Source organism: Protopterus annectens, chromosome 2.part0, assembly GCF_019279795.1.
Source record: "Protopterus annectens isolate FY-2018-M chromosome 2.part0, PAN1.0, whole genome shotgun sequence".
NCBI classification, from domain to species: Eukaryota; Metazoa; Chordata; order Ceratodontiformes; family Protopteridae; genus Protopterus; species Protopterus annectens.
The window spans coordinates 476,616,479-476,688,567 of NC_056728.1; positions in this window are offsets into that span (position 1 = coordinate 476,616,479).

A 72,089-nucleotide genomic window follows, 5' to 3' on the forward strand; every position below is an offset into this window, starting at 1 on the left:
TAGTATGCAAGAGGTGCACATACACAATGACACTGGAGGCTAAATTCTTGCATACAAACGCATATCAGGTTGTCGAAACCACATACAACACCCACCTCACATAGCACACAACACACACATAGTCTAACATATGCTGAGGCACTTAAAAACAATCTTCCTAAACAACAAACATTGCCTAGACCTCCCATTGTCAAAGCTGTGCCTCAGCAAGCCCAAAGGCACTCAGAAAAACAAAAAACAACTAACACCCCACGTACTGTCACTGTCAGTGGAGCCCCAAACACTAAGCCCCATATGGCAAGCAAACACACTTCTCTGCACTGTCATTATAGGGGACTCCATTGTAACATATACTGATGGCCCTCTAACCAAGCTGAACAAGAAGAAAACTGTTGCTTATCTGGAGCCAGAATGCACCAAATCACGCATGCACTCAAGTCATTATGCTACAGGTACCAGTAGGATTCTATCATAGTCCATGTAGGTGTAAATGTCCTGAGATGTACCTCTGCAGACTACATGAAGAAAGGCATTATGGAGCTTTCAGTCTATGTGTTTCAAGCTGGTATGAGCATAACATTGAGCAGCACATTACTATCAACAAGGATGATGGCATGATATGAGGAAAAAAGTTAATGATTTCAACAACTGGCTGCTTTTCTGGTGTCATTCTAAGGGGATCCAATATCTGTCAGCTTGGGGGCACATGGTTAACAGACCACATTGCTTTGCCAAGGATGGTCAGTAAATTCCACTTAGGCTTTCAAACAATGATTAAAATTTTATCCACTCACATAATACCTTTTTTAGGCAACGCCAAACTGACAAACTCAACTCAAATGAACTTCAGGACATTACTGCTCAGTGCCAGCTGCCTAAATAAAAAAAACTGACTCCCTCCAAACCTTCCTCACACTAGAGAATATGGGCATCTGTGCAGGTACCAAAACATAGTTTAAAGTGGCAGAGAGTACCCCAGCAGTGCAAGGTTTCAGCACCTTCCACACTTTTAAACCAGTAGCTAATCAGACAAGGGCTAAAGGTAGAGGTGTCTCAATATACATCAGTAACAAGCATACCTGTAGGGTGGTCAAACAGGATGACATGCTGGAGTACTTCCATGTGGAGATCACCACAGACAAAATCACATACCATATGCTAGCCAGCTATAAGTCACCCTCCATGTCCCAAGAAGCTCACAATGCATATTTGAACCTACTAGGGACACTTATTATCCAACCTAACACCCTACAGGAGACTTTAATTACTCGTCTATAGACTGGGAATCTTACACAGCCTCAAATCTACAGGTACAGAGATTCTTGGACTTTGTAAATACAAACACCTTTGATCAAATACTGAATACACCCACTGGAGGCTCCAACATACTGGATCACATGCTCACATTTATGGGAGAATACTGCACCCGCCTCCCCAAATCCCTTGGGTAAGGTCCGACCATAATGCTCTCTCTTTCAAAATCAAAATCATCTCTGTAATTCCATTAAAATCAGTAACAGTTAGGAACTATTCCAAGGCAAATTACCTTTTATTAAGTGATGTAAAAATTCACTGCTCCTCCAAACCTAGAGAACACAGCAGCCTATGCTGAATTACTCTCAGAAACTGTACACCCGTGTTAACGAATGGCTGCATGGAGGCCCAAGGCTAGCCCAAGAAACAAAGGCCCTGGTGGCATCACAAATTAAATGGGATATTCAACAAAAGGAAAAAAATGATGGCAAAAATCAGGAAAGGTAATTCCCATAAACATGAAAACTCTAATCAAACTAAATAGACAACTAAGAGGGCAAAGCCAACTCTGAGGTTAAGATAGCCTCCCAGCTGAAAGATAACCATAAGGTCTTCTTCAGAAACCTCAAGGGCAGTACACAGCAATGTGTTGAAGTGGTGGATAATGCTGCCACATTCACTGATCCTTGAGATATAGTGAACCTGTTAGTGGACAAATTCAGTTCCAACTTTACCCCCTCACTCCCCAAATACCCTCCAACTATAACTAGACAGCATGTACTGGCTGTGCTCGCCAAAGCCAAGAACATGGGCTCAATGGGCCCTGATAACATCCCAGGATGCGTCCAGAACAGTCTAAAATACAACTTATCAGGACTCTTGAAGTTATTAACTAAAGTCTTAAAACAGGCTTTGTGCTACATGAATGGAGGACTGACAATCATCCCCCTTCATAAGGGAGGACCTTGAACATATCCTGGAAACTACAGACCCATTAGTCTGACTAGTCTCATTTGCAAAGCCATGGAGAGAATTATCATGGGAATTATCACCAAGATCATAAGAGTCGTCCAGCCGCTGGATCCATCCCAGTCTGGCTTTGTCAAAGGAAGGTCATGCTTACTGAATCTGGTAGACTTCTTTTAAAAGGTCACTAAGGCAATGGATGAGGGGAAACTGTCTACCTAGATCTGGTTAAAGCATTTGCTACAATACCCCACTCGGGCATTGTCAACAAACTTAATAAAGTATGTATAAACCCCGTATAAAGCCCCTTTATAACACACTGGATAGCTAACTGGCTGACATATAAAAGCAGGAGGTTAGAATTAGTGAGGTCACTGCCACAAAGAGGCCAGTCACCAGTGGTGTCCCCCGGGGCTCTGTGCTAGGCCCACTCCTCTTTGGCATCTAGGTCTTGAATGCCAAAGACAATGTCAAAGGCCTGAATCCCCCAAAGATGACCCTTCAGGAAGGTCTAACGCAGACAGACATTTGGTGCCAAAGTAATGGCTTAAAGCTTAATACCAAGAAATGCATTATAGTACCTTTTAGAAAGCTGGCTAGCTCAGGTAACTATGTCATCAGTAAAACACACCTAAAAGTTGATTCATTGTTCAGGGATCTGGGAACTCATGTAGATAGTAACCTACCCTTTGACCAACATGCGTCCAAGGTAGTAAGAAAATCCTTCTATGTTGCTCAACTTATAAGCAAAGGCATGGCATCTAGATCCAGAGAGGTCATCATACCACAGTACTTGGCTCTTATCAGACCTATCATGGAGTATAATCCTCCCTTCTGTATGTTACTGACCAGACATATGCAGCAACTGGAACATCCACAAAGGTTCCTCACAAAATGAATACAGGGAGTAAACAAAATGTCCTACACTGATCACTTCAAAGCTGTGTCTCTTTACTTGGTATCATACAGACTTCTGAGAGGTAATCTTTGCCTGGCATGCATGGCATCACTGGACCCTGTTCTGATGAACCTTCTGTACATCCGCAAAACAAACAGCATCAGAACTACTAAATTAAAAGACCTACATTTTGCTTGTGACATAAATAGAACATGTTGGAGAGAGAGAGAGATATGTTCATCAGAGAATTCCCATTCTCTGGAACAGGCTTCCCATCCATTTGAAGCAGAGTTTCTCCCTATCCCTATTTAAGCACAACTTGGACCAAAGGATGGGTAATCGGAAATTTACCCCCATCTGGCCCCTATGTTTCTGTAGGACAGAGGCAGTCACTAAATCACTCCCTATATAAATCAAATTTGTGGGTCACATTTAGGGTGCACAGCTAGGCTTATAAGGGCCCTAGTGGCCATTAGCTTAGTATATACTTATGAATATATATATATATATATATATATATATATATATATATATATATATATATATATATATAAATATAGGTGCATATCTAATGGCCGAATTGATGGAACACCGAATTATACATTACTGTAGTGCGGTCTCGGAGTTGGTATATGTAAGTAGTTAAATAGAAATGTTTTTCAGGGGGGCTTTGCCCCCCCTGCACCACCCCCATGTGGAGGGCTGTGCCCCCCCATACCCCCCTACCTAAATATACCAACTCCAAGACCGCACTACAGTGGGGAAACACATAAATTCCCTTTCCCCACTGTAGTGTGCTTCGGCATAGTGTTATTCAGCCATTTAAATAATCGGCAATGTGTACATTCGGCACACCGGTCTCGGTAATGTGTAATTCGGCGTTCCGTCAATTCGGCCATTAGATAGGCACCCGTATATATACCTGGGTTTTGGATACTAATGCTTACAAGTTAATTTGATTTGTTAGCTGTGGGCTATGCATGAGGTCATATATAACTATCTTATTGCATTTTCCCAAGCAGAGCAGAGAGTCCGTACTGTACAAGGTGATCTACAGAAAACATTATTATTATCTGGCCTATGCAAGGGGTATGTAACATTCATGTTATAACTGTCTTATGTATTCTGGATGCACTGTATTAAGGGAACCCTTGCATGCATATGTCTTTCTGTACAGAGCTGTTATCTGACATAGTTAGTCAAAGGGACAGGGAACCAGAAGACTAGACACCAAGTCATCGGAAGACTCATGTCCATTACAGACACTACAAGGTGTTGTTATAGTAAGGGAAATTATGACTCAAGGACACCTGAGTCAAGGAATATGATGGCCTCTGAAGGTATAACCAGCACAGTAGTCAATGAACCCTTGAACTCTGAGGAAAGATCTCCTACTCATGCGCAATTACTTGGCATAAAATGATGGTTCATAAAACCCTGGATTTTAAAGCAGACAATGTGTCTGATGGTGATAGCTTATCTTCACAAATAAAATATGAGCAAAAAACTCTAAAAGTACATATCTTTACAATTAGATAATACTTATTTCCAAGAGTGTATTTATCAACCAGTAGGTCCCGAAGGGACAAAAAGTTTGGAAATTTCCCAACGGTTTGGTGTCTGGTTCTATATTAAGTAATGAATTGCTTGAATCTTTTTAACAAGTAGGGATATGAACTTATGTCCATATTGGTGAGAGATGATTTGAGACAAATGGATAAACTGGGTGAGGAAATTTCTAAATTAAGAACAGCAATTACTAATGATTTCATTTTTGAAATGTATCATTAAAGGTATGTGAACATGTTTTCTAAGGTGGAATCATAATGTAAAATTATAAAGAAAAGGAAAGAAAAAAAAACTATCAAGATAATGGAGGAAATATAATTTACAGCAGGCATATCCTATTCCTAGATCTCATAATACTTCAGGAAGAGAAATGGTGGAGCAACCAGGTGCCAGACTAACAAACCTTCTGACATAGCAAAAACAACCTTATAAAAAGCTAAACATGTTACTGCTCAATGCCAGGAAGTTAAACAGGGAACTCCACTCCCTCCAAGCTCTCTTCACTCTGGAGATGGTAAATGTTTGTGCAGTTACTGAGACATGGTTTAAAGCTCTGGATAGCACCCTGTCCATGAAGGGCTTCAATGCCTTCCACACATTTAAACCAGCTATGTCACAGGCAGGGACTAAAGGTGGAGGTGTCTTGATTTACATCAGAAACAAACATACCACAAAGCTTATCAAACAAGATGATGCACTTGAACTTCTCCATATTCAAATTACTATAGACAAGTCATATACCAAATCTTTGCAAACTGCAGGTCCCCCTCTATGACCCAGAAAATCCGAAAAGCATACTTAAACTTACTGCAGACACTCACCATTCAGCCCAATGCCATGTTCATAGATGACCCTTCTATAAACTGGGAATCATATATTACCCCAAACTTGCAGGCTCAGAGATTCCTGGACTTTCTCAACACAAACACCCTGAAATAGACAGTCCATATGCCCACTAAGGATGCAAATATTCTGGATTTGGCCCTTACTAACATGGGGAAATGCTGCCCCTCTCCCCCCACCACCAACACCAGTGTAATCTCCTGTCTGGTAAGGTCAGACCATAAAGCTGTGTCTTTTGAAATAAAAGTAAAACCTGGGACCCCTGTTAACCCTAGAAAATGTAGGAACTATTCTAAGGCTAACTTACTACTATTAAGTGCTAACTTGGCAAAATTTCAACCTCTCTCCAAACCCCGAGAATACAGCTGCCTATGTACAATTTTTACAGAGATCCCATACAATCACGTTAGTGGATGCAGAGAGACATCTTAGCCTACTAGGAATAAGCACAGTATAAACTCAAAAAACAAATCACCCTGGTGGAAAACCAACATCAGTAGCTTGTATAACAAAAGGAAGAAAGTCATGGCAAAAATTAGGAAGTGCAACACCCAACAGGATTAAAACTCTCTCGTCAATCTAAATAAGCAACTTAGAGGGTAAATCAAGTCTACCAAAGCCAAATTTGAGGTAAAAATAGATTCCCAGGCCAAGGACAACTGTAAGGCTTTTTTTAGCTATGTTCACAACCTCAGAGACAGTACACAGGAATGTGCATAAATATTGTAAATGGAGCTACCTACATTAAAAATATAGAAAATCTACTGGCCAACAAATTCAGCTCCAACTTTACCCCTTTCTCCCACCCATCAGACCACTATCAAACTTAACCCAACCAACTATCACTAGGGAGCAGGTCCTCAACACCCTGTCCAAGGCCAAGAATACTGCATCAGTGAGCCCCAATAATATCACAGGATGCCTGCGAAATAGCATGAAACATGACCTATTGGGACCACTAGAGTAACTGTTTAACCATTGCCTCCAGACTGGCTTAATTCATTGCATATGGAGAACTGCAGCAGTCATTTGTCTACATAAGGATGCACCATCTACAGACCCTGATAACTACAGACTCATAAGTCTGACTAGTCTCATATGCAAAGTCATGGAAAAAAAATTATCAGTGAAATGATTAACAATGATATGGGAAATTTTCAGACAGTGGATCAAACCCAGTTTGGTTTCGTCAGGGACAGTGTATGGCTACTCAACCTGGTAGAATTCTTTGAGAAGGTCACTAAAGCAATGAATGAGGGAAAAACAGTGCATATGGCTTACCGTGACCTGGCCAAGGCATTTGGTACAATATCTCACATGGCCATTATAGACAAACTCAAAGAATTAGGAATAAACTTCTATGTTCCCTACTGTATAGATGGGTGGCTCACAGAAGTTAAGATAAGGGGTCCACCTCCATAAAGAGGCTGGTCACTAGTGGTGCCCCTCAGGATTTTGTGTCATGTCCACTCCAGTTTGGCATACACTTCTCTGAAGTCACAGACAACATTAAGGGCCTTCAGCTGACCAAGTTTACAGATATTTGCAAACTAAGTGCAATCATAGAATCTCCCCATACACTAATATCTTCCAAGAAGGGCTGACTCAGGCAACCAGTGTCAGTGCCACGATCTAAAATTCAATGCAAAGAAATTCATAATAGCATCCTATAGGAAGTTGGCTTCCCCTGGAAACTACCTCATTAATAACACACCCCTAAGAATAAACCCAGTAGTTAGGGACTTGGGGATGCATGTGGACAGTAACCAGGCCTTCAGCCATTATATAGCTAAGGTAATAAGGAAAGCATTCTATTTTGTGCAACTTATAAGCAAGGGTGTATCATCTAGGTCAAAAGAAGTCATTTTTTGAGTTTATTTGGCCTTCATCTGGAAAATCTTTAAGTACAATATCCCCTTCAGTATGTACCTGACCAGGCACATACAACAAATGGAACAACCACTGTGATTCCTCACAAAAAGGAAAACAGGGCTTAAACAACATGTCCTACATGGATTGCCTCAAACCCCTATTCCTGCACTTGGTCTCCTACAGACTGCTGAGGTGCAGTCTATGCCTGGCATATAAGGCACCCTTAGATCTTGCTCTGATAGACTTTCTGCATATCCACAAAACAAATAGCATCAGAATTACCTGATCAAGAGACTTAAACCTTGCTTGAAAAATACATAGGACACATTGGATGGACAGGTATGTGTCTCTGAGACTGCATTTTCTCTGGAACAAGCTTCCCATCCATGAGAAGCAAAGTTCTTCCCTAACCCAATTCAAGTATAACCTGGACCTATCGATAGGGAAATGGAAATTTAACCCTGGTCTGGCACACCTATGTCCCAACTGGAGAGAGGCAGTCCATAAGTGCTTGACAATCCAAGCCTACATATACCCCTTAGAATAATCTTAACATTCCTAAAACATGCTAGATACATTTGAGATGCATAGCTAGGCTTAAAAAGGCCCCTATAGTCATTAGCCTAATATACAGTTATGAACCTATGAACTCGGGTAGTAGGTCTTATCAAACTCCATTGCAAGATGTCCACTGAAATGGAAGAGGTTATACCATACGTGTCCGCGTGTCTATGTATAAAGTGATGCTAGTGTAGCTGTATCTTCGAAAAGGGAGTTATCGGTAACTGGATCTCCTTACCATGTGACTAATCAGGCAGTTCACTAAAGGTTGTTAAATGAATATTATGTCTAATGCTACTTCATTCAATCATCTTGACTTCATGGTGTCACATATTGGGTGGTTAGTGTCAGATATAAACCTACATTGACATCATCTGGTGTATTTTTTTTATGCTGCACTGAAGTTTGGAAATTCTTTAGCAGTTTTCCTCAGTCTGCAAATTCTTTTTGTTAAAAGAAACCCTTAAAACCATAAGCAAACTTGTCTAAAACTCTTGAGCTGTATATTCTTCCAAGTACTATTTTAGAAACGCTCCAAAGTGGAATGTTCTTGATGTTACCGGTGAAAACAGATAAAGATATTTAACATTTCTAACCTTAAAGAGGAGGGGAGAAACAAGAGGGAGAAAGAAAAAAAAGAGAGAAATATTTCAGGTATACTGTGTGTCAAAGAAGACTCTTCCATCTGTAAGACAGTTATGCATTTTTTTTCTCAAAATCTGGGGTTCAAAAATCAGTAGATTCCTATAAGACTGAACTAAAACGTAGAACAAAAGACTGTGCACTTCATGGCTAGCAGGATTGAATGATAGACAGAACAGTGCCTGTGACATAAAAAATTATCCATTTAGATAAGACTGCCCTAGAAAAGCCAACTAGAGAGTTGATGAAGCACTAGATGTGTATGTAGAACAAGTGATCTTTCAAGTATTTAGCTTAAAAGCATGACTGATGAACTGGAAGACTGCAAATTGGAAGGTGTGAGTACAAATAGAGGTAAAATAATTCTCAGAATGATTAAAGAAAATAAAGATAAAATGATAATAAGAGTGATATGTGGTTATCCAAGATGGCAGTCAGTAATAAAAAACAGACTCCACATCCTGTATGAATAATGTAGCTATAGGCATAAGAAGATGCACAAATTTGTGGGCTATATGAAGGTCATGACCATTTTACAAAGGCATGTAAAAGTCACAACAAATCTGTACAACAAAATTTGCATTTAATAGCGGCTAAGGGACAGAAATGTTTGTGAGAACGGCTGAGTTGATTAGTGTGAGTGCCTTTCAGAATGTAAGCAGTGAATATGGTGACTTTTCATGAGAAAGCTTCTGATTAAGGGCAAGATGCATTCAAGCTTGACACTGGTGCAGTAAGAGACATACTACCAGAAATTATCTTTAAGTCACTAAATGTGCTGAATGCTGTGCAAAATTCTCAATGTACTCTGCTAACAATTTCTGAACTCAAACTGGAGGCAATGAGTCTTATTTTGCTTGATTGTTAGTACAAGAGCAAAAATACAAGTTGATGTTCTAGGTAGTGCCCCTGGAAAAAACACTTAAAGTAATCAAATATACTGGGTTATGATACACTTAGTATGATTAGGAGGATTCATACTATATAACATACTAGTTGCAGACTTGTGCAGACAACGGCATGAGTAAGGCTATTACTCAGAAATGTACGTCTGATTGCACTAAAGAGACTGGAAATAAGAGTTCACAATATAGCCAGAAAGCACATATTTTGTGACGGCCAGCATGACAGTGTTTAGAGTAGAAAAAAGGCTTATAATTAAAAGGGGCTAAACACAGATTGATGCAACAGTAGTGAATGTGTTTCTTCTAACAAAGCTGTTTTGGTGGAATGTGACAAAAGTGCTGATACTGTTAGCAGATGTACTAAGATGAGTACTGTTATGACTGCTTCACTGAGAGTCAGAAACCACAATGCTTGCGAGACTAACAACATTTTAAGAATCTATTCTGACTCATTCACTGGTTTAGGCTGTCAACTACAGGAGTAACATACACACATACTTATATATGCGTGTGCGCATGCGTGTGTGTGTGTGTGTGTGTGTGTGTGTGTGTGTGTGTGTGTGTGTGTGTGTGTGTGTGTGTGTGTGTGTGTGTGTGTGTGTGTGTGTGTGTGTGTGTGTGTGTGTGTGTGTGTGTGTGTGTGTGCATATTTACAACAACTGGCCAGAGGAGCCATCATACAGACATCCATGGAGTTGGTTTGTGCACTTGCCCCATCTACTGATGCAAGGAATGAGGACATTTCTAATGGCTCTTATTCTTCTCTAAACAGCAGCAGTAAACAGACACTAATAAAAGGAAAAAAATGCTGTCCAGGAAAAAGAAGGAGCAGATGCCAAGTTGGAAGCAATCTCTCCTTTGTCTGAACAAGCAAATAAGGTCACTGGTGAAATCCTCTAAGGCTAACTTCGAGTTGAGTGCCAGAAGCATGGCCTCAAACTGAATGCCAAGAAATGCATCATTATCCCTTTTGGGGAAAATGGTGTCCCCACTAATCATCACATTAATAACAACGTACTAAGCACACAATCAGTCCAATCCACTAAGGACAATCACAAGGTCTTCTTCACATACGTCCACAGTCTCAAAGGTAACTCCCAAATCTGCTCTGAATTGGTGGTCAAGAATACCACATACACAAATGCCAAAGATATAGCCAACCTGCTGGCAGACAAGTTCAGTGAAAACTTCACCCCCTGTCCCCCATTAGTAAACCAGGACATCTCCAACACCTGCCCTCCACTCCTTATCACCAGGGAGCAGGTTATTAATGCCCTCTCAAAGGTAAAAAATACAGCTTTCATGGGACCTGACAGCATCCCTGGCTTTGTCCTACATGAACTCAGGCAAGATCTTTCAGCACCTCTAGGCACCCTATTCAGCCAAAGCCTGTGCCCTGGCTTCATCCCAGCAGAATGGAGGACAGCCACTGTTATCTCTCTGCAAAAAGGTGGAGCGCCACCAACCCAGGCAATTATAGGCCCATCAGCCTAACTAGCCTGATCTGCAAGGCCATAGGTTCATAGGTTCATAGGTTCATACTAGGCTATCTGCCCTGGGGCAATTATAAGCCTAGCCCGATTCTGTATGGCTTACGCCACCCCTTGATTTGAGTATACTGTGCCCATTTTTAAGGTTTAGTTTACTGTGCCTCTGTCTAATAGTGACACGGGAGTAATCCCTGGGACAAACCTACGATCCCCCATCCACTTATCGAGATTCTTCTTGAAGAGATTCAGTGAGGTGCTCTGCCTCACATGAACTGGAATTCTATTCCAGAGCGAAGGGAGCCTCTGGGTTATGAACCTGTCCCTCCAGTAAGTTCTATTTATTTCTGTGCTGAGGTTCAAGTCCCTCGAGCATGTGGCTCTAAGGGATTTAGATTTACTGAGGTGGAGCATGTCCATTAATTCTGGATTTGACATAGCTTTGTATGTCAGGCATAGATCGCCTCAAGTAGGCGGTATGCAACTGAGTAGAGCTGGAGTTTTTAACCGAGCAGTATATGGCATCTGTTTGAGACCCTTGATCCTCTTGGTGAGATACTTTTGGGGTCTTTCTAATTGCTGCAGGTGTCGGGTAAGGTACATCCCAAAAGGGGCACTGTATTCTATGATGGGCCTGATGAGGGATGAATAAAGGGCACAATTACCTCTCTTGATCTAGATGTGAAACCCTTCGTGATGAGGTGGGCTATGTAGAAGGTCTTTCTAACCACTTTGGCAATGTGGTTTTCAAAGGAGAGATTGCTATCAACTTGGGTCCCCAGGTCCCTAATAACTTTCTCTGTACTTAATGGGTTTCCGCCTATGTGGTAATTTGTGGGCACATTGTTTTTGCCAAAGGGTATGACTATACATTTTTTGTCATTTAGCTTTAAACCATGGCGCTGGCACCAGTTATCTGTCTCTGTGAGACCTTTTTGAAGGATGTTTGTGTCAGCTGGAGAGTTGATTATGGCACCCAGTTTGCAGTCGTCTGCGAACTTGGTGAGCCATAGTCCTCCCACGTTTGCCTGTACCTCGGAAAAGTATATACTGAACAAGAGTGGTCCCAGGACAGAACCCTGTGGGATGCCACTTGTGACCGGTTTTGAGTCTGACATGACTCCAGCAACTCTCACTCTGTGGGTTCTGTCTTTGAGCCAGTTTGTGACCCATCTTGTGACATAGGGGTTTATATTTAAGCTGGATAGCTTATCTATGATACCCGAGTGGGGTATTGTGTCAAATGCCTTTGCAAGGTCCAGATAGGCTGTGTGGACTACCTTCCCTTCATCTATGGCTTTGGTGACTGTTTCAAAGAAGTCAACCAGGTTCAAAAGGCAGGATCTGCCCTTGACAAAGCCGAACTGGGTAGGATCTAGTGTCTGTAGGTCCCCAATGTCTTTGTTTATGAGCTCCATGATGATCCTCTCCATAGCCTTGCAGACTAAGCTAGTCAGGCTTATGGGCGATAGTTTCCAGGGTCCGTAGATGCTCCACCTTTGTGGAGTGGGACCACTGTTGCTGTACACCATTCTGTGGGCACATATCCTGTAGTGAGGCTGAGATTGTATAGCTGTTTTATTTGAGGGATTAGTTCCTCTTGTAGTTCATGTAGGATGCAACCTGGGACGCCATCTGGTCCCATGGAAGCAGTGTTTTTGCTTTTGAGAGGGCAGCCTTCACCTGAGCATCTGAGATGTTTGGGAGGCAGCCCTCTGCCGGGATAGATATTTGCTCTTTTGGGGGAGGGTGGAGAAGTTTGCACTGAACCTGTTTGCCAGGATATTGGCGGTGTCTGTGGGTTCAGTGTATTTTTGTCATTTAGAATCAACTCAGAACAAGTCTGGGAGTTGCATCCCAGGTTTCTAACATAACTGAAAAAAGCCTTATGATTGTCTTTGGTGTCCTGTGCAATTTTTCTCTCGAAGCTGGCCTTGGAGGATTTTATGAGGGATTGTAATTTTTGCTAGTACTGATCAGAGATGCCTTCCCTATTAGGGATTTTGCTCTATCATGTAGTAGCTTCCTCCTTCTGTTGTACAGTTTATTTATGGCAGGGGTCCACCAGACTGGACGCCTGCCTTTGGATGATTGGGTCTTGGTTTTGTTTGGGATAGCGTGATCCATGCATTCCTGGAGATGTCCGTAGAATGCATTTATATAGGATTCTGCAGTTTGGGCTGTAGTTTCCACTGGCCCTGGGGCCTTGAAGGATTCCACTTTGGTTTTGAGAAGTGAGAAGTTCGCTTTTGAGAAGTTTTTCACTGTGGTTTTCTGGGCTGGGGGTGGGGTCGGGATGTGGACATCCAGTGAAATTAATTTATGGTCTGATCTTACCAATGAGGGATATACTTCTGGTGTGGAGCATAGAGTCCCCATGCTGGTAATGATCAGGTCTAGTATGTTGTCCCCTCTTGTGGGAGTGGTGACTAGTTGTTCCATAGCATTTGAGTTTATAATTTCCAGGAATCTTTGGGCTAAGGTGCTGGGGCTTGAGTAGTGCTTCCAGTCAATGTTTGGGTAGTTGAAGTCGCCCAATATAATGGTGTTCAGAGAGATCTTCATGTTCTCCAATGTTTTCAGGAAAGCCGAATGGGATTCCTGACTTTGAGAGGGTGGTCTGTAGGATGCTATAAACTGAAAAGCCATGGAATACATTATCATGGACCTTATAAACAATGACATTGGCAACCTCCAAATGCTCAATCCCATACAATTTGGTTTTGTTAAAGGGAGATCATGCCTGTTAAACTTGTTTGCCTTCTTCAAAACAGTCACCAAAGCCATGGATGAAGGCAAGACAGTGCACACCACTTACCTTGACCTAGCCAAAGCCTTTGACATTATTCTCCACTCGGGCATAATAGATAAACTCTCCCAGCTAAGCATCAATCCATATGTTACCAGATGGGTAGGTAAATGACTCACTGATAGAACCCACTTAGTCAAAATAGGGGAAGCCACCTCTAGCAATAGACCCGTAACAAGTGGCTTACCCCAAGGATCGGTCTTGGGGCCTCTACTGTTTGGGATATACTTTTTTGTGGTGCAAGCCAAAATCAGTGGTCTGTGACTGACCAAGTTTTCAGATGACTGCAAGCTGGGTGCTGTCATAAATTCCCCTGGTGATGTGAACATCCTCCAAGAGGGCCTTAACCAAACTAATGACTGGTGCCAGAAGCATGGCCTCAAATTAAATGCCAAGAAATGCATCATTATCCCATTTGGGGAAAATGGTGTCCCAACTAATAATCACATTAATAACAATGTACTAAGCACACAATCAGTCGTGAGGGACTTGGGCACCCAGGTTGATAGCAACCTGACTTTTGACTACCATGTTGCCTCCATTGTACGGAAGGCTTTCTACATGGCCCACCTCATAAGTAAGGGTATTTCATCCAGGAATAAGGAGGTGATAACATCCCTGTACTCCTCCCTTATCAGACCCATTATCGAGTATGATGCCCCCTTCGCCATGTACCTTGCCAAGCACATGCAGCAGTTGGAGAGACTACAGAGGTTCCTGACCAGGAAAATCTAGGGTCTCAAACACCTGTCCTATACAGATAGGCTAAAAGCCCTGTCCCTCTACTCAGTTTCATACAGACTGCTCAGAGGTGACCTGTGTCTGGCATACAAGGCCGTTTCAGACTTAGCCTTGATATAGTTGCTGCATATCTGTAAGTCAAACTCCACTCGCTCAACCTGCATGCAAGGTCTCAGGATGTATGAGCTGTTGTCAGCTGCTCACTCTCATCCTAACCCACTTGGCTTTTCCAGTACTCAAGTTGGTACTTGAGCTCTAGTCATCTAAGTCTTAGTCAGGGCTTTATCTCACTACACAATGAAGCCAAGCTGTCCATTTCCATATATTTTCCACACACATAACACATGTATTTTCCATACACATAACATATTAAAATGTCACCTAAGACAATATCAGTTATACATACACAAAGAAGAATGCCAGTAGCACTTAAATGCAGGATTGAACAGAAGCTGAAGCATACAAAAGTATAGCATAGAGATGCTTGGTCCCTTTACATGTGCTGGCCTAATGGTTCAGATGGCATTATGATGGACATCCCTTTAAGGAGATTAACCTGAAAACAATCAAGTATGTTAGAGGCTGTTAAGGTCAGATGTACATAAGAGTATTTGAAACAGTGCTCTAGTGTACAGCAGATTTGAGGCCTCTGACTCTGAAAACAGTCCAGGGAATGTAGCTGCATGGACTAGAAGGAAAAAGAAGAAAGTCAATTTGGAAGGTATCCCTATGACCTAACAGACTTGACACTTAAGAGGAGGAGACTGCTGAACACATGCCTGAACTGAAGCTGTCACTGTTTTGTTTTTCCTTGTCACTGAAATGAGAAAGAGGATAGGATCAGCTTTACTAAGTCGAACATCAATGGCTCAAGTTTCACCAACTCACTGTCAATCACTCTAGCCATGGCACACATATGATTAGCAATTTAAATTTTTTATTTATTTTATTTTTTTGCAGGCATGCTCATCATCTATAAATGTACTGTCTCTTATGCTGAACAAACTCAGAGACGGCATATTTACAGACACAATCTGTGCAGTTGACTGTCTTGCTCTGAATTATACAGACAAGCATTCGACTGGAAGTAAAGAAGGTAGGTGCAGCTGAACACTGGGTTAGTAAAACACAGGCAATGTGCTGTATGTAGGTCTCCATAAATTCTGTTTTATGTTATTGGCTAATTTGGCAGGACTCCCTTTAGAAAGCAATAATGCATCTAAATGTAGAAGTCTGATGTAATGTGAACAAGCATACCTGAAATGTGAATTTATTAATGCTAAACTGCAGATACATTTGAACTACATTTCTTTTTTGGACTTCATTTTTTTCTTAATAAGTATGATTTTTCATATACAAAGCTAACTGCATTGGCTGTTTTGATTGTAACAAACCACCTTACATATAACAGCAGCTGTGTGAGTAATTGTTAAACAAGTAGAACTGAATGAATTGTTGAACAATATGGTGAGAGTTGTGAAGCAAGACAAGTTTAGTGTGTGTACAGATCCTCATTCAAGACTTAAGTGGATCAAAGGAAGAATTATCCATTTCAAACAGTCAAAGAAACTATTGTGAACATCTAATGCTAAGTTTGCTTCTGTGCTTAATGCTAAAAAGAGTTTTGACAAATTAAGACAGACAAAGATATTTTGAAGCTTTGTGAATTCAACAACCCTCTGGGTAGACTTGTGTTCCTAAGATAGGGGTCTATATTAGAACACCGAACTTTCAAAGTTTCGAGTTTTCTAATATCGAAATCTATTCATCGAAAATTGAAAACATCGAACATACAAAATAGCAGATTTTTTCCTAGGGAAAAAATTTGCTGTTACAAAACACATACACACAACACAAGCACACCAAACAAACAGCAATCCACACACATATACCTAAACTCTTACATCTAACCCTACACTAAACTATACATACACCACTTACCTTAATCCAAGCTCTAACCCTAAGGTCCATCACTATCACACAGTCACCTCACCCGCACCCTAACCCTAACTCACCTAACCCTCACGTCCACACAATCACACACTTACCTGAACCCAACCAGTAACTTTCCACCACAGTGCTGAAAATACCGAAGCAACAGAAACGGACAACCAAATTCTTTCCCTAGGAAAAAATTTGTTTTCTGTTTCTTCAATATTTTCAGCATTCGCTGAAAACGTGTCGATATTAGACAACTCAAAATTTTGAAAGTTCGGTGTTCTAATATAGACCCCTAAGATAGCCATCTGGAATATCATCAGCTTCATAAATATTTCAAAGAACAGTAAATGAAATGATGGAATGTCTAGAAAAAAATAATTAATATAAGGGATGGTCTTCTAGTGTGAAGGGTTACAAAGCAGGGCATAGTTTGTAACATATCAAGTTGCTAGACAGACTAAGGAAGAAATGCCTAAAACCAAATACAAGTTACTATCAAATGTGTGTGCCTACACTTAAGAATATGGAATATATTTTGACTTCTGAAGGTCTCATACCAGAATCTGATAGGTTCATTGTCACAGTGAATATACAGAAACACCACAACAGGTAATTTTTATCTTTCCAAGTTCATTCCAGCCTTGTCAGATATAACTATGCTAATTAGGAAGCTATTCAGTGATGGCATTTCTTGGTTCTTGTAGCAGGAACAAGATAGGGACTTTGAAATGCTAAGGATGGAAATTACTCAGGAACCTACCCTAAAGTTTTATGATGCGCCACAACCAGTTTCACTTCAAGTGGATACTAGCCAATCAGGGCTTGGAACAATACTACTGCAGCATGGTAGACCAGCACATGCATCAGTGATGATTTTGACTGATGTTTAAGCATGCTGTGCTCAGCACAGAAAGCAAAGTTAACTATATCTTTTGGCCATCAAAAGTTCCATGATTGTATCTGTGATAAACTGGTCATAGTGAATTAAGCTCATAATCCACTGAAAAGTATACTCAAAATATGTCTTCATAAGGCATCAGCTGGACTTCAAATAATGTTACTGACTTTACAAATGTATGATCCTCAGGTTCAGTACAGACCAAGTCATTTGATGTATATAGCTAATTCCCTTATCAGAGTGTGTGAAGATTTACTAGAACAAATTCTGAAAGTTCCCAGATTATTTCACATTATACCATGATCCCCCCAAAACGTGCACGCTGATTGGCCAGCGTGCCCGTTGTAAATCGAGTTATACTAATGGAAAAAGGTCCGGTCGCCCGGACTTTTTTCCATTAGTATAACTCGTTTTAAACACTGTCGCTATGTTAAATGGGTTTAACATAGCGAGACAGCTTTAAAATAAGTAACGGAGATCTCCGTTGCTTATTTTAAAGCTGTCTCGTCATGTTAAAACCATTTAACATAGCGAGCAGTGTTAAAAGCAACGGAGAAAGCAAGATCTCCGTTGCTTTATGTCTCGCTATGTTAAATGAGTTTAACATAGCGAGACAGTTTTAAAATAAGCAACGGAGATGTCCGTTGCTTATTTTAAAACTGTCTCGCTATGTTAAACCCATTTAACATAGCGAGACACTAAAAAAAAGCAACGGAGATCTTGCTTTCTCCGTTGCTTTTGCCCACAGCTCTGATGTACTGCGCAGGCGCAGTACATCAGAACTGCCGTGGATGCCAAGACATCTGCGGAAGGGCAGTAAACAGGCATTATACTATGCCATTATTTAAGAAAAGTAACAGTTTATTTTCTTAAATAATGTCATGGTATAATAGCAATAACCCACGCCTGGGTGTGGGTAATGCTAAATTTACCCACGGTTGGCTTTGTTTGGTCCCTCGGGCTTCGCCCTCGGGACCAAACCACGCCAACCGTGGGTAAATTTAGCATTACCCACACCCAGGCGTGGGTTATTGCTATAATAGTCACTATCAACTGAAAGGGTACAAGAGCTAAGACTCCATACACGAAAAGAAAAGGAAATGCAGTTGCTATGAGCTGTAGTTGTAAATTGTTGACTAGATAAGTCAATTCATCCAGATATTAAGAGTATACTTTCTCTACCATAATGCACCTTTGTGTGTATAAAGTTTAAAAGTAACAGAATTATAATTCTTACTCAGTGAAATTTCCAATTCTCCTTGGGTGAAAGTGAGACTAGTTGTAAGTATAAGGATGCCCATCGCCTTCTTTGGGTGTACTGTTACACAGACTACCTAGAAGTAGTTCAGCTGCATGAAACTACCTGTCAGCATTATGATACTGATTGAACTCTGCCACTGCTATACATGGTACACAGGATGAGGTAATATCAGACAATGGCCCACAATTTGTAAGCTAACAATTCCATACTTTTGTAAAACAATGGGAATTTAACCATGCAAATCCCTGATATCCACAAAGAAATGGGAAAGAAAATATGGTCCAGACTAAAAAAAAATTGGATAAGAAAGTATAACAGCTGTGAAAATCAGATTGCTCTCTGTCACTCCAGGAATATAAATGTTTGTCTTTGTAATATGTATGACAGACTTTCACCAGTACAGCTGCTAAGTGGAAGAAGCCTTAAAGCCTAGATATATATCTCATAATATTTACTGGTCCTTGAGAATCTAAGAAATGCTACTGAATTATTGAAAGAAAAACTGCAAACAAAACTTCTGCCAGATCCTCCAATAATCTCACTGAGTCAGAAAAGGAACAGATTAAGGACTGGTATGGTTGTTGGTCTTAAATGCACAGAAAAGAAATGCACCTGCCAAGTAGAATAACCAAAAGTGTACTGTGTAAAGCTGAGATATACAGATATACAAAAGAAATAGAAAACATTTAATTAAACAGTCTGCTGTGGGAGAAGTTCGATTGCTCTTCTCTCAGAAATTTCATCTGTTACTCGAAGACTCTGAAGCTACAGAAATACCACCTCCTTCCCAGTGTGGAAATACTTCCAAGAGTGTTTCTCAAGCTCAGTGCCAAGATTTGGAAACTAAGAACCAAACTGATCCTAATGCCAGTGTGAATATTCATCTGTCTGCTACTCTTAACCATGCTGTAATTCAACATAGCCTCACACAGAAACTATAACTACTTTCTATAATACGTTTTTACCTCATGACAAAATCCCACTGAATGCGACTTTGTTAATACTCTTTATTTGATGTTATTCACACTATTGTAATTATATTTGGAACTACCTTTTACTAATGTTTGGTTCATCCTTTATAATTTGTTAATACTGTTTGTTATCATATATACTTTTGTAACTGTTGTTGGAGCTTTTCTTCCTGGGTCTCCACTGAAAACGGGTTTCTCACCCAGTGGACTTACCCGGTTACCAAATGTAAATAAATAAATAAACCCACTACTGTGACTCAGTATTTAAGACATGGGGATTACACACACACACACACACACATATATATATATATATATATATGTATGTATATTTATATATATGTATGTATATTTATATATATATATATATATATATATATATATATATATATATATATATATATATACACACACACACACACACACACACACACACACACACACACACTTTCTGTGACCTTTGATATGATTATTTTTCTTAACAGTATATTCTACACAGATGCTTCATTTATCAATGTTTTACATATCATGTGACACACCTAGTACATATGTAGGCACTTGCAATATATGTAAATGTAGAGTGTACATATTTATTGCATATTTCTTTTAAAATAAGAAAAAAGTAGCATATGCAAACATATATACTATACATAGAAAGATGACACTGACACTAGCTGTTATCTTTAAAAGGGGGATTGAGTGCTATGTGGCTTCTTCATAAGACAGTTCTGTAAAGATTGCTGCTGAATGCATATCATGTGCAATGTCTCTTCATTTGATTTTCTTGACTGTAAGTATGCTTTACTATATGCATATCCTATAGAAACATTACGTGAGGTACTAGTTCTTAGATTTGATAGGATGAGCAAGACCTTATGCATCCTGCAGGTGTGTCATAGCTGTAGATTGCACTGCCTATTAACACCTGGCACTCCATCTGGCTGCAGTATCCCAGCATCTATGTTGTGCCATCAGCTGCATGCCCATACTCTATACCCTTACCTATGTCCACTGATCATGCAGGTTGTCCCTGCAAATTACTGGATATCTGGTATTTCAGATTATGTGTCAGCTGTTTCTGTGGTGTGTACACACATTTCTTTGGTATGTCTATCTTGCAGTTGTGGAGGGACTTTTATGTATCCATGTATCTTCAGGTGCTGAACAGCTGTACACAGGTTACACAGCATACTTTATTTCTATGTGCCATCTGTGGAGCTTGCCTTTACTGCTGTCACAGATTGCACAACAAATTGCTACTGGTTGCAGCAGGCATTCCTTTGTTTATGTCCTTGATATATACATAGTACTTTCCATTACCACAACTCCGACATGACACCATGCCTGTCTGTGGGGCTCTTCACAAAGTTCCAAATGTCATACTTACATGGATATTTCTTTGCACTTCAGTTACCTCTAGTGCTGTTTGTGGCCATACCATAATTTTATGATCACAATGTTAAATGAAGACAATGCCCTTGTGCAGCAAGAGGTGCACTACAGTTGGCAGCACTGGATGGGTGTACCTCAGACAAACTTATGCATTTTTTCATAGCACATAGTTTGTAATTTGGTGTTGACATGCATGGTCACTGCCTTCATGTCCTTCTTTATGTATTGGTTCTTATCCTTGTTTGTTGACTCATCTTTCTAGAGCACTAACCACCCTCTGTTTGTGTCACTCTTCCTTCTGTCCCAACAGTATGTCCCTCCCCATTTGTTGGGTTTGTTCAGTATGTTCATTTTGTGCTTCCTTCCCTTATTTGTTTTGCTTTCCATCCTGTTTTCCTGTGACTACCCTAACCATCAACAATTCCTTATCCTTACGACTGCTCTTTGGACATTCCTCCCTACAGTTTTTTTTTGTTTTTATCCTTGCTTGCTACTCCACTTTTCCTGCATTACAGTGTATGTTTTATTTATTTATTTATTTTTGACCAGGTTAATCCTACTAGGATAGGTGGTACTCATATTGACTATCGGAAATTTGGTTATAGAGAGCATTGACTGACTCAAACAGACAGTCTGACACGTTTTGTACATGGGGAGTTGATGGAGGAGGGGGTTTAGTGTAATTCATTTCAGGTTCAAGGACTTTGGTTTGGCCAAGGCCTTGGATCTACTGATTAGCTTCTCTCAGGATCCCCTCAGTTATTGCTGTTGACTAGATTTGACACTTCAGGGAGCTGCTTAGATCTGCTTGCTGGCCAAGGTGGCATTCCTTCCATGACCCATTTTTTGCACTCGTGGTAATTAAATTAACTAGCACTTTAAATGTCATCTTATTTGGATTAAGCACTGCTGTAGCCATTTTTTATATCTTAATATTAGTGTATTTATCTGGTGACTGTAAGAATCTTTATTCCCTTCCTATGGCAATATGCCTAGAGCTTTTCATTCCAGGACATCAGCATATATGGGCTCTCCCCAGCTGGACTGGTCAACAAACAGAAATAGATAAAATTCTGAGCAGCACAGCACTTTCTGTGGGTGCCAAATGTGAACTTGCACCACCTTGTCTTTCCCGAAGTGTAGCTTCTGCTTTTCAGAGGTGACAAACTGTATGTGGTGTGCTAGTCGGTGGACTATTCACTAGTAGTAAAAGCTGGAATGGCTGAAGGGACTTGCATTATGTAGTTCATTGTTGAAGGGAGGGAGGATATTGAGGGTGCCGTTTATACTTTAGCACAAAAGTAACCTGCTAATGGGTTTCAGTCGTAGTTATTCCCCCATTCCTCAAGTTTCCGTTTATAAACTGACTCCATGCAAGCCATTTAGGTTCATAGGTAGGTTCATAGGTAAGTACTAGGCTATCTGTCCGAGGGCATCTATAAGCCTAGCCAGAATGTGTTGGCATTTGCCGCCCCCTTAGATTAGTTCCATGTGCCTCGGTCAAGCAGAGCCATTAGTTCCCTGTGCCTCTGTCCAGCAGAGCCACTGCAGTGATCCCCAGGGTAAATTTTCTGTTTCTCATCCACTCGTCAAGGTTTCTCTTGAAGTGTGTTAGTGAGGGGCTCTGCCTAATGTAGATTGGAGCTCTGTTCCAAAGAATGGGGAGACTCTGGGACAGGAATCTATCCCTCCAGCATGTCCTATTTATTGTTGTGGTGAGGTTTAGATCCCTAGAGCATGTGGCTCTTGGGGATTTGTTTTTTTTAGGTGGAGCATGTCCATCATTTCTGGGTTGGATATGGCCTTGTATGTCAGGCAGAGATCACCTCTGAATAAGCGGTATGCAACCGAGTACAGCTGGAGTTTCTTCAGTCAGGCTGCATAGGGCATATGTTTGAGACCAGTAATCCTCTTGGTGAGGTACTTCTGTGGTATTTCCAGCTGTTGCAGGTGTCTTGTAAGGTACATCCCAAATGGGGCATTGTATTCTATGATAGGTCCGATGAGTGATGAGTAGAGGAGCACAATAACCTCTTTTGTTCTAGATGCGAACCCTTTTGTAATTAGGTGGGCCACATTGAAGGATTTTCTAACCACCTTGGCAATATGATTATTAAAGGAGAGATTACTATCTACTTGGGTCCCCAGATCCCTTATTACATTTTCTGTATTTAGGGGACTACCACATATGTGGTAGTTTGTGGGTACTTTGTTTTTTCCAAAGGGGATGATTATGCACTTTGTGGCATTTAGCCTGAGGCCATGATTTTGACACCAGGTATCCATCTCAGTGAGACCTTTCTGAAGGATGTCTGTATCAGCTGGATAGTTATTTATGGCCCCCAAGTTTGCAGTCGTCTGCGAACTTGGTCAGCCATAGTCCTCCTGTGCTTGCCTGTACCTCTGAGAAGTATATACCGAACAGGAGGGGTCTCAGGACTGAGCCCTGGTTTAGAGTCGGACCTAGAGCCTGCAACCAGGGGTGGCTCATGCTATCGGACTGCAGCCCTCCCACCTAGAAAAAACAAAAGAAAAATCTGTGAAACAAGAAAACAAAAACGGAAGAAAAAAAAAATCCCGACTCCTCTACGCATGCGCAGACACATTAAGGAACTCAGACTGCCTTTATCAGCAGTCCGGATACAGAGAAAGAGGTACCCAGCAATCTGTGCTGTGAGATACCCAGGAATCTGTGCAGTGACACCCGCACAGAACAGAGGAGCTCTGGACTGCTTCAGCTGCAGGCAGAACCCATGAGGACTGAGGGGTGAGCTGCTCTCATGGGAATTTCACTGCTGCGCGGGCTTCATTTGTGAGTATGATACTGCTGGACAAAGGCTTCAGGTAGGTGTTTGGTCACTGGCTAGATTGTGGGCTTCGTTCGTGAAATGGGTAGGTGTGGATTATACTACTGAACACATTTTTACAGCAGGTAGGTGAAGGCTTCATGAATTATACTGCTGGACAAAAGGTGTGTGTGTAATTCCCCAGTTGCTATATACTGGTGGCTAGACAGAGCAAATGGTGGTAGGTAGGGATACTCAGGCTTGAATCCTGTACCGTGGATGCAGGTGGCAAGGACCTGAATTCCCTATCCACCACCATTTCTAAAAAAAATTGCAGATTTTTGCCTCATATTTGTTCTGTTCCTCATAAAATCTGTGGTTTCTGTATCTACATTTTTCCTTGCAAAATCTGTAGTGCAGTGGTGCACTGGTAGCATTGCTGCCTGACAGCTACAGGTTCCCTGGTTTGATTCTTGGCTGGGGTGCCTTCTGTGGGGAGTCTGCATGTCCTCCCATCTTACAAAGATGTTTCTCCCTGCTCTGCTGAAAACTGTCCTTTGTTCCAAGTCAGACTAGTTTCCTGGTTAAATGTTTAAAAATAACAGGCATTTGAGTTTCAGACTTCATATTCTTCAGAAAGTACACGGTAACACAAAACTGTTTATTCTAGCAGTTTTCTAAGTTTATTACATAGATATTTGAAATTTGTCCCTATATTTGGGACTATATTCCCCATTATTGGCTTCGTCCAGGTATTTTCTGCTAAGGTTGAGAGTCATCTATGGTGAGAACTGAATTAATTGAATGTTTGGGGGCTGTATCCCCCCCCCACATTACTGGCTTTGTCCACATGTTTTTTGCTAAGAGGTTGAGAGCTATGGTGAGAACTGAATTCACTGAATATGTTTGGGGGCTGTATTCCCCCATTATTGGCTTTGTTCAGGTGTTTTGTGCCAAGAGGTTGACAGCTATGGTGAGAACTGAATTCACTAAATGGTAGCCATTTAAGTTTTTCTTCCTCTCTTTCACAAAACAGCTGATTTGGCATAGTGGTATGTTTCTCTGACTGTTTTGCACATGGTCCCCTGGGTTAAAGATGTGGCAGTGAAATGTATGGTGGTAACACAGCATTTTATTCTAGCAACTTTCCAACATTATACAAGCAATGTTTAAAATGTGTCCCTGGTTTTTGGACTTTTGTCCCCCCCCCCCCCAATAAATTTTGGCTTTTTCCAGATTTCTTGTGCTGCAAAGTTCAGAGATACAACTGCGTGTCGAGTAGATTTTACAAGGAGCTGAGAGCTGCAGGGGAACAAAACTTTAGTGCTGCTTATTCTGAACCTGCTTGCATTGTTAATAGCACAACAGGTAGTATACTGGCTTTTGATGCAGACGGCTGTGGGTTCTACTCCCACAGTAGATAGATGTATTGCTGATACTGTACTGTATTGTAAAGTGGGTGGATGCTGCAGTCCTTTCTGGCAAAGATACTTAGAGTAGTAACTATGAACCTGTTATCAGTTTGCCATACAGTCCCTATTGCGATATTACTAGCTTATCATTTTTTTAATGCATGCAACATAGGCAATTTATTCCTCAAGGGCAACAGGCACTTTATTTGTAGATGAATAAACAATGACATATAAAGTTGTTTGCTAGCAGCAACCTCTTCGTTGTTACAGATTTCTTTAATGTGGAATTATTTAGATGACTTTTACTACTTCAGAGATTGTGCATATTTACTGACCTCTCAACTGTCCCCGATTTTGGCTCAACATGTTGCTCTTCCCCTAATAATCCCTCTGCAAAATGGCAATTTTGGAAGAAAACATGGAGGGTTTACAATTAATAAATAACTGTAATAATCAGTTATAGATTACTTTTATTTCAGAAATGCATGTAGAGTCTTTTATTTTGTCAGCTGCTCAAGTTAGCAGTACTAATATTAAAAAGTGTCCCTTTGACAGGTTCCCAGCTGTATTGTGTGGCTATTTTATATTTTTGCATCACATTTTTGGTCCATTTTTCATAAAATTGTGTTTTTTTGGCAAATCATTAAAGACTGAAGTTAGAAAATAATGAAAGACATTTGAGTTTCAGATTTCGTGCCTTTCAGAAAATTCATACTAATGCAAGACCTACTATTCTATTATCTTTCTAAGTTTATAAGAGCAATATTTAAAAATTGTCCTTATTTTTGGGCCTTTGTCCCACTTCTATGTATGGCTTTGTCCAGATTTCTTGCTCTGAGGTTGAGAGGTATGACAAATGTGTCAGGGCCATCGCAGTCAGCCAGAGACATTTCAAATTGTGACAAACTTGTTGCACCCCACTCCCCCATGTAGTGACTCTGGATGTGTCCAAGCAAGGCAAGGAGCAGTTATGCAGTGTAAATGTGCAGACTATTCCCCCCACATCCAAGGTAAACACAAGTACTACAGTGGCTTTTCATCTGTCATTGATTTTGCAGAATGTTTTGGTTTTTGTCATATTTTTATACTGTTGATTTATGCTTATTATTATTCAGAAAGTGCCTTTTGCTCTGTGTTTAAGTAGCAGTGCTTTAATGACCATCAGGTAAGCTTGTCTGATATTGTAAGATGCAAGTAAGTTTTAATAAGCAGTACTGCCAACATTGAAAGCCTTTCTGTTGTTGCCATGCAGAGAATACTTACATAACTAGATAACGTATAAGCCTTGGGTATTGAAATGCATATGACAGTATTTGTAATAAAGGACAGGATTACATTATGTTAAGCTCATTACAGGCTTTACCTGCAAACTAAACAAATGCCAATCTATCATGTGTGGTCCATATCCTGTGCAGTAATCCTTTAAGCAATATATGTTGAGCTTGTTTCTTGTTTGCTTTTCATTTTTTACTTTGATCATGTTTTCCCCATGAAACAAGTAGATAGTTGTTGTCAGGCAGCAGGTCTTTTTTGGCTAAGAAACATTTTTACAAGTGGGGGTATCACAGAGATTGCTACTTTCAGCATGTTACTTGGTACTTTAATAAAGATGAATATAAAATATAATTAGAACTGGAGTGCAAGGAGAAGTGATTTGAGTTAAGTGCTGCTTGTTTTTCTTATACTTGATTTTGACTGGCATTCCAGTAGTGTATTTAAAAAGTAATTTATTTTTTCATGCTTCACATCCTTTTTGTTTCCATCTAGATATTAAATAAGCTGTCATGCAGCCAATGGATTGAAATATTTTTTTCCTTCTACACTTCATTTTGTCTTGATTGGACTCTCATAATGATGGTTTGGCACCCAGGGCAGCGTATTTAATTAAAGTTTTTGTGGTTTTGAGCATAGCTCCTCCCATTTCTGGTTGACCACACCCATTCACATTGACCCCACCCATTCAGCTGTTTCCTGCAGCCCCCGTTTGATTTGAAGTCACCAGCCGCCACTGCCTGCAACTCTTACCGTGTGGGTTCTATCCGTGAGCCAATTGCCAACCCATCTCGTGACGTAGAGGTCTATGTTCAGGCTGGTGAGCTTGTCTATAATACCAGAATGGGGAGTTGTGTTGAAAGCCTTTGTAAGGTCTAGGTAGGCTGTGTGGACCTCCTTTCCCTCATCTAAAGCCTTGGTAACTGTCTCAAAGAAGTCCACCAGGTTTAGGAGGCATGATCTGCCCTTAACAAAGCCAAATTGGGTAGGGTCCAATGTTTGAAGGTTCCCAATGTCTCTGTTAATGAATTCCATGATGATGCGCTCCATAGCCTTGCAGACCAGGCGAGTCAGGCTTATAGGGCGATAGTTCCTAGGGTCCGTTGTGGCTCCACCTTTGTGGAGCAGGGTAACTGTTGCTGTACGCCACTCTATGGGTACGTAGCCTGTAGAGAGGCTGAGTGTGTTTAGGTGAGGGGTTAGTTCATTTTGGTTCTCGTGTAAGACACAGCCTGGGACACCGTCTGATCCCATTAAAGCTGTAGTTTTGGCTTTGGATAGGGCTGTTTTAACCTGTGTGTCAGTGATTGCCAGGGCACTACATTCTTCTAGTATGGTTATGGGCCCTTTAGGGGGTGAGAGGGAGGTGAAGTTTGCACTAAACCTGTCTGCCAGAATGTTGGCAATATCAGTCGGTTCAGTGTATTTGTGCCATTCTGCACTAACTCAGAGCAGATCTAAGAGTTTCCACTTAGATTCTTGACATAGCTAAAGAACGCTTTGTGGTTATCTTTGGAGTCCTTGGCAATTTTTCTTTCGAAGCTAGCCTTGGATGATTTTATGAGGGATCGTAGTTTCTTGCTGATACTAATCAGGGATGTCTTTCCTTCTTGGGATTTTACTCTTTTCTGCATTAGTTTCCTCCTTCTATTGTATAGTTTGTTTATGGCAGGGGTCCACCAGATTGGTTTCCTTTTCTTGGAGGAGTGAGTCTTGGTTTTGCTTGGGATAGCACGATCCATGCATTCTTGCAGGTACTCATAGTGTGCCTTTGTAAGGGATTCAGCAGCTTGGGTAGCATTTGTCCTTTAGCATGGGGGCTGTGAACCTTTCCACCTCGGTCTTAAGTAACGTGAATTTTGCTTTTGAAAAGTTTTTCACTGTGGTTTCCTTGACTGGGGGTGGGGGCGGAATGTGGATATCCAGAGTGATTAGTCTATGGTCTGATCTAACCAGCGAGGGTTTGAACTCCGGTGTAGAACAACGGTCGCCCATGTTGGTGATGACCAGGTCCAATATGTTGTCACCTCTGGTGGGGGTGTTAACCCAGGGCGTTTGAGTTTATAAATTCTAGGAAGCGTTGGGCAAGGGAGTTAGTACTTGAGTAGTTCCTCAGTTAATGTTTGGGCAATTGAAATCACCCAATATTAGGGCGTTTGGTAGGACTGTCATATTTTCCAGTGTCTCCAGAAACACGGAATGGGGGTCCTGGGTCATGCTGGGTGATCTGTACCAAGCTACAATTTGAATTGCAGTTTTGCTCATTGTTATGCACATGGATGATCTCTGAGGCATTGTGCTGTGCCACTAACCTGGAAGCGTGAGTATCCTTCATGAATATGGATACACCCCCACCTTTTGTGTTTCAGTCCAGGTTCTGTGGCCGAAAAGTATGGTACGAGTTATAGCCTGGTAGTGCTCTTTGGAGCCTTAAACCAGGCTACCAAATAATACTCCCAGATTATCTCATCCCCTTAACAGAATCAAATATGCCTTTAACAAAATAAATAAAATGTTTTATTTTCTGGTAAATCAAGCAGGATTACAGTTTCACATTTACTGTTATTCAGAAAATGCGACCTCTTTTGCTCTATTAACCATTTAAGAGCATTACCGTAATATTTAAAGTGTTCCTGTCACCTATTATGTTTTGACTGTAAGTCTGTAAACGAAAAGGATGTTGAGAGCAATGCATAAGTTTAAGAAACGTTGTAAGCGATTATTCCTTGTTCTAGACGGGTCAATCTGCCTTTTAGTTTCGATAATCAGCAGTGAAAGGTACTAATCTTGGTTGTACACAATTCCAAACGTACACTGATATATTCTGCTATGAAAAACAGCCCACTTCTACCCACATAACCCGACAAAAGATTAAAAGATAACGGAAGCTCAAACACCATAAGAACATATCACAGCCTGTAACTCCCTCCCCCAAGAAGGGATGCTGCACGTCTGTATGCAAATTAGGAGCAAAAGGAAGACGGTTGAAGAGAGAATTGTATTTCCAAATATGGCGGTAAAGCTGCAGTAAGACAACCATTCGAATTACATAAATTATAACTGCCCTTATTTGGAATTGAGCAAAACACTTTGTGGCAAACGTGAAAGGAAAGAAGAGTTTCATGTTGACTGAGACTTCCCTAATCGATGGCGTCCGTAGTTACGAACGGCCCTCAACACTCAACATATATTGTCTTTCAGTCAAGAGCAGTTGTTGCACAGCTTTGAACGATGATTATGTCGACGGATAGTAGCACTTAACTTGAAAGCTGGAAAAAGCGCGCGTATTTTTAGTTGCAATAAGATGACATTATTATTACGGATTGTAGTAAACTGGTTGCATGTTATACGCCATTTAAACAGTTCAGCCTTGCCTTTGTACGCACTACACAGTGCTAAAATAATTAGGGGAAAAATACGCGCGCAACCCTTTTTTAAAAAACGTTAGACTGCTCGTCACATTTTTAAAGTAAAATTCCACTTTAGAAATGTCAAACTATGTCTTTGTTTCTGAGATTTTAATACATCAAAATCACTCTGACTGTTTCTTATACAATTTTAATATGTTTTCTACAAAATGGCTGTCAGTGGGACTTGAAGTATCTTATTTCACCAAGCCATTCTCTTTGCCATAATCCATTTAATTATACTGTATATGAATAAAATAGACACAAGGAATTAGTGGTGTATTCCCACACTTTTTACATATATTGGGATTAGTGTCGATCACTGTCATCCTGTATATCTTCTGTGACAGGACTGCTGCTTTTATTTCTTGAATGGCCCTCATTTGTGTGTGTCTTAGGGATTTTTTTTACAGTATACTTAGGACTTAGACAGATACAACTAAAAAGTAGGTAAATTGCAGGCCTTTGTTCAAACTCAAAGTAACTTTTTTGTAGTCCAAGATGAATTTGCCCATCCCTGCCCCCTTTCCTCAGATGCCAAAACTGTCACTGCTCTGAGGGATCTTTGCAGTTTTATCTATGTACTGGAAAAAAAAAAATATTTTAAAGAAATTCTGTTCCCCAGTGCCAGCAATGGAAAGATTTTTGTTTTCATTCATTCATTCATTCATTTATTTACATAGATAGCTAAGTACTTCAGATTTTCCTTTCCTTATGTTTTAACAAAAGGGCACATATCACATGCAGTCTTGTCATAGTTGATGTTAATTTGTTACATTTCCTTTGTTGAGTAGAAAATGCTCATGCACTCCACTTGTATAAGGACTGACTCAAATGTCTGTGGAGAATGTTTCTTCCTGAGGATCTGTGCACCAGATATGCATCGTCCTCTGGAAGGATGTCACAAGGAAGCATAAAAACATTCTTGTACGCAGTATCACTGTACCTGGTTGATGGAGTTGCCACCTGTCTCACTTCCTGTAGAGAAGTCCTGATTTGGGCAGTTTTGTCCTATTGTGACAGGAGGGCATGAAATGATAAACGCGTTGAAACTTTACAACAATTGCAAGAAACAATATTTTCTGACTTTTCTCTAAATGTCACAGATATCTTTTATACTACATTTTAAATAATATTAAAATGTAAAGTATTGTAAGCAGCAAAAGTTTAAAGCTTAGCATTTCAATACTGTGATGCTGCTTATGTAAATTTGTCAAAAGACTTGACAACTGACTTTAAACTATTAACTGATCTAATTCTCTGTTTTACAATGACAGGCAAGGCTACATTGGAAGCAGCTGTAAATCAGTTTAAGTTCTCTTCCTCTTTGCAATAAAGACAGTGGAAACAGTTTCACACCTCTGTCTTTTTTACAGCAGGTGCTGTGCTTCCGACATCAGTTTAAGACTGTCAGAAGTACCTCACAGGGTAAACAATGGATTTCTGTTGTGTTTGTGGTATGTCATGCAAGTGTTGAAAATTCCTCTGCAAATTATGTGAGAAGTTAAACTTGGAAAAAAAAAGTGGGTGGTGTTTCCCTTCCTTTGGTTCCAAGGCAAGAAAATGAACGTTTTATAAAGTATAAGCAGGTTTCTGGTACCTACACAATCCTGGAACCATATTGTATGGAGAAAAACTACCTAAGAGTCGAGTTAAACTATAGGAGAAGGTGGAGTTTTCTTTTAAAGAAGCTTCTTGATGACACGGACGGACAACCTCTTATTGTTAACTCCTCACCCTGTCCCCTAAGCAGCTAAGATATTAAGGTGCGCAGGCTGTACTGCTTTTGACTGGACTTGGTTAGGTAAACTGAGTATGTCTTGCTATACTTTTAATTAATAGTAAAGGGGCTACCTTCAAGTAAATGTACCTGGTCTTCAGTTTGCATAACTCTTTTGATTTTGGCTTGTTATAGCATACTGAAATAAAAACTGTCTTGATAATTAAAGAAGGGAACATCTTCTAACTGTATTCCAAATATTGCAGAATGCTAGGGAATAGTATATATGAAATGCTGCCATATGCCATGAAAACATTCTTATTTTATGTTTGTTGGCTGCCATTTTCCATCTGTGCATATGCCTCTAACGAGAAAAGTTCCAAGAGCCATGCAAATAAAAATGCATACTGTTATACAGTGGATATAAAGAGAGTACACACCCCTGTTAAAATGCCATTTTTTGTGATATAAAAAAATAAGACCACAATAAATAATTTCAAAACTTTTCCCACCTTTAATGTGACCTATAACCTGTACAATTCAATTGAAAAACAAATCTGTTAGGGGAAAAATATAAAAAATAAAAAAACATACAATACGCTGGTTGCATAAGTGTGCACACCTTTAAACTATTACTTTGTTGTGTGTGCACACCCTTAAACTAATATTTTGTTGAAGAATCTTTTGATTTAATTACAGCATTCTGGTTTCTTGGGTACACACCTGCCATCAATTAAAGAGACTGATTAACTGCAAATGAAGTTCAGCCGCCCTAGTAGGATTTTATTGACATTTACTCAGTTGCCTGCTACAGCAAAAGCCATGGTTCACAGAGAGCTTACAAAGTATCAAAGGGATCTCATTGTTGAAAAGTATCAGTCAGGAGAAGGGTACAAAAAATGTCCACAGCATTGGATATACCATGGAACACGGTGAAGACAGTCATCAAAAAGTGGAGAAAATGTAGGACAACAATGACGTTGTAAAGAACTGGGCATCCCTCCAAAATTGATGAAAAGGTAAGATGAAAACTGGTCAGGGAGGCTGCCAAGAGACGTACAGCAACACTGAAGGAGCTGCAGGAATTTCTGGCAAGTACTGGTTGTGTACTACATATGACAACAATCTCCTGTATTCTCCATATGTCTGGACTATGGGATAGGGTTGCAAGATGGAAGCCTTTTCTTACGCAGAAAAACATCAAGGCCCAGCTAAAATTTGCAAAACAATACATCGTCTCCCAAAAGCATGTGGGAAAATGTGTTATTGTCTGATGAGATCAAGGTTGAACTTTTTGGCCACAATTCCAAAAGGTACATTTGGCGCAAAATCAACACTTTGCATCACCAAAAGAACACCATCCCCACAGTGAAGCATGGTGGTGGTAGTATCATGCTTTGGGGTTGCATTTCTTCAGCTGGAACTGGGGCTTTAGTCAAGGTGAAGGGAATTATGAACAGTTCCAAATACTAGTCACTTTTGGCCCAAAACCTTCAGGCTTCTGCTAGAAAGCTAAAGATGAAGAGAAATTTCACCTTTCAGCACGACAATGACCCCAAGCATGCATCCAAATCAACAAAAGAATTGCTTCACTAGGAGAAAATTAAAGTTTTGGAATGCCCCAGCCAGAGTCCAGACCTAAATCCAATAGAAAATCTGTGGGGGTGACCTGAAGAAGGCTTTGCAAAAGAGATGCCCTCACAATCTGACAGATTTGGAGCACTTTTGCAAGGAAGAGTGAGCAAATATTACCAAGTCAAGATGCGCCATGCTAATAGACTCCTACCCAAGAAGACTGAATGCTGTAATTAAATCAAAAGCTGCTTCAACAAAGTATTAGTTTAAGGGTGTGCACACTTATGCAATCAGCGTATTGTACGTTTTTTATTTTTTATATATTTTTCCCGTAACAGATGTGTTTGTTTTTCAACTGAATTGTACAGATTATAGGTCACATTAAAGTTAGGAAAAGTTTTGAAATGATTTATTGTGGTCTTCATTTTTTATATCACAAGAACCTGGCATTTTAACAGGGGTGTGTACACCTTTTATATCCATTGTAGGAAAAGTTCAATCCTCGGCTGGGGTGTCTTCAGTGTGGAGTCTGCATGTCCTCCCTGTGGTTGCGTGGGTTTCCTCCGGGTGCTCCGGTTTCCTCCCACATCCCAAAGACATGCTGTAGGTGGATTGGACACTCCAAATTGGCCCTAGGTGTGTGTGTGTGCATGTGTGTGCCTTCCGTGGAAGGTTGAGCGCCGGGCTGGCAACTCGACACTGTAAAACTACACTGCCAATCATGAGTGGACAGGTGATCTGCTGTGGCGACCCCTAAAAAGCCGAAAGAAGAAGAAGTAGGAAAATGGGAGAAAATTTACTTGGATTTCTAGGAAAAAAATCAGGAAAGCTTAATAGAGTTAGTACTTTATGGAAACTGGCAAATGTAGAGTAAAGCAGAGTTTTAGTACAACTAGCTCCACAACTGGAATAGTTTACTTAAAACTTCATTTATTGTACTCTTGTCAAAAAAGAATCACAGCATCTCTATTCTTATAGCTGCCAGTACACACACGCGTGAACAAATATGTAGCATTTTTCCTCAGTCTGCAACCCATCACAGATTAAAAACAGTTTAGAAGGTGGAGCAGTACATTCAGCAAGGCCACAACTACTCAACACAGGAAAAAAGGCCTGAAAAAGAAGCAGACAAAAGCACTTGAACAAACTCACATAGGATATTTAAATCAAAAGGAAAAGACATTTAACAACATATTATCAAAACAATTAAATCTCCTTCCCTTTAAGAGAAAGATGTATTTTCCTCTTATTCTTTATGTTCAAAAGCTGTTTTATTATATTACATTTAACTGAAAACCAAAGTGCAGAAGACTAATTCCAAACCATGGAAAGTTAATTAAAATAAATAAAATACCATACATCCGCAGTGGTGCAGCAGTAGCGTTGTTGCCTCACAGCAAGAGGTTCTCCTGTTCGATTCTCAGCCGGAGTGCGGGGAGTGCCTTCTGTGTGGAGTCTGCATGTCCTCCCCTCGGTTTGGTGGGCGTTCGAAAGACATGCATAAATGGTCGTGCCTTCGTTGAAGGTTGAACGTTGAGCTGGCACCTTGGCGTTCGTGAAAATCTACTGCCAATCATTAGCGGACGGGAGTTCTGCTGTGGCGACCCCTAACCGGGAAAAGCCGAAAGACAACAACAACATTTGCTGTGGGCAAGCCTCCCGCCTGCTACTTATATAGATATATACCATATCTGAGATTGCACAACAGCGGGGAAGGGACAGATTCCCACTCCTAGCTATACCACAATCTCCCAAAACTATTGCCAGAGTTCTGCGACCATTTGACTATTTTATCACTTATGCCAGGATCTAAAACATTCAATATTTTGAATGTTCGACTAATAGATGCTGTATATATAAACTTTAACTTTCACAGTACTCTTTGTATGTGAGACAGGTAGTACTGTTTTTTCCTTGGCAGGTGTACTCTGCTCCTTCCACACAGTGGGTGGTGACTGTGAAGTAGGAGTTTACTTATAACCACAGATGACAACTCCAGAACTAGAACAGAGGTGTCTGGTATTTTAGGTGATGTTTTTTTCAGTCTGGTTTCCAGAACCCCTTAACTAATCCTCATAATGTCTCCAAACTTGGCCCTAAACAACCTCCATAGTTTATAAAAAATGCCCCAGTCTTACCTTAATTTTCCCTAGTGACCCCTTACCGTCAACCCACTAATCTCTGGCTAATGTGATCAGCCCCATGATGCACCACTTTACTTTAGAGAAAAAAGCCTACTTGCTTTAAATATTGGCCTTGTACCCATCTCTTCTTAGTAGGTCTAAGAAGGTCCAGTCTGGAGTGCAGTGTGTGGCCTTGGAACAACATAGCAGGTGAATAGTTTGTTGCTGCAAGCAGCAGTCTGTTATGCTAGAAGAAAGTTTGTTAATTTTTACTTGAGTCATTTTTTCCATGGGCATAGCTGGTAAAACAGTCTTCAGACTTCCAATAAAACATTCCACTAATACATTGGTGCCTGGGTAGTTGAGTACCGAAGTGCTGTGCCTGATTCTCATCTCCTTCAGGAAGACTTGGAATGGTTCAGCCACAAATTGCGGCCAGTAGACACTAGCTAGTTGCTCTGGCACTCTAGTTCTTGCAGAGAGCTCCCTCAGTAGTTCTACACTGTGTGTAGAGGTGGTGGTTGTCATGGGAACTGACGTTAACTGCTTGGAGCAAACATCTATCACAAAAAGGAAAGTAATGCCCAAGAATAAAGTCTATATGAATTCTTCACCGTGGCTTGGCAAGCCATTCCCTGGAGTGGAGTGGTGCTATTTTTGGGATTGTTTGGACAGACTGACATATTAGATAGTGTGTGGTAAGATGCTAAATTTGCCAGTCTATTCATGGCCACTAGACAAAACTATAAACCAGTGTCTTTATCCTATGTCAATATAGGTTCATAGGTTCATACTAGGCTATCTGCCCTAGGGCATTTATAAGCCTAGCCAGAGTGTGTTTGGCTTTCGCCACCCATTTTAAATTAATTTTGCTATGCCCTTTTTCGAGGTTAGTATACTGTGCCTCTGTCTAACAGTGACACAGAAGTGATACCCGGGGTAAACCTACGATCCCCCATCCACTCATCAAGATTCCTCTTGCAGAGAGTCAATGAGGGACTCTGCCTAACCTGGACTGGGATTTTATTCCAGAGTGAAGGGAGCCTCTGGGTTATGAATCTGTCCCTCCAGCATGTCCTATTTATTTCAGTGCTGAGGTTCAAGTCTCTCGAGCGCGTAGCTCGATCGGATTTGAATTTTCTGAGGTGCAGCATGTCCATTAATTCCGGGTTGGACATGGCTTTATACGTCAGGCACAGATCGCCTCTGAGCAGGCGGTATGCCACTGAATAGAGCTGGAGTTTCTTTAACCGGGCAGCATATGGCATCTGTTTGAGCCCTTTGATCCTCTTGGTGAGGTACTTTTGGGGTCTTTCCAGTTGCTGCAGGTGTCTGGTAAGGTACATCCCAAAAGGGGCATTGTACTCAATTATGGGCCTGATGAGGGATGAGTAAAGAGGCACGATGGCCTCCCCTGATCTAGATGTGAATCCCTTCATGATTAGGTGGGCTATATAAAATGTTTTTCTAACCACTTTGGCCACATGGTTGTCAAATGAGAGATTGCTATCAACTTGGGTCCCCAGGTCCCTAATTACTTCTTCCAGATTAATGGATTACCACCTATGTGGTAATTTGTGGGCACTTTGTTTTTGCCAAAGGGGATGACTATACACTTTTTGGCATTTAGCTTAAGGCCATGGCTCTGGCACCAGTTGTCTGTTTCTATGAGGCCCTTTTGGAGGATGTTTGTGTCGGCTGGAGAGTCGATTATGGCGCCTAGTTTGCAGTCATCTGCGAACTTGGTCAGCCACAGTCCTTCCATGTTGGCCTGTACCTCCGAGAAATATATACCGAACAAGAGAGGTCCCAGGACTGAGCCTTGTGGGACGCCACTTGTAACTGGTTTGGAGTCTGACATGGCTCCAGCAATTCTAACCATGTGGGTTCTGTCCTTGAGCCAGTTTGCAACCCATCTAGTGACATAGGAGTTTATATTTAAGCTGGTGAACTTATCTATAATGCCCGAGTGGGGTATTGTATTGAAGGCTTTTGCGAAGTCCAGGTAGGCTGTGTGGACCACCTTCCCCTCGTCAATGGCCTTGGTGACTGTTTCAAAGAAATCGACCAGGTTTAAGAGGCAGGATCTGCCCTTAACAAAACCGAACTGGGTAGGATCCAGTGTCTGTAGGTCCCCAATATCTTTATTTATGAGGTCCATGATGATCCTTTCCATAGCTTTGCAAACCAAGCTAGTCAGGCTTACGGGACGATAGTTTCCAGGATCCGTTGAGGCACCACCTTTGTGGAGAGGGACCACTGTTACTGTACGCCACTCTTTGGGTACATAACCTGTAGTAAGGCTGAGATTGAACAGTAGTTTTATGTTTGGGTTTAGCTCTTCTTGGAGTTCATGTAGGACGCAGCCCGGGACACCGTCTGGTCCCATTGATGCTGTGTTTTTTGCTTTGGAGAGGGCGGCTCTTACCTGAGCATCTGAGATGTCAGGGGGGCAGCACTCTGCTGGGATAGATATTTGCCCTTTTGGTGGAGAGGGGGGGGGTTTGGGCAGAACCTGTCAGCTAGGATGTTGGCAATGTCTGTGGGTTCGGTGTATTTTATGTCATTTTGTACTAATTCTGAGCATATCTGGGAATTCCCACCCAGGTTCCTAACATAACTAAAGAAAGCCTTGTGATTATCCTTAGTGTCCTGTGCAATTTTTCTCTCGAAGCTGGCCTTAGACGATTTTATGAGTGCCCGTAGTTTTTTGCTAATACTGATCAGAGATGCCTTCCCTTTTTGGGATCATGTAGTAGCTTCCTCCTTCTATTGTATAGTTTGTTTATGGCTGGGGTCCACCAGACAGGACGTCTGCCTTTGGAGGATTGGGTCTTGGTTTTATTTGGGATTGCATGATCCATGCATTCCTGAAGGTGTTCATAGAATGCGTTTATAAAGGATTCTGCGGTCTGGGCCGTATTTTCCACAGGCCTGGGGGCTTTGAAGGATTCCACCTCAGTTTTGAGGAGTGTGAAATTTGCTTTAGAGAAGTTTTTCACTGTGGTTTTCTGGGCAGGGGGTGGGGTCGGGATGTGAATATCCAGTGAGATTAGTTTATGGTCTGATCTTACCAGTGAGGGATACACTTCTGGTCTGGAGCATAGAGTCCCCATGTTGGTGATGATCAGGTCCAGTATGTTTTCCCCTCTTGTGGGAGTGGTAACAAGTTGTTCCATAGCATTTGAGTTTATAAATTCTAGGAACCTTTGGGCTAGGGTGTTGGAGCTAGATTAATGCTCCCAGTCTATGTTTGGGTAGTTGAAGTTGCCGACTGGTTACGCCAGTACTGAGTTGAGAGAGCTTACCCTGCAGTTTGGCTATATGGTTGCATCTCTCGCATGTGTTGTAATTTGTTAGGAGGAGGAGAGGGTTGTCTGTGTACATGTGGCAGTTGTAACATTGCCTCAAGATTCCCAGATTCACCAGCTGGACCGGAGAGGAGATTGACAACTGACCTTTGGATATGCTAGAATAGTATTGGGAATTCCTTTATAATTGAAAAAAGGGCCAATGGGGAACAAGGTACTCAAGGGGAGTTTGTGAGGGTGTAGTGCTTTTAATTTTTTAGTGCTGACTTATATAATTGCTTTAGTGAGCAAGTGCCAGGTAACTTAAATGCAATGTGTTACAGGTAACTTAAATGCAAAAACGACAAACAGTAACTTTATTTCAAGTGAAACAAGGAAATAAGTACAGTAAGCAATGCAGATATCACTAGGGATCCACAAAAGCGCTGAAAAGCTGCTTTTTAGGTGGAATAAGCGTTTCAGGGAAATAACAAGCAAACAAACAACAAGCATACAAACAAAAAGCATACAAACAAAGCTAGATTCAGCAGGCCTGGATCTAGTCTATGCTACAGCAAACAAGGTGTACCAATTTCAATATGGCCCACATGTAGTTCCTCCAATACTATGAACCTAATTTTCAGTAAGATGACTATCTTTATCTCAACAAGAGGCAGTTGCTGTCATTTAGAAGCTCATCTCACCACTGATGAAATGGTCGAAGTTGTGGGTTCTGTATAGTACTCTATCATGTTGTGTTGCCAGGTAAACTTGGAATTGGACAGGACATGTACAAGTTTCCTTATGGATAATTTTAGCAGTTGTGAGAAAGCTCTGTGGCTGACACACAATGAATATACTAAGAAGGCTGTCCACAGGTAACCTGGACAACCCATTAGCATTAGCATCAATGATTCATACTCTTGAAATGTATATTGTATTTGTACCACCTCTTCCCGTGTAAAATGGGGCATCTCTGCATAGTAGAGGCATCAGTAAAAGGAATTCCTTTGTGTGAATTTAGGACAGAGAGTGATCACTGGTGGTTAGTCACATTAATAACCTCTATCCTATGCAGGTATTGGTTGAAATTATAGACATCCTAGACTTAAGTGCAAAGCTTCCCAATCTTTCTGTGATTGCTTCCTGACTGCTACTGTTCGAGATCATGACGCAAAAGTCAATGACATTTTAGATGTCATTCTTCATGATGTGTGACACCAGTGTGCCTATACTATATGATGAAATGTCACAGGCTACCTAAACAAGCAGGTGTGGATCATAATGTTATAGTACCTTGTCCAAAGCCCATTTATACTGTTGCATCCATTGCCAAGCATTTCGTATTTGCAATAATGTATTCAAAGAGTGGAGCATAATGGCTAGATTAGGTAAGGACCAAATGTAAAAATATAGGAACCCCAAGAAGGACTGTAGTTATAAAACATCCTGTGGCCTGGGAACATGTATCACTGCTTATATTTTGCCTTAGTACTTGCTTAGGCCTTAGGCATTAATGGTGTGGCAACAACACATGATTCTTGGTTTGCAAAATTCACACTTGTCTTATAGCTGGAGACCATAGTTTGCTAACATCTGTATAATAGTTTCAATCTCCCCTGTCATTGTAATGTTGTGTGGGTAATACTTTATTCCAGGAAACCCTTGTAGTACTCAAACCATATCTTTTTTGTCAATGCATCAGTGCTGAAATCAATCTGCAAACAAGTTAGCTGTACTAATACAACCCATTATGAATACTGAGGTCCCATCTGCCTGAGCTGGTGCTAGCTCAGGTGGATGTAAAAGATCCCATGGTGCTTACTGAAAAGTGTGGGAGAGTTTTCCCGGTACCGGTACCTTGGTCATATTTCCTATAGTTAGTATGAATAGCATCTCTGTGGCCTGAAAATAGGTTACTGCCCTAGTGGGACTAACCTGGTCAGCGAAGGCTAAATAAATAATTAATGGTGAGAACTAACCTGATCAACAAAGGCTAGATAAATAATTAATGGTGAGGAACACCATGGAATTTTCCTCCATTTCCATCTGCAGGTAGGACTTTGCCAAATCCACTAACAGACTAGTTGTACCTCAGAGAGATTTGCAAAAATATCCTCAGTCCTTGGCAATGGGTATGTTTATTATGTACCGCTGGGCTAAGAACAACCTTGAAATCACTGCAGAGCCACACGGTTTTATTGTTCTTGGCTTAAGTGTCAACCAATGTAGTCCAGAGGCTGCAGTCAGTCTTGTATATAGTTATGACAGCTTCCATTCTATTATTCCACTTCTACATTCTTAAAGATAGCATATTGAATAAGACAAGTGTTATATAACTTGGGTGTAGCCTCCTTCTTTATGACCATCTTGCCCTTTATGTGCTTACGTGTGCCAGTTCTGTTTTAAAATACAGGTGTTGTATGGACTAGCCTCTTGTGTAACTTAGCATTCATGATCTCATGAAACTTATGGCATGGAGACCATAGAAAAAAACATAATTTAGCTTCAGCGATCTCAGTCATTCTTAACCCCCCCACACACACACACACACACACACACACACACACACACAAGCACACACACTTCCGGGCCAGTAGTCTGAGCAGCATACAAATTAAAATGTCTCTCTGATTATAATTCATAGTAGCAATTTTCCAAACAGGACAACCCTCTAATCTTTATGTTTTTTAAGTTTTAAGCTTTGTCTTTGGTGTTCTGGGGTGCTGTTTTAATTCTCATTGAACCATGAATGACACAGCTGAACTGGTATCCAGTTACATATTCACTTTTTACCCTTTCTCTTCTGTCTTGATCCATATGGTATGCCCCATGTTTTCTTCCACATGGAAGAATTTCAGATTCACCAACCCAGTTTCACTCATTTAATTTCTCTTCTACCATGTGCACACCTGTGCTGTACTTTAGCTGTTGGTCCCAGTTTTTCACAGACCGCTGTTCCCTTTGGGTGACAAACTTCTACACTTGGTCATTTTATTGCATTTCCTACAGGTTTCAGGCTTAAACTTGCACCTGGCAAGCAGATGTGAGCCTCTTCCAGAAGTAGCATAGTTCATTATACTCAGTATTTCTTAGTTTAATGTGGCTGCCAGCTTAAATAGATTGGCATTCATTTCAACCTGCAATTCACTGGCATCCCTGGAGCTCTTTCCTTTGCTACAACAATCTGAACTATACTTTTGTTTGAAGTTACGATTAACTTCCATTAAGAGTATCTTCTAAGTCCTTTCATTTAGGATTCAGCAGACCAAACAATCTGAATAAATCATTCAGGCCACGCCTAAATTGATAGTTAAAATATCTTTAATAAAGTGACATATACAGCCAACAGTAATTCACCCGTGAAAGACAGGGCTATGAATCCCATTACTGCCAGCACAATATGTCAGGAAAAGGGGGGTAGGGGCCCTATATCTCACTCTGCTGTTACCAAACAATGTGACAAATAGAAAGGGTTTGAATGTGACCCTACCAGAAAATAACATGAGGTATAGGGTTTACAGTGCGTAAATATACACCTTAGTTGCCTATTATTTATGAAAGAGTTGACTGGCCTTAAGATCATATTACAAATGTAAATTAGCAGTCTGACATACAACTAACTACCACTTACTTTTTTTTCAAACTGCTAATTTAACAAGTTGGCAGTTAATGGTTTGATCTCTGTTTAATACAGTTACATCTTGGCAAAACAATTGCACACAAATATCTTGCTAACACATTAATTTTAATGCAGGACAGTTAGTAGCAGATCATTTAAAGAAATCATGACAGCAGCTGTAAAACATGGAATACAGAAATGTATGTTATAAACATAACATTTTAGAGTATTATACACTATTACCAACATAAATACTTAAAGGTATGGAATGCTAGTTATCAAACAAGCAGACTTAAAATACAGTTGCAGTTAGGGAGGAGATTAACTGAATGATTAGGCAGTACAATGCTCTAAGAGATGAGACAGATTCAGGTTCAGGCTAAATTACAAAAGCAAACTGGCACAAAGTTTTCAAGCTGTAAGCTATAGTTCCTCTGGTACAGGGTTTGGTTCTCTCAGCCCCCATTTGTCTGTTGTATGTCCCAGACCAAATCACTTAACCGGACATTACCCTTGAAAAGGGGCTGTGTCTAGTGGTCCTACTGGGTTAACAAATAGGTATTACTTGATTAACCCTTGTCTACTTGAAATTTACATTAATATCTAACGATTAGAAAATCCTACAGCTTGGAGTTAAATTGAGCAAGACTCAGAGAATTTCTAATATGAACCGAGAAATGGTTCCAATATAAGGGCATCGATTTACTAAAGTTTCTGCCACTAACAATCAGACCAAAATAGCCACATTAAAGTAAGGGTGCGCCTGTTCTTGTGACAAGTGGGAAAAGGTTGCCATATTGTTTAATTTTGGACTCAAAGAAGGACAATTTGCAACCCGATTATTTTAAAGCCAACCTTCCATATCTATAATATTGTAGAGATAATAATTCTGTGGTCTTAGTTATTGTTGACATAGACTGGACTTCATTCTCTGGGATTTTATACAGTTCCTCTGGACTATGTGCTTTCATGTAGTCTTGATGTAATGACTCAAAACCATACTTCTGTGTCTTCAGAATTAACCTGCAATTGGTGCTGTGAGTGAGACAGAAGCACTTTTAACAAATGGCATCTATCTTCTGTAAAGTAGGAATATAAGGCTAACTTGCAGTTGTTTTCTTTCGGCTTTTCCTGGTTAGGGGTCGCCACAGTGGAACTCCGGTCCGCTAATGATTGGCAGTAGGTTTTTAGGGTGCCAAGGTGCCAGCCCGATACCCAACCTTCAACGAAGGCACGCCCATTCATGCATGTCTTTCGAACGCCATTCGACCGCAGGGGAGAACATGCAGACTCCACACAGAAGGCGCTCTAGCCGAGAATCAAATTGGAGCATCTCTTGCTGTGAGGCGACAATGTTACCGCTGCACCAGCGCGGCTCCAGAAACACCTGGAGCAACTGTGGACAGTAAATGCATAATTCTACACATCTAGTGAAATGCACAACTATTCACATGTTTAAATCCAAGAAAACATATACAATATGACATTTCTCACCCCCAGACCACAAGTGAGTTTGTTTGAGTGACCTGCCCCAAAACACATAGGTTGGGGAGAAAGTCATTTTTATACTTAAATTGCTAAATTCCCTTTTTTGGAAGACCTTTTTTGATATTAGAGTAAAACTCTTGTCATCTCCATTTAGTATCTATCTTTTTTACCTTAGTGGCTAACTTTGCCCTTTTAATTAACCATTGGGTACCTGTATCTGCATGGTGAATCACTAGCTGAATGTAACCTAGTTTAGTTGTGAACAAGTCCACAACTGTTGTGTTACTCTTGGATTTCCTGAACCTGGGCTGGAGATAACAACAGTGACAACAGTACCTCATTCATTGAAGTGTCAAAATGAGCTTCACTGAGATGATGTACTACAAGTTTCCCCTGTTCTAATTCACTGCAAATACTAAGTTCCAATGATTCTTGGTTAACACAGAGTTTCATCTTTTTAACAGGGTTATGTCTGTGTTACTACCTCCTGTCAACCCCACCACATAATTAACATAACTTACCTTCCTTATAACCTCTCATGCTGCTTGAAGCTTATTTTGCAGAATAAGAATAAATACTATTACCTTATTTCTGACAATATATTATCATGCCATCATTGTCCAGTCATATCAAACTTTTTCTTGTTATTGTGCTTGAGGTAGATGTTCTGTGCCAATCCCATGAGCTCCCTAAGCTTATTCCTGAAGTTCCTTACAAACTGCATAACAGATTGTGTAGGAATCAGCTTAACTCTCACACTTGCACATTAATTCACAATGCCCATTTCACCCTATGACCATAGGGTAGCCCAAATGATGTGTACTCTGTTGATTCTTGCTGAATCCTGTATGAAAAAAGGAGACAGGGCAGGTGTTTATTCCAGTTTCACTGAAACTGGCCTGGGAATTCTCTCAACATGTTCTTTAGAGTAGAGTTTAAGGACAACAATGAGATTCTGTTATTAAATGCTCAACTTCTCTGTCCTTTTTCTCCCTATTTACTGTCCCTGCTACGAATAAACAACAGTACAGCATCTAAAATATTTTAAATTGACTGTTTCTCTCCACTAGAACAGTACCTTACTGTACTATGGTAGTTTCACATTCAAAAAACTTTTGTCCCACCTTGTAAAACCTTGCTGCATTCTCCAGTTCACTGATGCCATCAAGGCCAATCAATACAGGTAGTTTTCTGGCCAATTCCCTTCCCAAGCTGACATCACCACAACCATCCTAAAAACCCACCCATGCTATGATGTCACAGCTCCCTGGTCCTTTCCCTACCCATACAGAAAGAAAGGCTAGAACAAGGAAACAATACAAGTTTCCTGCTGTGAGCTGTCAATCACGGCAGGCAACATCTCAAATTACCCTTAGCACTTTTACAGCTAGGGAAGGTAGGTGTGAACGGGGATGGGAGATGAGTCAAGGTAGTACAATTCAGGCTTCAAATTAGCCATTCTAAAAAGAAGCAGCAGTAAAAATCACTTTGGAAGTCTGTTCTGTGGCATTTTCACTATTTGTATTCTAAGTAACCATTGAATGGCATGAAATGTTACTTAAAACTAACTGACTGAAAGACAGCAGTGTATGCATGTAAAATCAATGCGGTGACAGGAGCTTTGGGAAGAAAGAGGCCTGTGTGATGTAATTTTTTTTTACAGACAAGCACTGCATTGTGGGATACCTAGAGGCAGACTAAACAATCAGAATTACTTCAAGATGCCAGACCCCATGTGGTCAGACTCAGAAATTACATATAAAAATATTAAAAAACCTGTAAATAGTCGCAGAGTGGTGTTAAAATGTAGGAAACACCAAACCATAATGAAATAAACATGTTGTTTGAGTCTGTGGGTGTGTGGGTGTGGTTCTCCTTTAAATCCATCCACCAAATCATTTTTAGATGGTAGGGAGATTGTTTCTAACTGCTTAATACTCATACAGTGCATCTACAAAGCAGATCAACAGATCTGAGATTAAGTTAGTCCCCTATCTGTCAGTATTTCCTGGTGTAAAACTATCCTGCTGAAAATGTCTAATATTGCATTTACCACCTTTTTTGAGGGCAAAGCTATGACCTCATTGTATATAGCAGCATGATGTACCACTACCAAGGTAGACCTCTAAGCTATGGTGCTTGCAGTACTAAGAGGCCCCACAGTTTCCATGGCTACCCTCTGAAACAGTTCTCCAATAACAGACAGTGGCACCAGGTGTATCCCCTGTCTTACCAACCTTTTAGCACTATCTATATGTCTTATGTTATTCTGTCAAGTTTTTTTTGGAATACATGGACAGAAAAAATGCATTAGCCTTTTCTTTGTATGCTTTATGCCTAGATGACTAGAAAAAAGGAATATAATGGCTATGACCAGTAGTGCTTGGAGTACTAATAGCCACACAATATTCATGGCTAACCCATGTAATGGTTCTTCAGTAAAAGAGAAAGATACCAAAGCAGCTCTAGCTTTGTTTCCTGTCTTGTCAACCATTAGGTACTGCGCATATGTCTTGCCTGCCACATCATTTGTAATACATGGCTAATAAAATGTTTGTATAAGCCTCATTTTTGTCTCCTTTATGTTTAGATGATCCAAAATGGAATATCATGGGTTATGGCCATAAGTGCCAAACGGCAGGCCATGGGGATTGCTAACTACTTGTATCACTTCTCCTTCTAGTTCCCACCCAGAAGTTCATTATCTATAAAATAGCCATTTGTCACAGTATACAGACTAATGGCTATTTGTCACAGTATACAGACTGCCTCTGCTTCTGACTTTTAAGGGCAGAGGCAGTCTGTATACTGTGACAAATAGCCATTTGTCACAGTGTACAGACTGCCTCTGCCATTGAAAGTCAGAAGTCTTCTTAGCTTCCTCCCTTAAGTTTGTTAAGTAGGATCTAGGAGCTGTGCCTGCTGCATCTCTCTTCATGATTCTTCCCAGCTCCACTTCCATGTGAAGTCCAGTACCATTTTACAATGGTGGCTCAGATTTAGTTACCAACTATCCCGTCCCCTGAAGTAGCCCTCTTCAAAAGACTTTCAATACTTTTTGACATCTGTGTCTGTGACTCAGATTTGCTGCTGTTATCTAGTTCTTCTCCTGAACTTCTTCTCTGACTGTCATTCTATCTCTTCTAGCTTTACCATGCATCTTCCATACTGAACCCTCAGGTCCAATAATGAAAACCTACTTGAATTGTACAAGCCCCTACACACTCCTGGTCAACTTCTTCTGTCCTTCTGCCTTGCACAGAAATGGAATTCACTCCCCCCTCACATCTGTACCTCTCAGAACCCCACTACCATCAAAACCTTACTTCATTCTTATCTCACTTCCAAATGGGAATGTTCCTGCTCCCACCCTTCCTAAATTGTTTCACTTACTTTCACCCACACCTTACCTCCTCCTCCTACACATTTCACCTCCACCTCAATCTTCCTCATCCATACCCTATCTGTATCCATCCAATACTAATCTATTCCTATCCTCCCCCTTCCTCCTCTCTCATTTTCCTTCTACTATATAAAGCATAAACTATTTCATATATACATTCTATTATTTCACAAAATGGTACACAGAATCTTATAACCCTACTGATTCACTTGGGATCCTATGTCTATTTATATTGCTTGTTAACTTATATATTGGCATTTTGATTGCATGTATATGTATTTGATTATATGTATATGCATTTTTGACTGTATGTATGTGTATTTACATGGATCTTTTTTCCCCGGGCCTCCATTGAAAAAGGGCTCATCTTGGCCCAATGGACTTTCTTGGTTAACAAACTGCAACTAAATAAATAAATAAAATAAATAAATAACCACATTATCATCCTCTATTGGAGGTATGTACACTGACTGGCTCTCTCCTCTGATGCTTTCTCCATATGTTTGTGTCTATATATGGTATATTGTGCTCTATGTACACAAGGTGCACTGTCATCAAACTAATTTCCTATCAGGACATCTTCTGTGATATCATCAAAGTTTGCCACCTATTTGTCTTCTCTTGTCTCTTTGCCCCATTTTCAGTCCAAATGAACCCTGGTCAATGACACCTTAAAAGGTGTTCCTGCTATGGCCATATGTCTGATGCAGTATCCCTCTTAGCAATTGCTTCTTTACTTTGTACCAAAATGGAGTATGAAGTCATTGTGGTAATCTGGATAAACTGCAGTTTCAAGACAACCCACCACTACTATGGTTTTTACCTGCGCTAGTTCACTCACATGGCTTTTGCTTCACTGTAGACATTTGGACCATATATGTCCCACTTGGTTACACTGAAATCATTACATGATGGTTTAGACTGTTCCCTATGGGTTCCCTTATACCCATGAGTAGTACTGTTTGCTAAATAGAGTTTACCTTTTTTGTCCATCTTTTCACCTTAGGCACGCACCTGGTCTGTAAGTCAGATCCTCATATCCTCAAGCAAGGTGTTTGTTCTCTAATTATATGGTCTTCTAACATTTCAAAAGTGGTAACTTGACACACATTCAATGACCTATGAAAGTAGATACTTAACATGCCTTGAAACTCTGAACAATTTCTTCTGTTTTGCTTCCATGTTCGCTAGTCTTTTTCTATAAGTTTCATGTGGAGTTCAAAATTTTCTTAAAGGACAGACTTCACTATCGTCAGCAGCAAACATAATATTAACTGCATCCATAGCTTTCCTTTGAGCAGAAGAGTTAAAAATCTCCTCTATTTCCCTTGGCCGGTTTGATTTTGATTACATATTCTTTCAGATGCCCCAAAACAGCTATTAACATCATCCCAATATTTATACTGAGGAACTCATTTAGTACTGACCATGGCATCTAGAGCTGAGTTTCCCCCAGAACTCACATGCACTTGGCGGAGGTCATGAGTTCCTACTCATGTTGCTCCCCCTTTCTCTAAACAGCTTCATGCTGTCCCTTCCTTTCCTACTCTGTTGCTTCCAGCAGTTTCAGTTCCCAATCTCTTTGTTGCTCCAGATGCTGCTGCTTTCTTTATTTTCACACCCTTTTTAATTCAAGATCATATGGGGATACACAGAGTAGCCCTTCAGTTGCGTGGCATATATCTGTAGTTCCTGGCAGGCTATCTCCATGTGGAATGAACTTTGCTGGGACATAAGGTGACTATTAAATCATCCTTATTCAAACCAGTAAGTGGGAGCTTATTTGATTTGCAGTCTTTAACCAGCTGTATGACTGATATCTTGGAATATTCCTCAGAGATCATTTTGCCAGTGTTCTAACTGCTGTGACTAAAAAATAGAATAACTGCTGTGCAATGTATACTTTTACCTTGTGACTGCAAGAATGCATGCAATTTTTGGTATATTGGGATAGATGAATGGGGTTTGAATCTCACTACTGCCACAAAATAATGTGTAGTGTGGGGGTTACAAATCTTGAATATGCACAACTGGAATATTTTATGTATGTAAGGGTAATTGGTCTTAAGAGCTAATGGCAAATGCACATTATTGCCTTGAGTTATGACAGACAGCCGCCACACTCAAATAAACTTTACACCCCCAGCTACAGAACAGGATTATACTCACAGATTCTCAGGATTTCACCCAGCTCAGTTTGAGCTCATTGCCTCCTAGTGCAATTTTACCAGCAGTAATGGAGACTTAACCAAACTATTTTCTCATACACACACACTAAAAATATTACACAAGAAAAGTCTCTGATACCCTGAAGTGATATTACCCCTTTCCTGTATTCATGATAAATGTTGCCATCAATCAAACTACTAATTTAATAACAAGATCTCAGTTGCTGAACACTCTTCCAATGAGATAACGAGTATTAACTTATTTTATACAACGACCCCCCCCCATTAATATTCCAAAACGTGCACGCTGATTGGTCAGCATGCACGTTGTAAATCAGAGTTATAGTAATGGAAAAAGGTCCGGTCGCCCGGACTTTTTCCATTAGTATAACTCTTTTTTTTTTTTTTTTTACAGCAATGGAGAACACAAGATCTCCGTTGCTTTTTACAACCTGTCTCGCTATGTTAAACGAGTTTAACATAGCCAGACAGCTTTAATAAAGTAACAGAGATCTTCCTATCTCCGTTGCTTTTTTTAAAGGTGTCCCTCTATGTTAAATGGGTTTAACATAGCGAGACAGCTTTAAAAAAGCAACAGAGATTCTCGGTTGCTTTTTTAAAAGCTGTCTCGCTATGTTAAACTCCTTTAACATAGCGAGACACTTTGTAAAAAAGCAACGGAGATCTTCTTTCGCTGCTTTTCAAACTGTCTCGCTATGTTAAATGGGTTTAACATAGCGAGACAGCTTTAAAAAAAGCAACAGAGATTCTCCGTTGCTTTTTTAAAGCTGTCTCGCTATGTTAAAATCCTTTAACATAGTGAGACAGTTTGTAAAAAGCAACAGAGATCTTGCTTTCTCCATTGCTTTTGCCCACAGCTCTGATGTACTGCGTAAGCATACGCATGCGCAGTACATCAGAACTGCCACAGAATACCAGACAGCTGCGGAAGGGCAGCAAGGAGGCATTATACAATGCCATTATTTAAGAAAAGTAATTATTTTTTTCTTAAATAATGTCATTGTATAATAGCAATAACCCACTTCTGGGTGTGGGTAATGCTGGATTTACCCACGGTTGTCTTTGGCCACTTGGGCTTCACCCTCGTGACCAAACCACACCAACCGTGGGTAAATCCAGCATTACCCACACCCAGGCGTGGTTTATTGCTATAATATATGATAGTCAAGAAGTATCCCTTCTAAAGGGGTGGATACCAACAGTCATACCAATATTTGGAGGATACCTGACACTAATAAATAAGACATTAGACACAATCTTTTACAAATGAATACATGAAAACTCTTTACTTAAAAAATGATTATCTATGTAAGGCAGTAGTGCATTTGCTCAATAAATTAAAATGTTCTGCAGATAACAGTCCCAGGCAAATAGAGTAAAAAGAACTGCAACGGCTCTGGTTCAGTGCACTCCAAGAAAGTTTGTGAGATTTGCAAGTCTAAAAAAAAAGCAGTCTTAGACAAAAGGTAAGAAAAAGGAAGCAGTAGCAGGTCTGGTTCAATATATTTCACAGAGATTGGATATATTTTGAGAGCAAGAAGAATCTGCCTTTTCTTTTACAACTAGGTGCTAGTATGTATAGACGGCTCCATTCCATGGTGAGGCGATGCAGCTTCTGAAGGAATAAGCGAAGATGGTAGCAGTAAACAGTTCCATATCATTAAAAGAAATCATTTTTACAAATTCTGCACATTTAATGAAATGCATAACTATTTATGTTTTTATCTGGATCCTTTTGTACAATCAGAAACTTTCTGTGGTTAGCAAAGGCATTTGTCCAAATGTTCTTGCATAATTTTAATGAATTCATTAAAGACAAGACTTTGCAAGCTTGTTCAGGGTGGTTTGGCTTTTCAGTAAATCAATACGTCTTTCCCTGCCCCAGAGCACTTGAGAAAAAAGGTAACAATTTCTCTGCTGCAGTATCAACTAGTAGTTTAATCTTGCTGCAGCCACAACACAGCTTGAAATCAGCATAGGATACAGAATAATGTTCTTTTAGCAAACCACTTTACTCAGCACTCAACACAGAGAAAAAAAAAAAACAGACAAATGCAGTTGAATGCAATCCCACATGATACAGTAACCACATGCCAGTATACTACAACACATGTACATTACTTCATTTATATTTTTCTGTCTCTGAATTTCTCACATATATGTGACTCTATGCAGACAACTTGTCCCTCTGTATTAAGTTGCAGCACAGTTTGTCATATTGTGTCCCCTTTTTGGGAAGACTGTGGTCTCGCTAGGTCTTAACTCTACTTCAAAGTATTTTTAAAAGTGCTGTCCCCAGTTTAGTGACTATTTTTACTATTTATGGATACATGCCTGCATTTCCAAAATGGTTTAAAATTAGTTTTTGAAAATTTTCAGAGAATGATACTGTATAATTACTCATAAGACATGCTTAGATCGAGCTACTGTCCCCAAAGTAGTAGCTGTATCTTGAATTTTAATGAAAAAATCATGGTGCCATTTTATGTCATAAGTGTCTGAGATAAGGTAATTACTAAACCAAGAAATGGAGCCAGATAAGAGTCTGATGTCATTCAAGTTAAATGCTCTCTTAAGGTCTGTTGAGACAATTCCTGTCAATAATCCCATAGCCATAAAATAGACTATTGTATCAGTGACAGGCTATGGACCAGTGACAACATCAAAGCCATGTCTAAATCTATGTTCTGCACGACTGTGATGTCCATAAATTTTGACCAAGGTCAGTACTTATTTGTCAACCAGGTTCACCAGTATTTTTTTGCTAAGGATTTTAATTTTACGTTTGTAATAAAACAAAGGTCTGAAGGGCAGGATGGGCTAGAACATTTAAACAAAGAATTGTTACTGCATTTTTTCAGGCTGTGGGAAATGCAACCAAACTCACGGACGGATAGGCTGAAAATGTAAACAGACGGTATGGCAATGAATTGGGGGAGGTGCATTTTAAGGAAAGCTGGATACATTTCACCTCTGAGATGAGGATAGTTGTTACAGAGCATGGTACGCACATCTATGACAACTTTACTAAAAATTACCTTTAAATGGAAATGAGGTAAACCTGGTAAGCTTTGGCAAGACTGCTTGTATGATTTCATGTTACTGTGAGGGAAAGATGAAGTACGATTATGTGGAGGTTTAATCTTTTTTAAATTAATTTTATTATATAATAATGTTAGGCAAACAAAATACAGAATAAAACATTCAAACACACAGCATAATAAAATGAATGATTGCTAGATAAACTGATATAAACAAAATGCAAATAAATAAAGATATGCACTATATACTTGCTCAGTATACATGTAAACTCCTTTTTATGGACCAACACTTGATAAAAGGGTTTACACATTAGTAAAGATTGACTAATCTGGTGATTTTTAGCTATCAAAAATGTTTCCATTGGTGGTGCAAGCTTGCATGCACACTGGAAACTTTAAAAGATTTTAAAATTTATCCTAGGTGTTGTCATAAAATGTCCTCAAAAATCTCAGATGAGAGTAGCATCTTGGTCTTCCATTGCCTAGACCAAAATAATTTCACAGCACTGGCCAGAATCTATCCTGGTTTTTGAGTGCATGACTCTTTCAGTTTTCTATTTGATGTTGTTTTGTCTTTCGGCTTTTCCCGGTTAGGGGTCGCCACAGAGGAACTCTGGTCCACTAATGATTGGCAGTAGATTTTTACGTGCCGAGTTGCCGGCCCTGACGCACAACCTTCAACGAAGGTATGCCCATTCACGCATATCTCTGCACAGAAGACGCTCTAGCTCAGTTTTCTATTTGATATGAGCCCAAATATCCAAAATTCCCAACCAAAATTTAAATTAATGTTGAAAACCTTATTTAGCATTTGTATCACTATCAGTCATGTAGCTAGGGATGGGTGAATGGGGCAGCCCCCTAAGTGGAACGTGCTTAGGGGCATGATCTAGAGATGCTGATTGATCAATAGTACAGTGCTGGTATTCATCTTCTTATCGGCATTTTTGAATGCTAGTACAGAAATGAATTTTGATACTGCAGGACTCAAGCACCTGAGCATTTCCTTCACTTTGTATGTTGTACAAGTTGTACAACCTGTTTGCTACAAGTGTTGCAAGTCAGTTGCTACAGTTTTAAAGTAAAAAACAAAATAGAATGACTAGTCCTTTTTTTTTTTTTTTTTTGCTACTCAGTGGACGAGCTGGAGGAGAGCCAGATCCAGATAATGAAAAGGCCCATTTTTTTTCTTTTTCTCTTTTTGCTCCTCAGTTTAGAATTGAGGGGCACTAAATCAGGGAATGGCACCAGGTACTAGATGAGCGACCTTTACCTCTGTCAGGTATGTCCAATACCTTTGGATTACTGCACATTCTTAGAATGTATGCAAATTGTCTTTCCCCAATGGTCACATCTCTAACATTTATTATCAAGATTGTTAATCCTCTTAGTTTGTTTGGAGGGAGTACAATACTACCTGTAAAGCAGTCCCAGCTGCTGGTCCATGTATCAGGGCCATTCATTTCAGGTTCATTGAAGCCTTACAGACTTGCTTCCATTCTGCTGGAAAAAGTATCATATGTAACTGAATTCACCTACCCTATAACAAATGCTTCAGAGCTGCCAACCTAGTTGGCCACATGTTTTTATGTATCAGACTCGATCTGTCTCACCTGAAATTAATCCACTTCCTTCATGGAAGGATCTTTTGGAAATTCTTTGCTGGATAATTATGCATTGACCACACTTGCCCAACCTAAATATATTTTAGCTAGTATTCTTCCCTGAGATGATACTCTTCACATAAAGCAAGAAAACATAAGAGCTCTAGGCCAATAGGTCTAAGCAATACATGTTCCCATTTCACTAGTTCTTTATTGAACTAGAGCTCCCTATCAGATCTAGAAACACACTTCCTGATTCTAAAGTGAGCCCAGATACAATCTGTAGGGCCTCCACCCTATGCCAAATTCCCAAATTCCAAGCATTCATTATATAGTTGCCATCTCCATTCAATGGGATCACAAGGGAATGGATAATTAACATCACTAGTAGCATGAGCTTCTTCCTTTCCTTTCCTAACACAATTCATAATAAACTGATTTAGCTTAAAGTTAGTGTATCTAGACAGATGCAGGAGTCCCATCCTCAAAAACATTTGGGTATATAAGCCGATGAAGATGAAATCCTTCTCCCTGAATCTCCAAGGAAGTATTTATTAATAATCTCTTGCAGGAGCACATGGGTTGGATGTTTAGGTTCATAGGTTCATAGGTTGATACTAGGCTATCTGCCCTAGGGCATTTATAAGCCTAGCCAGAGTGTGTTTGGCTTTCGCCACCCTTTTAGATTAGTTGACTGTGCCTCTGTATAGTAGGTCACAGAAGGCAGCCCTTTTAAGGTTATAGGTTCATAAGTTGACAAGTATGGATATATTCTTGCTTACATATATAATGTGTAACAATATCATTATTTGCACTGTTTGAATTCTGTCCATAAGTATGTAAAAATTAGCTATTTTAGGGATAAGATCTTTGACTTTTGTGACTACCCTATTCAGATTCACCTCTATCACAAATGCCAATTGTCCTGCCATTAAGCCCACATATTTAAAGGGTCTATATTAGAACATCAAAGACACTAAATATCAAATGGTCTAAAGTCTGAAAATGCCGGACCTTGAAGTTGCATTTGTGGGGGGCTGCGCCCCCCACAGTGTACCCCCCCCCACTAATTATATATACCAACTCCGAGTTCGCACTACAGTGGGGAAAGGGCAAATATTCTGATCTTCATTGTACTGCGATCTCACAAAAAGCATATTGTTGAATGGCATTTCCAACATTAAGGCCATTCAATGTTTAGCCTCTTCAACTTGGTAATAGGAACCCTATTTAAATACTTTGACTGTCAGAATATGCCTTCTGTTTATTTTAAAGTCTGAGCAAGGTGAATAAATCATTAAGAAGGTTAGAAAAAGCAATGGATGAGATGTTCCCAGATAACTGTCATTTAGCAAGGGTTGGGACCAGATGCTCTGTTTTATATAGAACATGCTTGACTTCAACTTTAATATGACCTGGAATCACAAACAAACAGTGTTTACGTATTTTTGAAGACGTTGGATTTGGAGGTTTTTACTACAGCTATGATAGCATGTCTAAGTTTTAAGTACCTTGTATGATGCATTTGTAGGCTAGTCGTCTTCGAGAAGTTTATCAGATCCTAACTCTTAGTGTGAGTTTGTGTTTAATGTCACTTGTAAGCCAGTAGCATCCAAATCAACAAACTGTACACATAGTCATGGCAAAAGGCACCAGGTGTGAAAAGTAATCTGTAAGTAAAATTTATAGTACTACTTTAATATGGGAGATTGTTTAAAGAGTAAGACTAAACAGAAAAGAAGGTGGAGTGAAGATAGATTTACACTGATAAAAATAAGCAGTTAATTAGGACTGGAATCATTTTAGGTCTTTTGAATGATCAGATTGAAAGAGCAGGCTAATACTGACTGATAATTAGTACTGAGAGAGAAGTATGTCTGTTGGGTTTATTTATATGTATGGGATCTAGGAAGGAATCATTACTTGTATAAAAAGCTGGATCTAACTGAATGCAGATTATATGTATGAGATCATAAAGGGCAGTGCAGTAGGTACTGTGAATCCTAACAATCCCCCAAAAAATGTATTTGAATTTAGATGTTCAGCATTTAAATAAAATCAAGCTGGCTGTTTAAATGTTGGACTGTTGAGGGAGGCTGAACACAGCTAGCACAGAGATAGTTTTATGGTCCCATCCAAAAGGACTTATACTATTTACCAATTAGGTCCTGGGTCATTCTCAGAAATGCAATGGGCTACAGTTTTAGGAAGGATTCTGTTAATTAGAAGTGAAATTCCTCTACCAGTGCAATGTCCAGCTTGATCATTCTTGAAACTTGGATAGTTTCTCTTAATGAAGGGCTGAGTGGCAGCCAGGCCTGATGTAAAATTCTGAGACAGCAAAAAGTGTGTTTTTTTCAAGAACAGCAAGGAGTCAAGAAAGTCTAATTTGTTACTAGTGCTACAAACATTAAGACACATTTGTGAGAATTGCTGACAAAAGTGCTGGCTTGCTGGATGTGTGAATGGTTTACTATGAGGAAGATAAACGTGTTAGTTTGCTAAAAAGTAAGCGTGTGCTTTTTGGTTAGTAAGGCTTGGGTTTATCTCACTTTCGCCATATCTTTCTTTACTTGAAAACTGTTCATAGCAGAGATAAATTAATTTATAGCTGATTATTTAATAAATATAGGAGGTATTATAAAGGGTTAGTTTCAGTACAGTAAGGGTCTAAAACAAACAAAAAAAATGTTGATGTAATATGATAGTTCCTTTACACTGAGAGCCAAATATAATATTTATAGTCTTCTGTTCAAATTTCACAAGCTTTCTGCTGGCTGTGTGGCATAGGGGATAAATCCTTAATTATAGTGTCCCAAATGGCCCGGGTTCAACTGATGACCCAGGTGCTAGAGAAGCTGGCATGGAGGATTGAGTGAGCAGCTAATGTTAGGTCACCTACCATGGAGGGGGAGGGTAATGGCTGCAATCTGCTGCAACACTAACAACCAATAAAAGCTAGAAGGAACACTGGCATCATATGGATGGTGACTTCTGCTTGGCTTACCTGGCAGCCTTGTGCTGCAGTTGGATTTGGCTTGTGTATAGAGGTATGCATGCATTACTCAGGTGGCATTGCAAACACTACCTTGGTATGTCAAGCCAGAAGGAAGTAATAGCATTAAGACCAAGCAGAAAATCCTGATTAATTCCAGGATGATGGCCTTCCATGACCGTCTCTTTCCATGTAGGGCAATGAATAGCCATTTGGCTTTCAGGTCAATGGAAGTCTGGTAGTCAATAGGCAAGAGGGAGAAAAAGATCTAGAAAGAAATGTTGAAAGAGCTTTGGATACAGAATATGGTGTAGTGTAAGACAAAGTGTGAATGCAGGCAAATTACTGTCTAGCTGTCCTTATGAATTATTACTTAGAAAGTAGTGTTTAACACGGAGAAGCAGATGGGTGGAGCATTATAATGGGATGTGGTTTGTCAAAGAATTAAAAGAGTAGAATCTCAGTGGGGTAGGTAGATGGGTTGAGCTCCACTTTGCTTATTCCTCCCTGTGAGAACAGTCAGGATTCTAGGACCATTGCTGGGTCACATTGGCACCAGAAACACATAGGGTAGGTAGTCAAATAGTGTAAAAGTTAGGACTGATACACTGTAATGACAATGGAAGTAGCTTGCTTCTCACTTAGATTTAGAAGCATTAGTTACATAGTCAGAATGATGATCTATACCTTCCCCCTTTCAAACATATACACAGACCGAAGGACAAGATGAAGGGTTTCACCCAGGCATTTTTATTGGGACATTTACAATATTAGGGCACCAAAAATTTGAGTTGTTCCGTTTACAAAATGTTTTCAAGTAATATATAGACCAGAACACATTAGGCTACCTGGCAACCACATAATGGTCAAAGCACCAGTACAAGCAAGGGACTGTCATATGAGTTTGCACAAAAAACAAAAATCAACCAGGCAAAATGTATGTGTCTAAAATAAGGAGAATGAAAGAAATATCATTCTAAATAGTCATGGTGGTGCTAGGTTTGCCACAATGCTATTATAAAATTATTCACCTTTAGAACAGTTACTTAAATGAATGACTGTTTGGAACAGTATTCATAATGCAGCATTTCAGCAACTCAAAGAGCGCATTGCTAGAAAGAGAGGTCATTTTCTTGCACACTACTGTCCTAGGAAAGGATTGCATTTACAGTTTGATGTTTCTAAAATGGATTTGGTACTCTTCTTTTACAAGCAATATAGTGCAAAGGAATAGTTCAGAAAAAATCACTTTCGCTAGCAGATCCAGGAGATCGACAAGCTAAAAAAGCAACAAAACCACAAACTGAAGTAAAGGCCACAAAAGCTCAATGGCTTACAAACACTGGTCTGTTCAGAGCAACAAGATGCAAATCTCCCAAAATGATGTGCAATAGATAAGACCATTAAAAATCTCTTTAATAAAAATTGTTTAAAATAAGATAAGCACTTTTGTTTTGTTTCACTACAAAACGTCATCAGATAAATCCAAGGAGGTAGGGCCAAGAATTTATGTAAGACATCACTCCTGAGCAGCCCATCAAAGTGCCAGAATTGAGCCACTGCCCCATTAAACGTAGACTTGCATTATCTTCTTAAAGCCTTTAATTTTAACAGACTGGAAATGGAAATACATTCATTAATGTCTGACCAAACATCAGCTTGAAATGCCAGATGCCAAAATATATCTCTTCTTTCTGGAAATAAGTGCCAGATCCAGGAGATTCTCCCTCCCCTCTCTCTCTCTCTCTCTGATGCCCCCCCCCCCTTGTGGGAGGTATAAAGATGTCTTGTTGAAGTTTCAATTAGTTTATTAGGTTAAGTAAGTCCAGCTACCTATTACTAGGGCTGAGTAGCAACCAGGCCTGATGCAAAACTCTGAGGCAGCTTAAATGTGTGGCTTTTCCAAGAAAAGTCAGGAGTCATGAAAGTCTAATTAGTACATAGTTACTTATATATACTAACTTTGAGGACTCTTAAGGTTGCACACCTTTGGGGAAAGGGCACATCTCTTTCCCAAGATTGTGCAGTGTCATAGCAACGTTTTTACTTTCAAATTACCAAAGTCATCTCAATGAATGACCAAAGTTTCCACACTTGATTTTCCAAATAGCAGCCAAAGGCAAATAAACAGCATATGCTTCAGGTTCATTAACTACCACTGAAAATAAAATTATGCTCAGACAGAAAAAGAAATTTTTGTAACTGGCTCCATGGCACTGAAGGAAAAAGCCCTGACTATGACCCAGCCTTCTGCTCAGTTAGGGGCCTGGGTGTTGGGAAAGATTATTTAAAGAGTATAGCAGAGATGGTTGGTTGAGGAGTGCCCATTCTTTGCTTGTCCATCCCATGGGAGAGAAAGAATGTGGGTGTGCCCAAGGGGGAGTTTTGTCCTATGGCTCATTTCTCATTTCACCATTACATGCACCTTGAAAAGAATCTCTGTTGGAGACTTGAGACCTAGCAAGATAATCAATTCCCTAGGAGAGGCAGGGAAACAGACAAAAGCTGTGTCCTGAAGAAGGTGGTGACAGGTAAACAGAGCCCTGAAAGAAGGAGGATGTGTACAAAGACGGACGTCGAGTGATGAACAACTGTTGTGGGAATATTGATAACTCTTACTTACAATGCTGTCTTATTATTATGCTGGGCTAAACTATTAAATACTTGATTTTAAAGTTTATTGAATATTTGTAGATTTGTGAACTTTGTTTGTTGCTCCTATTTTTTGCTATATTTTAATGTACTGTATAGAGTTGTTTTTTTTTTATTTACCAGAAAGTTTATTGCTATAAAGACCTATGCTCACCTTCTTAATGTTACTAAAGACAGCAACTTAATTTTTAAAGCAGACATGCAAATTAAGCTTATATCATACCTGTCTGTATGTACTATTAGAAAAAGGACTCGTAAAGGGGTAATGACAGATCTCTTGTGTTATTACTAATGGGAATATATGGATATAATGTTATTTATGAAAACTTTTTTATGATCTGATAAGGTATGATTTATTAAAAGATGTTTTTTACATTAATTTATTTATTTATATTTGCTTATTGGGTAATGTCCAACTGAGCAAAGTGCCCTTTTTCAGCAGAGACCCAGAGAGAAAAGCTCCAGAAACATAGATATACAAAGGGATGTATATAAAGCAGTATACAATAAGATTACAAAATCATACAGAGATACATTAACAATTTATATTAAAAACGTGTATTTTTTTTATCTGCATTCCAATGAGCACTGGGATCGTCCTCATCCAAAGGTTATGAGGATGTGTGAGAACTGCATGTAGTGTGATGGGGGGGGGGGGCAGGTTAGTCAGGAGGAGAACAGAAGCATATCAACTGAGTTATGAAGTATTGTTTTAGTGCCTGTTTAAAGTTTTGAGTATGATCAATGGATAGAATAGGTTGTGGAAGAGAGTTCCAGTATTTTGCAATTTTGTAACAGTATAAGGAGTCACCATGTGAGTTGTGTGATCTGTTTACTTTAAGTAGCACTTTGTTTGCTGACCTGAAAGAATATAGCAATAACCCACGCATGGGTGTGGGTAATGCGGGATTTAACCACGGTTGGTGTGGTTTGGTCCCGAGGGTGAAGCCCGAGGGACCAAACAAAGACAACCGTGGTTAAATCCCGCATTACCCACACCCAGAAGTGGGTTATTGCTATTATACAATGACATTATTTAAGAAAAGAAATAATTACTTTTCTTAAATAATGACATTGTATAATGCCTCTTTGCTGCCCTTCCACAGCTGTCTGGTATTCACAGTTCTGATGTACTGCGCATGCCTCGCAGTACATCAGAGTTGTGGGCAAAAGCAACGGAGAATGCAAGATCTCCGTTGCTTTTACTGTTCGCTATGTTAAATGGGTTTAACATAGCGAGACAGCTTTAAAATAAGCAACGGAGATCTCCGTTACTTATTTTAAAGCTGTCTCGCTATGTTAAACCCATTTAATATAGCGAGACAGGTTTAAAAAAAAAGCTAAAGAGATCGCAAGATCTCCGTTGCTTTTTACACACTGTGTCGCTATGTTAAAGGAGTTTAACATAGCGAGACAGCTTTAAAAAAAGCAACGGATATCTGCGTTGCTTTTTTTAAACCTGTGTCGCTATGTTAAACTCTTTTAACATAGCAAGACAGTGTTTTATACTAACGGAAAAAGTCCGGGCGACCGGACCTTTTTCCGTTAGTATATTGAGGGATTTACAACGGGCACGCTGGTTGGGCTGGCCAATCAGCGTGCACGTTTTAGAGGAAAAATTGTATAATTAAGGTTTTTATAGGGTTGAACAAGGTAAGATAGAAATGGGCAGTGATCAGGTTTATACATCACTGTATTTACTAACCTCAGAGCTCAGAAGTTACAAAAGCATATCCACAACAAATAATTCATAAAGTTTACACTGCAGTTAAAATTTCTGATAATGAGATGTGCAGTGGGCATTAGAAGGTATTACAGTCAACAGGTAATAACAGATTGTGTAAATTACAAGGGAAGCTAGGGGGTGATGTAAATTGTCAACTACGTTTTCTCTTCAGCAACAGTTCCTAATAATGAAATGACCAAATGGCTACAGTCTTCTTTATTGAAACACCACCAGAATCCACAACATAACAGTGCTCTTGGTGCCATGATAAAAAGCCTTCCAGGGAAGGAATTATGGGAAGGATTATAAACCAAGTTTTGTCTGTACATTATGAGCAAAGTTAGGAATAGAGGGCTCTTAACACTCATAGGTTAGCTAGATGGATGTGTTGTGAAGTTTTTTATGGGGGAGTGGGCATTGGCTTCATTTCAGAATACTGGAAATTTGTATTTTTTTGCAAGCTCTGATGTGTATGGAAAAGTTGTTACTTAGAACACACCAGTTCCAAAGCTGTGACAACCTTGTAAAGAGAATGCTTCCTCTGCTGATAAAGGTCATGTGCCTTCTTCTTGAAAGAATATTTTCATATATATGATTAGAGTTTTCAAAAAGTTACTATTACTGATTGAAGTATTATAGTTGTTAAAATGAGAGGCAAGGAAGGAATAAATAACAGGGGCATTCAAATGAGAAAATGACATTAAAAGAAGAGAAAAGGGCAAGGTACCATGGATTGCATTTAAGATGCTAGCAGGAAAATATTAATTCAATTAAAACCAAATAGCTGGGGTGCATAAAACAGTATCCTGATATTAAAACCAAAAACCACACCTGAAGGAACAGAGGAATAACACTGCACAATATTAACGTACTAAACTTTAATAAATCCACTTTTCATCCATACAGACTTCATTAGAAATACAAAACCAACATTCATCTCACCATTTAAATAGAAATCCTCCAATCACATTACATAGTGAGATGAATATTGTTTTTGTATTTCTGATGAAGTCTGTATGAACGAAAAATAGAGTTATTGTGGTTTTTGGTTTTAAGTTTACGTTTGGAGGTTGCCACGTATCATTTTTTTCTTTTTTTGTTGTTAGTATCCTCATCTTTTAACTGGCTGTCTTCTCCTGTCAAAAGGAGTAGGGACTACTCTTGGTTAAATAATTATACTCCAGGTATGATTTAGTTACAGGAAACATATTTTCCAATGGAAGAACTTCAGAAACTGTTCAAATGGGCCTATACACAGGGGCTTTTTCTGGCTAGCCTGGAGTAAGGATGTGAGGGTTGACTACGTTAATATGCAGAGATGTTAACTATACTGATTCAGAATAGGAGAATGACAAATTTGGAAGATTTGTAGTAACAAGGGGATTTTTAGATGGACAATTACTGACTATAATGAAAACACATATTCACCCTGGCAGAGAAAGAACAGTTAGCAGTGATTATAAGAGGGAATGGCTTGCATTTCAAGAGGAAATATTGTTACATGTGGGGGACTGAATCACAATCACCAGCAAGGGAGAAGTACATTCGGGACCAAGGTTAAGAAGGATTCCACTCCTAGAGAGATTTTAGGCCATTTATACACAATGTATAGGGTTGCTAGACAAATTAATTATACATTTTCAGACAGATATCATACATTTTCTGTAATAGGTAGGATGTTTATTACAAAGGTATGTTACTATTATCTGTAGTTTTCAAATCCAGCTGACAGTTTTGTTTGATTATGCTCCAGAGCTGTTATGGCTGAAGCTATCCAAGGTAAAAATGCCAAAAGTATGGAGACTGGTCATATTCTTTTGTAAAGAAGACGAGTTTCAAAAATATATACTTAGTTTATTGGAGAGGTAGGGTCCCTACCATAGGGAGGGTTAAAGGTAGAGGGAGGAGAACATGGTCAGAACATTGGGATTATCTTGTGGCCTTAATTAAAAATTATTCAGTGGACTACAGAAATTGGAGGAGGAAGAAATCCAGTAATCCATCCTCAACCCCTTTTTCCCATTTTGCACATGGGGTCAGGGTGTCACTTCAACAGTGGCAATATGAAAATACATTTCTTGATCTACAAATGGCTTTGTTGCAAAAACAGTTTCAATTAGAACATGAGCTAAAGTTTCTGAACAGAAGTTTAAGGCTCAGAGACACCCAGGTGAAGTATTTGAAGCTACTAGAGCACATGGAGTGAAGAACTTAAGAATTTTCCACTAGCACAAAAATGTAGCCATACGTTTGTTATGACAGTGAGCTGAGAGGATTGTTGTGAAGGTGAAAGGTATTTTTTGGGAGAAATTATGACTTTACCTGAGAAAAAAAAATCATAGAGGTGTTTATAAGCTATTGTCAGAAGTTTTATGCAGATATGAGGAATGAGTTGAAAGGTACATATGAATAATTATGTGCAAAAGTTGAATTTGCAACGCTTGACTCTTTGAAGAAGAAAATTGATAAGCAAGATAACCTAAGAGAAGGTTGAGCAGGTACTACAAGAGGTGAAAACTGGCAAAACTCCAGGGGAAGATAGCTTGCCTCTGGAGCTTTATTTGAAATCAGGCAAGGGAATTGCTGAGAATTTTACAGTACTGGATACCAGCATGTTAGAATCAGGAGACATTCTTGAGAGTTAGAGAAAAGCATTAAATAGTGATACCAAGGGAAGGTATAGATAAGATGTTAATTAGCTCATGTAAACCAATTTCCATATTAAATCATGTTAACTAAAATCTAAAATAAATCATAATTATAAGCTATTTAGTGTTGTCATCTGAGAAGGTTAAACAAAATGTTGCCTATACTGATGAAGTTAGATCACACAGGGTTTATGGCTGGGAGAAGGACATTTGATAGTGTGATTGTGTCATTGACACAGGATGCAAATAAGTTAGGAAAGGAATTGATGGTGATAAGGTTCACCACGGAGAAAGTCAGTGATCATGGCAATTAGGAATATTTTATGCAGGGCATGAGAACATAGCTTCTACAGAAAAGTTCTTAGCTCTGCTGGAGAATATTTATGAAAGAACTACAACACAGGTAATAGCAGGGTCATGATTGTCAGAGGAATTCTCATAGGGAAAGGGAACAAGGCAAAGCTGCCTGATCTTCCCACTGTTATTCACAAATGATTTTGATCTACTGGTTGAGTCTATAAGAATTTTGCAAGTGTCTGGCTATAGGTTAGAAAATGCTATGAAGAAATTGTTATTGCTTGCTGATAATATGCTAATATATGTAAGAGTATAGGATAGAGAACGGTATGAACAAATTATCATTGCTTGCTGATGGCGTGCTAGTATATCTAAGAGATCAAATTAATAATCTTGATAGAATATTTATAGAAGTGAGATAATTTGGGAGTTTCCTAGGTATGTAATAATGTTGAAAACATAAGGGTGATAAAAGTAAATTCTGTACCCTCTGAGAAACTGACAGAGAAATATCCATATTTACTTAGGAATATAGTTAGGTTAGCACTTAAATGTATCAGTCTCATTAATGTTTTAAACAACAACTGACAAAGTAAACACTTTGTTTAGAAAGTGGAAATTACTACTGGATTTTTTTCACAGGCTGTACAAGTTCTACTGTGATCATTCATCCCATTGTTTTTGTAAGCAGGGTAAGGATTGTCTGTTTTGAGCTAGAAGGTTATTTGAATAGGTTTCAGAGGCTGGCCTCATACTTGATAAGGAGATGGGCAAGTGTTAATTGCACACCAACATGGGAGGACTTCTAGAAATATTCTAGAGCAGTACAGCTGAGGGTGCTATAAAACTTGTTAGATATAAGTTAACAGGCTAAATGGAAGTAAATAATAATGAAATGGAGTAGGATGTGATGATTTTTTTTAGTGAAGAATGGTAGTTAAAAAGTGGGTGAAAGGAAATATTTTTATTATGTCAGACATTGTTCAAAAATACTGAGTCTTAAGGTAAACAAATACAGGGAGACCGATTGAAAAAAATATTGTCATTTATATTTGGAAAGGGTCGATCCCTGAGTAAGGTATAAATGTCTGAAATATTGGAAGTAAGCTGTAGTAGATGATAACTTCCATTCATTAAGGCAAATTGAAGAAACATTTGGGATTGACTGGATTACTGAGGCAGAATATGATATAGTATAAAAATGTTTCTTAGACATAAGTTGTCTTCTACCAAGAGGCAGGACACCAACGTTGTTGGAATTGTTTGTAGGGGATAGAGGGGGCTTTGGTAATGAGCACATGATATTAATGAGTGGCCAAGATCGAATTAATATAAAATACGAGGAATATGTGAGTAGATCTTAGGACTGAATATGTCATTAGAAAATTGATGGAAGTATTTGGTTGGCTCTGAGATATTTGACCAAATCCACACATTTTCATTTTTTAGATGGCAATGTTTATTCAAATATTTCCGCACTCCAACCCTCCAGGCTGTGGAAGATGCACCTGTGAATTACTTCAAGATGTCAGAGATGTGAAAGAATTGAAATTGGAGTTTGAACTATATATTCTGGGAGTGTCATAGATTAGTCACTTAAAGAAAGTTTTCAAGAAATGTTTGATAAAATATAGGCAAATAAGTTAAATTATTGTTGAAATTGCTACTAATGGCACTCTATCAGTATCTGCATATGGGTTAATTGCCTAGACCCCATGTAGATTTTACTATTTTGGCAGGCATAAAGACAATTACCTGGAAGTTGAAAACATGGCATAGATCTCCATGGTATTTTGAATGAGATATATAGTTTGTAGATGAAAGATGTAGAAGAAGAAAAACATGTAGAAGGTCAATAACAGATGGATGCTTTAGATTTTAAAATGCAACATAGCAGAGTAGTTATGATCAAGAATATGAACTAACAAAACCCCTGTGAACTCATAGACAGCCTAATAAATGTTTACAAACCATTACTTCTTCAAATTGAAGTAAGTGACCCTTTGATCACTGAAAATCAGGGAACAACTACACCTTGTGGTAGATTTAACCCATCAGTAATAGACAATTGCAATAATAATCTTGTTACTGTCAGTACAACTCATGACTTTAAGACTAGCCTAATCCTTACACATAATAAACACATTGACAGCATGTGTTCAATTGTTAAAAATCTAAAAGAATTACTACAGACAAGCGACTCTTACTATTTTCAGTGAGACAAACTGGTTGTTTTTGTTGTCAGAAATACTACATTAAACACAAGATTGGGTGTGAAACCAAATCTATTGTTTACATAGCACAATGTAAAACTGATAATGCACTCTCAATGCACATTTTAGAGAATGTAGGACACAGTTTTTGTTTTTGGGCATTGATCTCTCATGCTTGAATTAAAAGAACTTGAGTGGCAGCTGTTACTAAATGCCTTTTCCCCTCCTGGATTAAATGAGTGTTGCAATATTTCTGTAATACTGAAATACAACAGTTATCTAAGAAACTGAACTGTTTAATTCACGAGGGCTAATATTTTACTAATTTTACTGAAATGGTTGCATTAACATAACAAGCATCAACTATTTCTTTAATGTATTGTATCTTTTATTATTATTGTTCCACCTGTTTCATTAGTTTAGAGTTTTAAATATGTTTTAAATAATCTCTTGTATTATAAACTCCAAAGAAGTGACATCAAATCTGTCAGCTGTTTGTTTTAACTAACAAAACCTATTCACATTGGTAAATAGGGTAGTAATATGACAAGATAATGTTAGTGTGTATAATAAATTAATATGTTATAATACCAGTTAGCTCTAGCATACTATGATGGCATTACATCTTGTGAAGGACTAATGCAGTATAAATCTCACATTTTGCTTTTATCCTCTCCAAAGTTTTAATCACATGTTTAGAGTCAAGTGGTTGTTTTTCTCCTGTGTTTAATTCTATATAATTTTAAATGTGTTTATTTTTTTAATGCAAGGATGCATTATATTTATTTGACTGTTAATTGTTAAACAAATAAAGATGTGTTCTAAAGAAAAGGTGTGTGGGGGAATTCCTTGAGTGATGGGATATAACCAGAGGTTTGTGCGGTGATGAGGAAATTCTTTCCATCAGAGACCAAAGACAGTTTGAGATCAAAATGGCAATTTTACAGGACATGGCTTTCTGTATTAATTTTGGTTGTCAAAATTGGTTGGTCAGAACAAGAAGAATGCAATGTCCACACCTAACTGCTGAATACTGCAGTTACTGAGATGGGATCACACAAATTGATGGGGTTTTGTCGAAAGGGAGGAAAAGTCATTATTCTACATACTTTGCATAGTGAATTTTTTTAAGTGTGTCCATGCTTACCTATGGAAAAAATATGTAAAGAAAGTAGAAAGGACATTATTTACTGACCAGACATGAATAAACACATTAAAGTCATGGCTACCAGATGGTCTTTGTATATCAAAAAGAGACCATCTAATCCACAAGCGTTTGTATTTCCATGTTCTGTTCCAGAATGATTACAGCTTTTTACTGATCTTTTCATATGGAACAATGTATGAATTTATCTGTTGTTCACTTGTTTGATGGCTAACTGAGATGTACAGCTGGGCAAAACCCATTGACAGAAGAAGCCCTAGGAGGAAAGTTCCAGGCATACAATGGTTACTATTGAAACCTTTACAATATAATTCTAATAGATGAATGAAGGAGTATACCCAGAGAAATACAGTGGGAAAGCTGTGATAGTAAAGCTAATAGGTGTGTTTGCCAAAGGTAAATAATCAATAGTTGAAAAAATTCATATATAGAAGAATGCAGAGGAGCTGAGAAGGCTTGAGGTGATGGAGACACATTGCCTGACATGGATGGTAGGATGCACACTGAGGGACAGACAAAGAAATGAGGACTTCAGAACAGAAGCCAAAGTAGCCCAATTTGTAGAGAACATCACGGAGAACAGACTATGATGGTTGAGTCACATTTAGGGAAACAGAAGATGATTTAGTGATGTAGACTTGAGAGAGAAAGGGAGAAGGTAAGAGAAGATGAGGATGTCCAGCGAAGAAATAGATGGATTGCATGATAGAGAACTTGCAGTAGTTGGGCATGACTGTTGAACAACTTAGGAGAGTAGCTGTTAATCAAAAGAAGTGACAACAGTTGATGTGACACCCTAACCTCATATGAAATGGAGGAAAAAAGGGGTTGATTATGATGATGTAAGATAAAACAAAAGTGGCAGTTTAATAGTCATATTGTTTATTGAATACAGATACATGTTCATGGCACTGGTATATACAAAGAACAGTAAACAGATTCTACAGTATACTTGTTGTTTTTGTTCCATACAGCTGGCATTTAAATGAAGTCTGTCCAGTGATAATAGGATAGGGATAAAAAATACAAGTTAGAGAAGAAAATAACAGTATAGTTGTGATGTAACTTGTCGTTGGAGGAGATTTGATGTACAAAAGTTAGGCAGAGGAACTTTGAATCAACTAATGTAATATCTGTTGACTTTATGGGAAGAGTAGAAAAAGGGTATTGATGACTGTGAAAGTAAGAAAGATTAGCAAAAAAAGTAAAGAAGTATGGCAGAAAAACTGGAGGGGGTTCAGGATGGCGAGAAGAGTATTTTGTCTGAATTGGAAGGAGTCTGATAATGGCAAAAATAGCTCTGGTAGGAAAGAGAAGATAGGAGGCAAGTAAATATAAGAGAGGGGCTATTGGGCAGGAAACAGTTTGTTGAAACACAGAATGCATGAAAGAGGAGGGATGAGCGGGAAGAGAAAAGAAACAAGGTAGAAGTTCAGCAGATGAAAATATATAAAGTAGAAAAGAAGAGGGAAGCTTGCAAATATTTTGCTGTGTCAAGCAACCTCATAGTTACAATACTAATAATGGCTGTCTTGAAGCCCTATTTTCAAGTTTTAATATTTATGCAATTCTTTAGAAGCATGTTTTCATTGTTTTATTGAACAGACATCATAGGGTGATTCTCCTTGTTCATTAGGAGATGGATTAACTTGTTCTAAGGAGGGAGCAGTGGATTAAAACAATCTAGAGATGGTATACCTAATCAGTATCTTAGATAATTGTCATTTATTACCTGTAATAGTCTGTGAACCATTGTTAATTAAATACATTTCAGATAGGAAATTCAAGTCAAGTAAGATTATATAAGGCTTCACCGTGATGCAAATGTTAAGGTATACTATCAGCAAAGCACGTGATTTTTCTTTAGGCTAACTCAAGTTTATATGTAGTAAGAGAATGTTAGTAGCATACAGGAGGCATGGGATGTAGCCGTTCTGGATTAGGCATTCACATTTAGCTCTGCGTACGGCATGCCAAGCATTTGATTAGTTTTCGTAAATAGGGATGTGATATAAAGGTCAAACTTAAGCTCGTACTCCAAGCTCATCCCAAGAAGCTTAACAGATTCTATAGCTTGATAAGTGTGTGGTTCACAGAGGTAATACATCTTGAACAGGTGAGAAAGAGACTGGTGTACACCCAGTAAGCATATTGTTTCTCTTAAGGATGTTTAGGTGAAGCCCTTAGTTTGATTACCAAATTTGAAAACAGTGAAATGCTTGCTGAAGTACTGCCATGTGGCAGCCTCAGAAGATCCTAAACATAGCAGCTTTTAGTATTTAGTACATTAAGTTAACTTTGCGATACCACTCTGTTTCCATGTAAAGTAAGCCACGCACATACTCCCAAGGTGAATGGAGGAAGGTGGTATTATCCCTGCTTACAACCTCAGATCTGCATTTGAAGAAGGTGCTGAGCCATTGGCTAATATTAGCAGACAGTCCAATATCTGACAGCTTGCATGGATGGAGTTAGCAGATCATCCATGCAAGCTGAGAGATATTGGATTGAGTTGATGATTAACATCATCAAGCTAGCTTAGCCTAGAGTAAGCTAGCTATGAAAATAAAATTGCCACTAATTCCAAGGACAACCACAAAGCATTCTATAGCTATGTCAAGAATCTCAGTGGCAACACCCAGATCTGCTCGGAGTTACAGCACAAAGGCATGAAAATTACAGAACCAACTGATATTGCCAACATCCTGGCAGATAGGTTCAGTGCTAACTCCCCCACCCCCCAAAGGGCCCATATCTATACAGGAAGAATGCAGAGTCCCTGTAATCACAACTACTCAGGTGAAAGTGGCACTCTCTAAAGCCAAAAACATAGCATCCATAGGACCGGACAGCATCCCAGGCTGCGTTTTACATGAACTTCAGAATGAACTGGCTCCCCACTTAAGCACCATGTTCAATAATAGCCTCGCATCAGGCTTTGTGCCCACTGAATGGCGCACAGCAACAGTTATCCCACTTCACAAAGGGGGAGCCACCACTGATCCCGGGAACTATAGACCTATTAGCCTGACGAGCCTGGTCTGCAAAGCCATGGAACGTATCATCATGGAACTCATAAACAAAGACATTGGTAACCTCCAAATTCTGGATCTCACCCAGTTCAGGTTTGTGAAAGGCAGATCATGCCTCCTGAACCTGATTGACTTCTTTGAGGCAGTCACCAAAGCCGTAGATGAGGGTAAAGTGGTTCACACAGCCTATCTTGACCTCGCCAAGGCTTTTGACACCATCCCCCATTCTGGAATTATAGCTAAACTCAATAAACTAGGCATAAATCCCTGCGTCACAAGATGGGTTGCCAACTGGCTCACTGACAGAACCCACACTGTAAAATTTGCAGACTCCAAATCTGACCTCAAACCAGTGACAAGTGGAGTACCACAGGGTTCTGTCCTGGGACTGCTCCTGTTTGGTATCTACTTCTCTGAAATACAGGCTAACACAGAAGGCCTCTGGCTAACGAAGTTCGCAGATGACTGCAAACTAGGAGCCATAGTCAAGTCCCCAAATGATGTGAACATCCTACAGAAGGGCCTCTCTGAGACAGATGCCTGGTGTCAGAGCCATGGCCTCAAGCTCAATGCCAAAAAGTGCAGTGTTATCCCCTTTGGTAAAAACTCTGTACCCATGAACTACCACATAGGCAGCAATCTACTTAACACCGAATGCGTGATAAGAGACCTTGGAACCCAGGTGGACAGTAGTCTCTCCTTTGATAGTCACATCGCCACAGTAGTCAGGAAGTCCTTCTACATGGCACACCTCATCATAAAAGGGTTCTCGTCCAGGAAAAAAAGAGGTCATCGTTACCCTCTACTCATCACTCATTAGACCCATTATAGAGTACAACGCCCCTTTTGGAATGTACCTCATAAGGCATATGCAGCAGCTGGAAAGGCCACAGAAGTACCTCACAAAGAGGATTACTGGACTCAAACAAATGCCCTACACTGACCGCCTCAAAAAACTCCAGCTTTACTCTGTAGCATATCGCCTACTCAGAGGTGATCTCTGCCTAACATATAAAGCTATGTCAAACCCAGAGCTGTTGGACATGCTACACCTAAAGAAATCCCAATCCCTCCGAGCTACACGCTCTAGGGACCTAAACCTTGTCACCACAATAAACAGGACATGCTGGAGGGATAGATTCCTATCCCAGAGACTTCCCATACTCTGGAACAGGCTACCCATCTATGTCAAGCAAAGTTCTTCATTAGCACTCTTCAAGAAAAATCTTGATGAGTGGATGGGAAATAGGAAATACACCCCGGGGATCACTTCTGTGTCTCTGCTCGTCAGTGGCACAGGAAAATAACTTTCTTGGGTGGCATAGGCTAGGGAAACTTGTTGGCTAGGCTTGCATAGGCCCTTGGGCCGATAGCCTAGTACCTACCTATGAACCTATGAACATATCAAATATCTTTGAC